The 72,089-nt window shown below is 39.1% G+C and overlaps 1 protein-coding gene across 5 annotated transcripts; it reads right to left on the reverse strand.

Moving 5' to 3' along the window:
• Positions 1-4,708: 4,708 nt before the first annotated feature.
• On the reverse strand, positions 4,709-57,176 carry sema3d (sema domain, immunoglobulin domain (Ig), short basic domain, secreted, (semaphorin) 3D). Of its 5 annotated transcripts, XM_066684677.1 has the most exons (19): positions 53,849-54,023; positions 47,079-47,217; positions 42,155-42,389; positions 32,308-32,468; positions 27,705-27,767; positions 27,361-27,480; positions 26,810-26,909; positions 25,321-25,449; positions 21,974-22,116; positions 19,182-19,296; positions 18,378-18,447; positions 17,788-17,932; positions 17,196-17,418; positions 16,849-16,937; positions 16,707-16,748; positions 15,922-16,079; positions 13,733-13,797; positions 13,383-13,519; positions 4,709-6,483 (listed from the first exon to the last, which is right to left on the reverse strand). In XM_066684677.1, exons 3-19 carry the CDS (start codon positions 42,360-42,362, stop codon positions 6,082-6,084), a joined length of 2,370 nt encoding a protein of 789 aa, XP_066540774.1. In that variant the 5' UTR covers positions 42,363-42,389; positions 47,079-47,217; positions 53,849-54,023; the 3' UTR covers positions 4,709-6,081. The 5 variants fall into 5 exon arrangements, with proteins under 5 accessions (XP_066540774.1, XP_066540773.1, XP_066540775.1 ...); XM_066684676.1 differs by lacking the exons at positions 47,079-47,217; positions 53,849-54,023 and adding an exon at positions 57,005-57,176; XM_066684678.1 differs by lacking the exons at positions 47,079-47,217; positions 53,849-54,023 and adding an exon at positions 57,001-57,176.
• Positions 57,177-72,089: the final 14,913 nt, after the last annotated feature.

The raw sequence follows: 72,089 nt of genomic DNA on the forward strand, positions 1-72,089 counted from the left end.
ACCACCACTGCAGGAGGACTTTTTACTCCTGCCACCTACAGAGAACAAACTGGCACAAAGTGTTGCATTAGTAGGCCAAGACACATTAACAGAAATGGCTTCATAATATTGTAAGGATATTGTACTTGCTAGGTGTAATCAAAAATGCCTCAGTCACATGTCTTGCTAAATCAGATTCCCAACCAGACGATTACACAAATGCTCTCTGAAAAAAAAGTACTTCACCAAACGTAAAAATAGTATAAATATACCCTTATTAAACAGTGGCATAAATGCTGTATAAAAACAACATAGTTACAATAATGGCCCTAGGCTTCAGCTTGAATATTGTGAACACACTGTGTGCCTGCAGTTACAAACAAGGGGCTTACTTATAGAACAATAATATTATTGTCTTAAGAAGTTTTTTAAATATTCAGAAATACAAACAAGTGTACAACAAGTGTTCTCTAAATAGCTTTCTTGGGCCAGCTCCAATAACCGGGCTGCAGGAATTCACCTCACTATCACATGACAGAGCCAGCTGACCCTACAGGCCAGGTCATTTGACTAACTGCCCAAACAGACCCCATTAGCAAAGACACTGAGTTCTCCAGACTGCACCCAACTGAGCTTAATCAATCCTGCTATAATCTGCCTGCACATTTAGCTACAACACACTGATTCACTATTTGTTAGGGCAGACTATAGAGTTTTAACTTACGCACACTGGAGTATAACATGATGAGAACCCCATGAATAACCCCTGCTCTTCTTGCTTTGACCACTGTAGGTGGTACAGGAAGAGGAAGTAGTTCCACAGAAGACTACCAGCATTGAAAGATGAGATTTCCCATCAGTCAAAAACCAGGTATTTCCTCTAGAAGTCCCATGTGGTCTTCACATCTCCTCATGGCCTCTCCCAGAGACGTCCTGTTGTCCAGAGTTGGAGATTTATGCCTATTGAGAGAGACTGTAAACCTTTAAAAAGGAACATAAATGAAATAAAATACATAAATAAATTGCACTTGTTCATGCCAGTCTCTCCCAGGAAATGTCGAAAAAAATTCATCTCTGCAGTGTTTAGTAAAATTCCCTTGCTGTGACAACAGCTGGATGTTAGGCCACAGCATTATCACAGGATCGCTTTCACTTATCTATGCCAAAACATCAGTTATGAAAATGTAACATGAGTCTATTGTTTTGAGGCTCCAGGCACAAAATTATGCCTTTTCATTGTTCCAATTTTTAAATCCAACTCTACTGAATTCTTTGCCATAATGACCAGTGGAAGTTAACCCAAATTCTAGAAAATGCATCTGAAATTCTGACATGCCGCATATTCTCATTGTGAATAAATACAACACAAAATCAATCTCTCTGAGTTTGTGTGTGTGTGTGTGTGTGAGTGTATTTTACATAAATAGATAAATAGATAGAAAGATAGGCAATTATAAATTATAATATTTTAAATATAAATGTAAACTTATGTAGTCAAATGGTGTATTTTGGTTTATGGTTATTTTTTCATAGCTAAAAAGACCAATAACATAAAGTTACTACATACATGATGAATTGGTTTAAGTTTGATTTTAGCAGACAAAATCTCTTCCCAATTAAATGTTTCAGAATTCTGGTTCTAAGTCAAACGATGTGTTCAACCACGGAGACCTTACGAGGCTGAAAATGTTACTTTTTTGCTCCGTGAATTACATGGTGTGGCATGTAGGACTAGTCTTTACATTTTAAAATGAAACAGAAATTTCGAATAAAACACTAATTTTATTTTCGAGGTAGCTGTAATACTGGGCAGCTATGCTGCAAACTGACTGCATTCTATTCCACCTAAAATCAAGAGAAACCGGATCTTTTCTTAAATATATAGTAAAAACAGAAGTCACAGAAACATTCTCCAAACATAAAGAAGACACTATGATAAATATTACCTCAACAACATTCAACACATTTCTGTTTGAGGCTCCAGTATAACACTGAGCTGCACCGTGGTGGATGGTGGACCTTCAGCGCTGAAGCGGTGCGAGTGTGTCCCAATTCAGCTCTCAACTCTCTGACCCCTTAAACACTAGTTTTAGGTCCCCAAAAGAGTACTTGTCCAGGGAAAACAGGACTTCTGGTCACCGCCAAACGGTTCCAAATTTAGTTCATGAACTGTAATGTGAAATATTGCTAAACTAATAACAGACGCTGTGGTGGTGTAAGTTCTCTCTGTGATATGGCTGATATAACAGTTCCTACATGCGTATGCGCGTTTCAACATAAGGTGTCAGTCAGTCACTCAGTCAGTCAGGGCTGCCACAGTAAGCGGCCAGGCAAAAAATAGGTGCTAGGGATACATTATTGGTACTAAATATACAAACAGTGTAAATATAGCCTACCTTTTAAGGGACAACAGTGGTCCAGTTGTGTTCCCTAAAGGTACATTACATTTCTCCTCTCCAGAAGGAAATGTAATTATTGTAAACTGTAATTGTAAAACTGTGTAAGATAAAATAACAATGTAAGTCCAGGAGATAAAATGGGGCATATGAAATAAACTATAAAATCTACAGTTATAATAATATAAGCTACAAATCTGTTCCCTAATTAAAGGTATCGAAGATGAACCCTTGAGGGTACCACCAGAGTACAGTTCTCTGACAGTGCAATTTTTATTCTGTAAGTAGGTTTGCTTATCAATTTATCTTTAAACCTAGTTTAATAAATACATATATGTGATTTCATAGAAAATTTTAGAGTGTACAGTCAGATTTAAAAAAAAAAAAATTTAAAAATCAGACGTTAAACTTGTAGCACATTAATGTATTTATTAATTTTGTGTTGCAGCTTTAAAATGAATAACTCAATAAATATGCAAATGCTATTGCATGGAAGAATCCTGTAGATGTTTTATCTGCAGCAGTGTCCAGCTGCAGCCTCACAGCTGAGCCAAGATTATCTGACTAGATCTAGCTGTTAAACCAAATGACTTAACCTAAGGCATGGTCTCTGATGGCTAACATACTCAGATCACCTGGACCTTGTCAAAGTTGCTGAGATCCTTTTTCTTGACCTTTTGCTTTACATCCAAGACATCAACTTCAAGAACTGACCGTTCTTTGGTTCTCTTACAGAGGTAAAAGTAATATATATATATATATATATATAAACAGAAAGTAATTATATCAATATATCAATACAGTAATCCACTAGAATAAGAGAGCACATATAGTTTAAAAACAAGTCATATATAATGTGCACTGAAAGTAACTCCAGTATAATGTGCACTTAAAGTAACTCCAATAAATAAATAAATAAATAAATAAAATAAAAAGCTGAACCTTAAGGCACCAGAAGCTTGACTGGATGAGAGAGGAGAAGACCAAAGACCTAAACCCAGCCTTGACCTTGAAAAAACACACTCACAAGCAGTTTACTCATTGCTCCTGGCTGAAGGGTGATGTGAGGGCAGTGTCTGTGGACTGATGGATAGCAGCAAAGGCTGAGGAGTTCACCCTCCCTCTAATCTTATCTCAGGCTGTTTGACCTCTCTTCCAACTTCCCAGACTGACTGTCAATAGAGCCATTTCTCAAAACAACCAGGAGGCCCGCAGACCAGGATTTCAGTTTATAATTGCAGTCATGGGATGGGGGAGAAGAAACTTTTGGGGATGGGAGAGAAGACAATTTTAATTTTACATAATCAGCCATGTTTATCGCCTGTTGAGAATGAGTTTACTTCAAATACAAGGCACGCAGTAGTGAGGCACAAGGAGTCATTGGTCATTTGGCTTTGTTCTTTTTTTCTCAATTTTCATTTTCACAGTATTTGTTCCATTCACATATTTCTTTGTGCTTGTGTTTTTCATCGTTTTAACATTTGCTTTTCACTTTCACATAAATGAGAGTTCAGCACTGTGATGGGAGAGACTCTGATGAGTCCAGTGCAGTGACAGGAGATACTCAGAATAACTTTGAAGTGCCTGCTATCTTTGCAAGATGTAGAACAATATCACAAAAGACTCACTTTATCCCATATTCAGACTCAAATAATCACAAAAAGCTGACTGTGCTTTGTGCTGTTTTATTTCAGTATGTTTGTTGGTAGGTAGTCCAGATCCCCTAATTTATATACTAATATATTTAATCCCCTCGCCACAATGTGTCCCCTTTAAAACATTGAGATTGTATGTTTAGCATTAAATTTGAAGTTGCCATTAGTAATAAAGTTGTAAGAGCAGTCTTATATTAAAGATAACGTGGTTAACTGTCTTAGACCTAATCTGAAAATAGCTAATTAAATGCTAAAGTTCTAAAATACTATACTTTAAAACATCTCAGTGCTGTCGTATATAATTTTTTTCAACTTCTTTCGGGGGATGGTGGTGATGCAGGTGCAGTGTTTAAAAGGGAAGTGCAAAAGGTCACAATGATTCTGCTGCTGAAGTTGACACTTGTCTTCGTTTGATCCCTAATCCCTGCAAGAGTTCTTCTAACAAACCTCACTGGAGTTAATGAAGTAATGGACAGGATGTTAAATGCTATTGGACATTGCCCTGAGGGGAAAACGGTGAGTCCAGGCGGACAAAGACATGTTAAAACCAGTATTGAAATGGAAAGATCTAAGTCCCATTAGAAAACAAATGCAATATTTATCTCTTTTAGGGTCATGTTGTACAAATACCTGAACACAGAACTTTAGATAAAAGAGTTTATTTCAACTCTGTCGTGACCTTAAATAAGTTCATATATCATAAACAAACTAAATAAAAAACACAATGGCAATATACAAAAATATTATATTTTTCTACCTAACATAAATGCATGGTTATCGTCATATTCCTCAAAAAGGTTTAAAAGATTCATGTCAGCATGCACAATCTCCTGTACAAAATATATATTTACAGTCATTCAACATGAATGCATTTTCATTACTTGTTATGATTAAAGCACTGTGAACAGGCATATTGGATATTTTTAATTAGAATACTTTCATATCCAATATTAATTCTGATTATCTGCAGCCACTTTCTAGTGAATTTAGTTAATTATAACTATATTATGTTTTTGAATCCATTTAGACCTGTTCAGCAATTCAGCAAATCTTGCTGAAAGTTCATTGAATAGAGATGTGGGTTATCAGTAAGGCTTTGAGCAGCCATCCTGAGGCAGGGGTGTCCAATTCCAGCTTTAGAGCACCACATCCAGCGCAGTCTGTTCATTTCCTCAATTAAAAACGCCTATTAATACACTGAATACTGGACCACAGAGCCACAACATCTATGCATTGGCCCTGTCATCAGGAAATCTTAAGTCTAATCCAGCTGTCTATGGCCATGATTCTAAAACAGAATTAGTGACCTCACTTTATCTGTGTGAATAGGATTATCCTCTTTTAGGTGCATGTTAGGCCTGATAACAGCCTGGTGTGATCGACGCAGTCTTGGTTTTCATTTCTGCACACATTTTTAACAGGTCAGAACACTCACATATGCAGCAAAACAGCCTCAGACCCAGCAGTGAAGCGATGTATCAATTAGAATACAGTCTTTGGCAAAATAGAGTAAAAAAGTTATGGAATTAGATAAAACAGATACAAAGTCTATAAATCATTATTGTTATCACACAAAACACAAGCTAAACACCCTATCTCCCAAGCAACTATACTGCAACTGCATACTGAGTAAAATAAATAATCTATCAATTGGGAAAAATGATGAACGTGGTATGTGTGGATCGTGAGTGAATGCTGTAGTAGTTACTCTGTCACACTGCGTAAACTACACATAGGTAGCATGTATGAAAAAGAAAACTTCTGATTTAATGGGATTGACAAATAGCCATTTCCATTCAGGGGATTTAAGCTGTCAAAAAAAGTAACTGAGTTGTATCAGATGTATTTGGCAGGAAAACCACAAAATGCGCCACGCAAAAAATGCCCCCAGAAACGAAAATTGCCCCTCCTTTCCTTACGGAGATTTGTATTGCTTCTTCGTATACTGAAAATAATGTTCTTTTACGGAATGTAATCGGTTTGACAGTGAGCCCCCAATCAGTTCCATACATGGGCATCTTCACAAATCCCTTCTTCAACTTTGCCTCCTCTCAGATGGGCGCCCCCTTGTGGTGACGTCTGTTCCTGCTCTTGCGCAGCTCTTGGACATGTTTCCACTTGCCTTTCTGCCGCTGTTTCTTCTCTTTGTGCCACATCGTCTCGCAGTACTCGTCCAGAGATGGAGCGCTCAATACACGTAGGTAGTCCTTATAGCGCTGACGAGATTCTGTCGCCATGGCGGCCAAAGTGGTGTGGTCCTCAAGGGGTCCCCGTGAGGCCAACTGCTGTCCGTGGAGCTGCCCACGCTCCAGCACTTTCAGAGAGAGGTTAAGGAGAGTACGGGTGAAGCTGTGCTCCTGGGCAGTGCAAAAATATGAACCAGCATCATTTCGTAACAGCCAGCGAATCAATAACCCTCTCTCTGTCACCAACACGCGCTCATCTGGCTTTATCTGGAACACAAACCCATACGTGCACGCTTACATATTTTTATATATCATTTAGCGTTATTAATAAGTCATAAGTCTTGGCATGTCATCATTGACTCTTAATAAATGGCATGAGCATGCATCATATCAATGTAGAGAATGTATACATTATTTAGTACATGTTTAGCCAAAATACAATTCATAGGCTATTCAAACAAACAAAAAAAACGTTATAAGGAGGTTTGGTTATTGCACTTATTGTCTGCATTCCAGTGCTGTGTAAACACATTTTAACACAGTAATTAACTGACTAATTTACTGCAATTTTGGAAAGACACCATTGATTTATTCAATACAAACTATAGCAAAACACTAGTTCTTCCACACATGAACAAAACCAAAAATTTAAACATCACATCCTATATTAAATGCCACATACACACAAGCTAGCTTTGATGTGAGTGTTTTAGTGAAGCGTGCTAATTAACCCTGGGAAAAGGCACTGTTCTGTTAAGTGCAATCCATAATTAGGCGTCACCTCCAACTCTAAATGGAGAATTCACATGTCACCTGTAGAGCTCCTGCCCATTAATCATCCTGATCAGTTCATCGAGAGCCACAGTGAGGGCACCAGATTGCAGCAGGGCTAACACAAGTCAAAGGTCACTCCTTCACCTTTAGGCCCAGCTTCCTGCTGACCTTTCATTACTGCATTTGATTGGTTATTAGAGTCATATTAGACAAATCAGAAAAAAAAACCTAAACTAACTGTTCTAATGATGGTGAAACAGAGAGAGAGAGAAAGTGTGTGTGTGTGTGTGTGTGTGTGTGTGTGTGAGAGAGAGAGAGAGAGAGAAAGAGAAAGAAGTGAAAGAAAAGGCGGGGTCTTTGATCTTGTATTCAGCCAATCCAAAATGTTTCCTCCTGTATCTTCCTGTAGGAAATAGGTGATATAGGATGTATGGTTAAACATTCCAGACATCTAAGGAGGAGGATGTGTGTACCAATGAAATACTGAAATGTGTCCAACACACACTAATATCTTTCTCTTTCCTGTCGATCCACCTATCAGTCAATCTCATCCTCAGTCTCTTTCACCCTCACAGTCCAAATTCTTTATCTGCATACAAATTCTCTCTCTCTTTCTCTGTATTTCTCTCTCTCTCTCTCTCTCTCTCTCTCGCCTGCCAAGTCTTCTTTCATGTCATGCTGTTGTCAAGGGCTAAAACAATACAGCTGTGTTCTACAGAAATAAGGGAGCTTCAAAGCATACCTAACCCCTTTTAAACAAGTGTGCATACACACTCACACACAGAGTATTAGCATTTAAACTGTTATTTGGATAAACTGAGACTTACAGAAAAACCATTAGGTTAATGCAATATTTGATCAATTCTAAATGATTAACTTCATCATAAAAAAAACTTAATATCTTAAATTTGACAGGAAAAAATAAATAAAAGAAAAGAATTAAAAGAAGATGCCAACATTGTTTAAGCATCAAAACATACCACCGACTAGTCCAGTCCATTTCAGTACATACACTGGAATGAAGTGTCAATAACAGTCTGTTGTAAATGCATTGTTGTCACTTGAACTACCACGTTTAAATTTATCCTCCTATTCATCCTCCAACTGCTTACCACTGCTCCAGATATAAGGAGGGTTGAGGCCAAGTCTGACGTTTTTGAAAGAGGTATAACACAGGGCAAACAGTCAGACAAGAGGTCAATAACATAAATCTGCCTTAAAAGCAAAGTCTCTGTTTACTTCAAAGGGATGAAAGTTGTCTAGTGGTCATACAAAAATGAAGTACACAAATATTCTAAAATGAAAAAAACAGAAAGTAGAAAACAGGCTCTTTGTTCTTTGTCCACACCTGTGACATCTGTGACTATAACACAAAGGCACTTACACATGCCAAGATGAAATGTGTCTGTTATGGTGATGTCATGGTCTTTGTGAGTGAGTTTGTGTGCATATGTGTAATAATTTTCCTTAGGATAGGGTAAAGCTGTGTGTTAGTCATATATCAGGATCTGTATCTGCTGTTGAAGGTTTTATCATTCCCTGATCACAGCAAAAGCTTGAGTTCATCTTTGCACTGTAAGAGCAGAACCAGGTCAGGGTGTCCTCTACTAGTAAAGTCCATTTTAGAGACCATCTGAGGTCTGTGGGAGATGCTGAATGAAAGAGCAAGGCCTTCTGGTCAGTATCAATCTCACTAGTTTCAGAGTCTCTTGGGAAATCACTTAGAGTCGTTAAAGTGTGGGAACAATGGCAAACAGGAGATGCTTAAAGTGAAACTGTGTGAAACTAATGTGGCTAATCAGTGCTGGAAACTTATAACTAATAATTAGAACTGTGCAAACTACATACTTAATTCACCAACCTCAAAAAGATGTATAGTTTCAACTGATTTTAGATTATTTGTGTTTCATGACTGCCATAAACGGGAAATGTCTATAGCTTTGTATCCAAAAAGCCTCACATCCATAGTTATCATTGTAAATAAGTTGAAAGAACTATAGCTGTAGAGAACCTATGTGGAAAAATGTAATTTGACTTAAAAACTTAAATATGGTGGAGGAACTGTATAGTTTTGTGCCTGTTTCTCCTCTGAAAGATGTGACAAAGGTGTGACACAAAGCTAAAACAGTGAGCCCTGTGTTTTGTACATTTGAATAGATACAGGAGCATTTTCTACCATGAAGACAACACGAGTACTGGTACACCAGTACTGGAGACTGAATTCAAACAAGGCACACATACATTTGTATCCTCTGAAGGAGGAACTTTGATCAAAACTCATGAGAGACTTCAGCCAGTATTTCTCTCATAACAACACTCTATCAGTTTAGCCTGAGGGTTTCAGCTCTGCAGGAGAAAAACTTGCAGTTTTTGGGATGGCACGCACAAATCTGTATCGGTTTACTTTAGAAAAACATTCACACCAACACACACATACCACATTTGTATAAACACAAAGCATGCATTGCTTTCCCATCACTCAGCATTGTTCTTTACAAGGTGAAGTGTTGGGTCATATTTTAAGAGTGCGCTGCAGGTGTTAAATGTGCGTGTGTGTATGTATCTTTTTGTATCTGTGGTTGCGTGTGTGATGCAGGTGCAGAGAACAGCTGTGCCATGCAGCATCTGGAATGGATAGATGAAGGAAAAAGAAGGAAACAAAAGGAGGAGAAAAAAGTGTTAAATAAAACTAAAGCTCAAACAGGGCGCTGCTGTTTATTTACAGCAAGACTTAAAACAGCTTTCTGAGAGCATCATGCAGCGCATATATGTAGCCCCCACAAAGGTCAGGCAGAGCATCTCTCTCTCTCTCTCTCTCTCTCTCTCTCTCTCTCTCTCTCTCTCGTTTCAAAAAGTTCTTTTTAATTATATCAAAGCAGATCAATTTCACTGAAATATAGCTCAAAGATTATATAATCCAAAAATAACTAGTTGTAGACTTTACAAGCAATTGACTGCAAATGAAAGCACCTAATGTGAGTTTTCTAAGCACAATATTGAGGAAGTATTTTAAGTATTTAAAACAGAAAACTACACAATGACCCAAAATCCAACTACAAGTTTGACACAACCATAAAACATGAGAGCCAGCTTTATGGGCAAAACATTTGTCTAAAAATGCCTGTATTCATTCACTATCTGTAACTGCTTATCCAATTCAGAGTCGCGGTGGGTCCAGAGTCTACCTGGAATCATTGGGCGCAAGGCAGGAATAAACCCTGGAGGGGGCGCCAGTCCTTCACAGGGCAACACACACACACACACATTCACTCACACTTACGCACACTTTGGAGTCACCAATCCACCTACCAACGTGTGTTTTTGGACTGTGGGAGGAAACCCAGAGAAAACCCACTTGGACACGGATAGAACACACCAAGTCCTCACAGACAGTCACCCAGAGCGGGAATCGAACCCACAACCTCCAGGCCCCTGGAGCTGTGTGACACTACCTGCTGCGCCACCGTGCCGCCCCCTGTATTCATTGTTTGGCAATAAATAAGATTTAAAAAACTGTAGTTTAAATGGACGTACATGGGAAACAATGCAAGTGTAATTAGGCCCAAACGCAGGAGGTAGAAAGGGGAACAGTTGAATGGGCACATCCAGCTCAACATTTAGAGAACAGGAGAATCACAGAAACTAAATGCAAGTCTCTGTCAACATTCATTTGCCATTAGTCTAAATAAATTTCAAACAGGTCAAATTACAACGCAAAATGCTATACATGCCATATTAGATATTAAAATACATTCATAAACTAATATCCACCCAACAAAATTATATAACAAATAAGATGGGTATTTTTAATGTAAAATATTACATAGATATATTTCACAAAATAAATTATGATGAATGTCAAATATATTTTTAAAAAAAACTTTATTTTTAACTAAAATATATAGAGCATTTTTTTATTGTTAGATGTTTTAATTTTTGTCTTTTTAGGCCACTCTGTCCTGAATTTTGGTTTCAGTTTTGGCCAAGGATTTTTATTACAGTGTATCACCAGTGATTAACTACAGTAGTGATGGATCAATACAGCAATTTTGCTGATATAACACTCAGAGGAATTAAGCCAGTCATATCCATTCATCATAACACAAACATACAGACACACACACACGCGCGCACACACACACACACACACACACACACACAAGGTCATACACTCCTCTATCTGCCATGTGAGCAACTTTCAGAAGGAGAGAAAGGGGTAGGATATGGGGGTTATGATGGTGGGTTATTAGCAGCTTTTTGTGTGTGTGTGTGTGTGTGTGTGTGTGTGTGCATGCATGCATACTCTGTATGTGGGAGGATAAGGGCAGTGACATTTTTTTGAAATGGTCCAGGGACAGAATTCCAGTGGGGGGGAAGAAGTGAAAAGGACGGTTTCAAGATCGTTGAGAGATGGAGTAGTGAGATGTGTGAAAAGTGAAAGAAGAGAGGTGGGAGCAGATGTAGGAATAGATTGATGAAGTTTGCTCATTGTCTTCTTACAGTACTTTGCAATAGTCAAATACCACACTTTTGTTAATTATATTTTAAATTGACAAGAGTGACACAAAACAGCATGCAACATATTTAACAGAAAAATTTAAATCTCAAAAAGACATTGTAATATTGGAAGCATTGGATCAAAGTGATAGTGACAATTCTCCTTAAACATTTTAGCATTAACACAAACTACACAAACACACCTCAGCTGCCAGGGACGTTTATTTCACTCGCACAGCTAAAACAGAGTTTTAAAAATTACTAAATGTTCATCTGAGATATATATGAGATGTTTTTAATAGCTAACCTAGTATTGGCCTATATTTAACAATTCAGAAATTTGAAATATGCAAATGAGCCCTGTAGCCAATCCCTAAATGCTTTACTGAATAATGAGAGCACACTGACAAATAACAGACCAGGGCAATTTCTATTGGTCTTTCATATTGAACAAGGCAGCAGATGTAAATAATTGTGATTCAGTAAATACAGACTGTATGATCAACCTCATATTCTAAACTCTAGAGGTTTCCTGTTTCCAAGAGTGACATACCACTCTTGATTTTGTTCAGGACTGTTTATGAGACAATTATAATCTTGCAATATGAACTATATTAGCAGCTGGTCTGTAAAATAACCTCATATTACTTAGCTGTTTTATGACCATCCAGAGTGCCCAGCATTCTTTAAATATTATTACATCTGAATGTAGCAGGAGGGGGACAGCCTTAAAGGAGTTTGATCATTTTATGTTATATATTTTTCTTTCAAAGTAGTTTTTGTGCTCCCTAAACTTAAACTAGGTTATAAGTTTTGGTGTACTGGTTCCTGGTGTTGCTCCTTTTCTGAACAGCAGTCAATGTTTGGCAAATGTCACCTTTATTTTTTTTAAACAGTTTTTCAATTGGCATCACAAAAAGAAAAGAAAAAAATTAAAACAAGGGACGTTTTTGCCCATTTGGAATTGTCTGCTCATTACATCACACTGCTTTAAAAACTCAAATTGCTCACTGTCAAGCTTTCATAAGCTGACACATAATGCTAGTGGGGATTCAGGCTTATGACACAACAGTGCAGCTGCCTTGTTAATGTGTTTTTTAATGTCATTCTCTTTTCAAATGCACTTTCTGTTTCCTTAGCCAGGGCAGTCTGAATGGCTTTGGATAAGAGCACCTGCTATATTTCATAAATATAAATCTAAGTGTAAATGGAAATCTCCTTGTTTTCTGGCAAAGTCCATTCCAGCAGTTTCCCTACATTTTCACCCTGGGCCATTATGCAATATCTCCAGAATTATGCAACTCCCCTGCAGCATTAGAGTTTGAAGTGTTACCGGAATTCAGCTGTCCAGCACACAAATCTTGCCCCCATTTTAATTTTCAAATGCATCCCCCAAAATGGACTTTCAACATTGTGTCTGTCAGGACTACCAGCCTTAAAACCATGTCTCTCACAGTACACTGACTTCTCTAAACTGATAGATTTGTATCTCCATTTTCAGACTGAACTATCAAAAGTTCATTCGATTTGGCCCTTACAGCATATTAAAGGTTTCAAATACATTCCTGGATATGCTTTCTCAAAATCACATTTAACGGCATCATTTTTTTAAAAATATTATCTACTATTGAATATAAAGGCCTTTGCTAAAGGAAATGTTTTTTAGGCTACAATATACTTTCACTAAATTTCAAGATGCATGGACCAATATAAATTCTCCATCATTACTTGGAATAACCTTCCATTGAAAGGTTTTTTCCTCTTCCTGTAAAAGTTGCTATTTTGGAAATACATGTTTTTCATTGGACAACGACTATATATAGTTGGGAAAAAAAAGGGGAACTTCCTAGTATAAAAAAAACTCAAGTTATTTGGGATGACTGTGTGCTGGTTACCTCTTGGCGGTGATCCACTCCTGGTCTCTGTATAAACCATCGGATCTGGGCCTGCTGTGATTTTGGAACACACTCCAGGAAAGACGAATTGCTTTCCACACCATACAGCACCTTCTCTTCTATGTTCTTCCCCAACACTGCATACACACGTATAGGAAGACAAAAAAAAGCATTTAGTCTCGAGTGGTGAAAAATTGTGAAAGCATGTATGTCTCTCACCCATTTCAATCCAGTGTACACACATAATATTTGAATGAGTAAGGGGATGTGATTTCCATCAAGTGTGCCCCTATTACACACACACACACACACACACACACACACACACACACACACACACTATTATTCACCATCATCTGTGTCCCAGCAATGGCTGGATGGATCTCCGTGTTTGATGTCCTGCCTCCTAGCCCTCCTGTGAAGGAAAACACACAAATAAATACATAATATTTATTACAAGTTAATTCTGAATTTAACAATTTGCAGGCTTTGCTTTTGATCTTTGAATCAACAAAATATTTAAATAAACATGGACAAATATGAGACAATCATTTATTCATTCATTGCCTGTAACCACTTTATCCTTTTCAGGGTCGCAGTGGGCCCAGAGCCAACCTGGATCACTGGGCACAAGGCACAAAAATGAGGTATCTCCAACTGTCAAAAAGTAGTTTGTCCCAATTTTCCTAAGTAAATTGCTCCAGTTATCACAGTAGGTTTCAATAGTAAGAAAGCCATTCCAGAATCGTTCATAGCCATCCTTGGGTGCTGTGTGTTTTGGATCATTTTTCTTTAGGGGGACACTTGCCCTGCAAATGAGACAGTTTTCTGACAGTGGGAAGTATATTTAGACTTGAATGCCTTGATAGCCTTGAGATTCCATTGTATACCTGCAAATATTCACAGTACACCATGACAACCACAAAACATAACCAAGCCTCCTCCATGTTTCACATGTTCTTATCTTTAAAAGAAGAAAGCTGACATGAAATACAAAAATCCCTAATTTTGTCACATCTGTTCAGAGGAAATTCTTCCAAAAGCAGTGTGGGATGAAAATTAGCATTTTATTTAATCCAATATTTTTATATTTTTCTTTTTTTTCTTTTCTTTTATATTTTTCTTTCTTTGAGTCCTTCTGAGTCTTCTTCCATGGTGTCCAAAGGTGCTAAAAATGTTGAATGTTGTGATCAGACATTGATGTAACGTAACCTTGGGGTTCAGTCTGAATCTCTTTGAAACTTCTCCTTAGCTCCCTGTCTTCCATTCGCACTAGCAATCTATTCAGTCTGGGGTCAACGTTCCTCTTGTGGCCTCATCCAGGGAGGTTGGCTACAGTCCAATGGACCTTATATTTCTTAATAATATTTGCAGCAGTGATCACATGAACATGAAACTGCTTGAAGAGGGTCTAATAGACTTTACCTGTAACAGGTATAATCCTGTCCCTGACCTTTGAACTCTCTCATTTGCTTTCTTTGGTCCAGGTTCAATGTGGTGCACATGATAATATATTTACAAAATATAAACATCTTTTACTAGAGGACTTTACTCGATAATACACTAAAACCTGTTTGAATTTCATCAATTACAGGAAGCATTGTTTCAATGAACTGTAAGTGTGTCAACAAATGTTTACCACATGCGTATATGCAGCATCATGACAAACCGTAGGGCTATATGACAGTCTGCAGGTGAAACAAAAAGAAAAAGTCTCTCTCTCTGTCTCTCTCTCTCTCTCTCTCTCTCTCTCTCTCTCTCTCTCTCTCTCTCTCTCTCTCTCCATCTGCTAGGAATGACCTGACCTGCTTGTGTCAGCAGTAAACCCAAAAGCCAGGGCAGGAGAGAAAAGGGCAAGAAAACTTCTTTGGCAGCTCACATATATCATCTCAACAACAAAGCTCCTCTAATCAATTTGCCTGTCTAGTCCACTCCCACAACACCCTGTGGCATCAGAGGCACAGAGGAAAATCAAATATTTATAATTTTTTTCTTGTGCTGATCTCCAGGAAAAAAAGCTCACCCTGGAGAAGTAGGTCAGAGTGAGGGCACAGCAGCGTCCACTTGCACTCTCCTTCATTAAACTTTCCACATACACCCGTCTCATCATACTTTTCTACACTGCTCAGACACAGTTATTGCTCTGAACTCTGGCATGTTTATCTGTCATACGTATGTAAGTATTATTATATTCTCACTTATTAATGAGCTTTACATTTCGGATTCTAACATCTGAGGCATCAAGCCACAGTCAATGAGGTTGTAAGCAGAAGTGAGTATTTGTGCTGATCATAGAAATATTTTACAATTATGTTAATTCACAACAACAGCCTATTTTTAAAAATTATATCGTTTTGCTACGTATGATATATTACCATTATTATGAATAATAAATCAAATTAATAACTGAAAGTTTGTGTATGTGATACATTTCTATTTGTCATATTTTCATGAAAGAAACAGGCCTCAGAAGTGTGTGCGCACTAGTGATGTCACTTCCCCAACACTTCCCGATAAAGATGTGTTTGTGTAGGTTTACCTCTTGGATGCTGGTATGTATCTGGAGCAGTGTGAGCCATCCCAGGCACAGTAAGGGTCTCTGGCCAGGCAACATTCAGCACAGCCCTGCCCGTAAATGTGGCACCTGTGCAAGGCCACCAGCACCAGGCCATCCTCTCCTCCGACAAACAGCTGCTGCTGAAATCACAAGTACAGCACACACTCACAAAAAGAACAAAAGCAGCAGCATGGACGGGAAAACTGCTTACTCTCTCAGAGGTGCTTTTTAAAACCTTTCTGCAAGAGCCACCAGTGTTAGTGATTTATTTATGCTATGTCTGTTTACTAATAAACAGTGCTGGTATAATATATACATATACAGGTTTGTCGAAAGTACAGTGATTCAAAATGCTTCCGACTCAAGGAAATCAGTAAGCAGAGAGTGAAATATTAATGCCAGAAAAAGGTCAGGGCAGAAATTTGGAAAGGCCAGGTTTGTGTGACCCCAACTTCTTTTCTTAGTAAGGAGAGAAACTGATTTTCAGAGAGATGGTTAGGAGAAAGTGAAAGAATGGTCCCTGGCCTGACCCAGCCAGAGTTCAGTAGATAATGAGACAAACAGAAGTATGGTAAATGCGTGTAAGTGTGTATGTATGAGACAGAGAGGGGTGATGCGGCTGTGGCACAGAGGGTACGACTGAGAAGAAAAACAATTGGAAATAGGCCAAGGTCTCACACAACAAATGGCCCCAACAACAAACCACATGTGAAAAGAAAAACAAAGAATGTGATGGCAGTTTGTGTAGCATCTTTCAGTCCTCATACCTGCTTAGATGAGATTTCCATATTGAGGATTGGTGAGGGATTCTGAAATGAGAAACATATATTAATGATAAATAAGACAAACACAGCCATGTGCCTTTTTATATTTTACATATTTATAATTAATTATTGATTTAGATTTTACCTTGAAAACCTGTAATTCTTCTAGCACAATCTCTTCTGTGGGCCAATTTTCTTGGGTAATGCTAACCACCTTCAAAACTGAACCAACATCTATAAAACAAAATAACACACATGAACACAAGCAGAACACTAATGTCCCTTCTCTCAGAAAACAACACTGCACTGCCACCTGCTGTAGGCTTCAGAAAACATTCTTATTTTATTAAACCAGACCAAATTCTTAATGCTGTATAGTTGGTACATTTAATATTAACGTGAGAATATTTCTCACAGTACCAACTGTGTACTGGCCTTAGGGACCATCTGTACAAGAAAAATTAATGCTTTTATTCTTTAACTGTATTTTACCTGTGCCCAAAAACATGACTGCATACTGGCCATCCTCAGCAGAAACCCGGTCCACTATGATTTGAGTGAGACGGTACTCGGTGTTAACTCGTGTGAAGATAGGCCGGCCCGTTATGGGGTACACGGTATGGTACATGAGTGGGTGCACACGGATAAAGCTGATTACATCATCTGGGAAGTCTTTAGTAGTCTTTATACGTGGGTCATAAGTGCGACTTGGACACTGTAGAGAAAATGCAAATAAAAGAGTTTACAAAAATGTAGTTTATGTGCTAGTTAGCAGAATACAGACACATGAAGTGAAAGATGCAGAAAGCGTATGCGTAAAAAAATGTAGTACTTTTGTTTAGATTGCAGGTTTTCAACTCTAATCCTGCATTACCCCCATCCTGTATACTGTAGGACATATGTACTCAAGGACAAGAGTTGGGAACCAATAAGTAATATAAGTAAGGTTATCGCTCCCTCTAGTGGCGAAATATGCAATGACAGACAATTTTAATTTTAAGTTTAATAGAAAGGGAGAGTTACAAAATTATAAAGAAAACAGAATGTAAAAACGAGAAAGATTAAAGCAGGGAATGGTCCTAACCGTGCCTGGTCTTGGGTAAGGGATTTTTCCCTCATATTCCACCCAGCGATGGTCTGGTCCCTCCTTATGAGCATACGGCCCATTAAAGACAGCACGGATATCCTCCATGTTGTACACACAGACAGCTGAACCCTTAAATATCGAGCTGACAGCACACAAAATGAGAAACAATAAATATAGCACAACACACAGTAACCTTCATAGGCTGGATGTATTCTACACTGCATCTTACACACAAGTCATTTACATTTGCAGAGAACTGACTCTTTCACAGTGACATTAGGCAACATAGTAAAGTAAACAAAGGCAGAATGCCTCTGACCAACAATAGAGGAGTAGTTCAGCAATGGAACTGTGTAAAAGGGCTTGTGTATAAGCTGTGTTTGGACATTCAGCTAGGCTGATAATAACAAACTAAGCACGTGACACTGTAGAATTCTTAGGGAAGTAAACAATAAGGGAAACCAGAGCTCTGGACTGCGTCATATTCTCGTCTAAAAACAGCCCTGGATAAAATGGGTATAATCTAACGGCAAAAGCCCAAGCATTGTTCCACTGACAGAAAATAAGTGTCAGAGAAGTGTCATTACCTGGTAGTGGTGAAGACGCCATACACCTTGGGGTTCCTCTCATCTCTACTGGGGACCAGAAAGATGTCCTCTATAATGTACAAACAAACACACACACATACTTACAACTTAATTTGCTGTGAGAAGACAATTCACTATTATCTGAAAAGATGTGGACAGCAGGGTGGTGAAGCAGGTAATGTCCCAGTCACACAGCTCCAGGGACCTGGAGGTTGTGGGCTCAAAGTCGTGCTCCGAGTGACTGTTTGTAAGGAGTTTTGGTGTGTTGGTAGGTGGATTGGCTACTCAAAAGTGTCCATATGTGTGAGTGTGTGAGTGAATGTGTCGCCCTGTGAAGGACTGGTGGCCCTTCCAGTGTGTGTTCCCGACCCACCGCGACCCGGAACTGGACAAGCAGTAACAGACAATGAATGAATGAATGAAAAGATGTGAAGATCATAGAGGTGGAGTAAGGCTTTATGGACTAATGAGGCTACACTGTCATTCAGATTTCTTGGATTATAAAAAAAAAGCAGAAAATGTAACCAACGTGAATACAAAATATCTTTGCATATTTTTTAAACTCTCTCCAAAAATCCCAGAAAAGAAAATATTAAAATAAGAGGGATGACACTACGTATGGAAGAATTCTTCCTTTTTCTGGTCAATGAACAACTAATAATAAAAACAACATGCCTTGACTAGAAAATAAATAAATTAATCTAAAAACTAACCTAGAAATTAAATACATTTTAGTTCTCTAAGTTTAAAGGAAATGATCAGAATCCATAAGCAAAGTAGCGTTTGAGTGTTTTTAAAACTTACGGAGCTCATCAAAGTGGGTATCCACTCCATCTGGTCCTGGAATGGAGCACACAAGTCTGGCCTTGAGGAACGTGGTCCATTTATTGGTTAAACTCCTCAAACCTCCCACATCATTCTGAAACATACATATATAAACACACGCGCATGGGCCAGGCTTCCCAAATCGGTGTCAAGGTCCTAAATCAACAGTTTTAACAAACTGAAAGTTTTTATTTTATAGACTCCATAAATAAACTTTGCATGAAACAAGGTGAAGAGCTCCATCTGTCTCTGATTAGAAAAGAGGTTTTAACTTGGGGAGAAAGAGTAGAGGAGGGCATCAATTACTCACAGACCCTTAAGATAGAGAGAAGAATGTGACATCGACTTGCTCTGTTATTTCTTCAGGAGTATACTCGTGTTGTCATGATTAATCATTTAAACACAGTTGATTAACTGAAATAATAATCAGCTTAAAAATGTAATGATGAGGTAATGATGTGTAATGATGAGGTGGTGGTTTGCCTGTCATTTTTAAATCTTGATGACCAAGACATTCACCCTGTTTACCTTCTTAAGGCAAATTAATATTTCACATTTCAGTCCATTTTATTTATGTTATATAACACAACTAGTAATATAATCAATACTGTTTTCAAAGGCTGTGTATGACAGGGATTTTGTTGTGTGTATAAAGAATAATGATACACTTTACAAATTCTCAGGGTCTGTTTGAGCGTCTTTAGTCTGTTGACAATAGTTGAAAGTCTGACTCTTGGAGAGGACTTTTGCTGAAGACACAGGTTTGGTTAAACATCTCAATTGATATTTGCCTGCTTCAGTCCTACGGGGCTAAGCAATTCTCAGCTATTATGGCTGCTGAATAAAACGTCCACTTGAGAGAGAGAAATAAGGGAATGCAACAAAAGGGTCTAGGAATAGCATTTTCTAAACGCTTTAATCTTCAAAGATGCTCTCTCTAGAATAAATGCTGTTACCCAGAGAGGAATCTGGCCTAGACTACCTTTACAGCTCACTTTTAAAAGCTGTAAACGTTGCCATGCTTCAGACCAAGAATTTTGCAATAGAGCTTGGAATTTTTATAGCACATAGGCTAAAGGAGAAGGTGAGAACGAGGGCTTCCAACACAAAGTAAAGCACACGGTTCACTCACAACACCCCATGCATCTGCTTATTTGTATATTTTTAAATGAATTCTAAGGGAGCTTAAAATAAATATGAGCTTTGATCACATCACTGACTTTCTGGAAATATTATAGAAATCTGAATCTTTGTAAATGTTCCTTTAACAAATTACTACAGGTTTACTGCTTGCTGTGTGTATCCTGATGAGTTCTTTTATAGGAATTTTAATGATTCGGGAATCATTTAAAATTTAATGATTTTAAAGATACACAAATGACTTTAGTCTGGGGTGAGGTGAGTAAGTGTACTTTGCATCATAGCTCCTAGGGTAGTGTTTATTTGGGGGGGTTAAAATGTATTTTTCCATTTTAAATTTTACATTTGAGGCAATTTAAAACTGCATACACATCTTTTCCTTCCCTTCGCCTCTCTATTAATGAGCTTGGACACAGCTCTGTGAACAGCCAGCCTCTTTACAATGACCTTTTGTGTCATGCCCTGCTTGTGTAAGGTGTCAATGGTCATCTTTTGAACAACTGTCAAAAGTCAGCAGTCTTCCCCATGATTGTGTATCTTACAGAACTAGACTGAGAGACCATTCAAAGGCCTTTGCAGGTGTTTTGAGTTAATTCGCTGATAACAGTGTGGCACCAGTTGTCTTAAATATTGAACCTTTTCACAATATTCTAATTTTCTGAGATAGTGAATTTGGCGTTTTCATTAGTTGTCAGTTATAATCATCCGATTAAAAGAAATAAACACTTGAAATATATCAGTCTGTGTGTAATGAATGAGTATAATATACAAGTTTCACTTTTTAAATAGAATTACTGAAATAAATCAATTTTTTCATGATATTCTAATTTTATGTCCAGCACCTGTATTATCAAAAAATTGTAATTCCTTGTCTGTGTACATCCATATTAAGTTCAAATGCAAATGTGCAGAAATGGACTATAAAGTAATTAATGTAATGTTTGTGCTAAGGTAATGTCACTGCCACAGACCTCCAGTCTTAGAGTCTTGGATCTCTTTCTTGCCTAGGGTCACAGTATGTAAGGAATTTGATTTGTTCTCCCTGTGCCTGCACGGGTTTCCTGCAGGGGCACCAGTTCCTTCACAAAACTGCATGTTGGTAGGTCAATTTGCTATGCAAATCTGTCCATAGATGTGAGCGTGTGAGTGACTGATTAACTGTGTGATGACCTGTCATGTCCTGGCACCCTGTCCAGAGTGTCTCACTGCCATATGCCTAATGATTCTCCAGACCAACTGTGAGCTTGATTAGAATGAAGTGGTTACAGAAGATGAATGTATGAATTAATTAATTGCTTCCTTAGGGATTAGATGCAGTTCAGCCCTGTCCTATTAAAATAATGCATCTGGTAAACAAGATTACAGCCCAGCACACAGGAAGCCCCCACTGTCATCATAAACAATGACTGAGACTTGAGTACACAGGCAGACCTTTAGCTTGATTTATCCCAGGTCAACAGAGGTCTAATAAATTCCAACAGATCACATCAAATGGAAAGCAACAGCGAAGCCTTCTCCTCCAAGACTCATCTGATGTGCTGCAAAATGGACAGATCAAAGAAATGGGGGGGGGTTTCTTTGATCAGGAGGAGCAAGGACGGTCGCGTGGGTGCCCTCTTGGGGGTCGTTACCTTACAGACGCGGGCTACACGGGAGAGCACGCCTTTGTCCGTTGTGCTCCCATCCCGGGACATCTCACGGAAAAAGAAGTAAATCTTGTCATCATCTGGGTTGAAGGTGTCTGCGATAGGATGTGCTGCTATAAACCTGGCCTCTGTGGACACAAGAGACATGTAGCAGTGAGCACATATTTACTGCCCTGCCAAAGACATTTTTAGATTATATTCACAGACCTGAGAGAGAGAGAGAGAGAGAGAGAGAGAGAGAGAGAGAGAGAGAGAGAGAGAGAGAGAGAGACGAAACATTCTTAAAACTTTCAACCAGCTGAAAATTTACTAGGTGCCGTATACACGCACTTTGAAGATTGACTATAGCCCATCGGCCACTGCACACTATCAGACAACCCTCTGTCCTCTATCCCATCCTCCAATGTACAGGATTATAAGACAACTGCTGACAACATATGGTTTGGATAGTGAAACATTCTCAAAATAGCAAAACAGTGACACTAATTTAGTGTAGGTATGTTACTCTGTGGGGCACTGTGAATGTTGTTTCTGGGTTAAACATGAGTCTGCTAATAAAACCTACCCAGTTAACAGTGGTACAGTTAAATGATGAGTCTTTAATTATATGGTTACAAGTTGTAACAAAGTATATGCATCTAGTAAAGTTGCCATTAAGTGCATACCAATCGTATACACACTCAGCTGGTTTAATTAAATATGGATTGATTGTGTGGGGGGAAAAAACTCCCAACAGATTTCTTCTGAAGGACTAGAGCTAATGTCCAGAAAGGAACGAAAGCTACAATAAAATAATGAACATGTACAAGTTAAAAAATTCTATTATATTTTGCTTTTGAGGATAATAATAAATAATATATAATCACTTCCAATAACGTTTAATAATGTTGGGTCATTTTGACAGGATGTTCCCTGATTTTGCCCAGTACTGTATGTATTTATATTCTCATCCTGGCTGGAAGTGGACATACACCCAGGAGAGAAGCTCTTTAAGACCACAGATCTACAAACCCTCACACTCTCCACACAGAGTGGCTTTATACTTTAACCTGAACGTAGTACTGAGTGTAAGCCAGCTACTCAGAGGAGGGGAGAAGAGAGTAGCAGTGGTAGAGGAGTATGAATGTGAAAAGGCTGTGTCAGCTGTTGAATAAGTTTTGGCCAGGTTTGAGGTGAATATGATCATAATTACAGCCAAATCCAACTCAAACACAAAACCACTACTAAAAAACTACTGCAGAGTGGCACCGCCCTGTGATTTATTAAGCTGTGTTTTCCCAAATTTATTTATAACTACAAAGCACTTACTGCGCTTAATATTTCATTCTAAGCTTCAAACTGTTTTTTCTGGAAAATTCTGAACACAAAGGAGCAGAGAAGTATCTCACAGAGACCTGGCTTTGGGGTTTTGAGTGACATACGGCTCAGCAGCAGACTAAAGATGTCAATATAAATCAGAGGAGGCCTAAAAGGAGGTGCAAGGAACTGAAAGATGGTTTAGCACACACAGAAGTAACTCATGCATCCTATTACTGTGGAAAATCCTGTAGGAAAAGAACTGGTTTTGGGTGGAGCTGGTACAGAAGTTTGTTTGTGTGAGAAAGTGTGTGGCACCCACTTTGCAGCCTCTGTGTCTTTGCCAAGGAAATTTTATTCTGACAGTGGTTTTGGTCTTTCTCTCCCTGTGCCTTGTTTGTTTATATGTGCTGTTAGGGATGAGTGAAATTATTTGGTTGTAATTCAGACATTCTACTGTTTATAAAGGAGACCTTTGTATTAAATGAGAGGGTGGAAGTCTGGAAAAGTCAGTGGCTCTGACCCCCACAATGTGAAAAAAATAAATAAATAAATAAAAAAAAAAACACCCTCAACTGAGTCATTATAGCCATGGCACTGCAGAATTTAAGATGTTCAAAACAATTCTGTTCTACACCACAAGCTCTATCAGATGACAGCAGAACAGAAATTACTCTATTAATAGTGGTTATATAAGAGCAGAATCCAATTTAAAATGTTCACCCAAGGTTCTCCTAAAAAGGAAAAAGTAATCACAGTACGCATTACACCATGCAATATTCAAATGGAAAAGCAATATTGTGCTTTCAGATATGTTGCTGTTGGAATTAACCTTAAAGACCAGCCAGCAGAATTTAGGCCAAGGCTCTGGCTGACTCCAGACAAACTATTAGCCACTTTAATTTTTATTTAATGGTGTACTTTTGGTCAATGCTACATAAGTTAATTTCCCCCTTTTCAACTTCCTGCTTAAAGGCTAAAGGGCTTCTTCAAGCATTTGCCTGCATTTCACACCATCAGTCATCTCTGTTATTCCCTACATGTGCCCCAGTATCAGACAAAGGGAAGCACTCCCATGAGACTCCTCCACCTTCAGAACTAAATGAAATGTGTGTGGCAAAATATACCGGGTTTTCCCTAGATGTACTACTGCATCTTTAAGGTCCTTTTTGTAAAGGTGAAAACATTTTTCACAAAAATTTTTAAGGAAAGGTCATCCCCCTTATAAGCAAGATTGGTGGATAATTTAAGCAAGTTGTCACAAAGATAAGTATCTCGAAAAACTGTTAGCTCAATGGAATCTTCCTTTTTGTTCATTGAGTTTGCTTCAAAATGTTATTTTTATCCAGTGGAATACTCCAGTGAATAGCTGTTTTTATATTTAACTAATCTAAATCAGCACTAGTCCAATCTATAATGCTACGTTGGCATGCTGGCATTAGATGATCCATGACAAGCTTTTTTTTTCTTCCAAAAGGAGCAGTGAGGGAAAATTCTAACACCATCATCAGCAACATCCCGCTGACTGTGGCATGTTTTGTCAAGAGTTCAAATTCCAATTTTTGCCATGTGGCCGCAGCTGTGGAGCAAAATGGATATTGGGATTTTTTTTTTTGGAAACACAAGCACTGAAGCCTTGTATTTAAAGTACCACAAATTTCAAATCCCTAAAATACTTGCTGCTATTAGCAATACACTCCCTGCTTCTAGAAGGCCCAGACAATGTTAACACAATATGTGAATGCAAATGTATGTGAGTTTATTTATTCAAATAACATTATATTGCAGTTGTTTTCTTTATTAACTGATTTGTGTTCGACAAATGTTGGTTATACTGTATGAATAAAATAGACTTAGCCCAAATAATTTGCCTTTTCATACTGTACATGAATATACAATTGGAAGATGATGACAGTCATCAGTTTCTCATGTTGTGATTTAGAATCATCAAAACCCTAGAGAAAAAAAATAATGATATAACAAGGAGCATTTTATGTGTGTATTATGTTTTATTTGTGTGTATACAGTTTTCTGACCATTGATCCAGTAGTCTTCTGAGATGTCAGTGCGAATGTAGTGCTGGTCTGGAGGAGGACCCAGAGATCGGCTAAATGTGCTGTCCTTCCCCAGGAAATCAGATGCTGTGCCAGCATACAGGTACTGATCTTAGAACAGAGAAAAGTCAGAATACTCAGGCATTAGGGACAACAAACACCATTGTTCTACTATTGCACTTGATAGCATCTTTGGTACTAAAGACAATTATTTTTGCCAAGACGTAGTATAAGCAAAAGGTGTTTATTTATATACTACACTATATGTCCTGGCATCAGTAGTACCAGTACATTCATTAAGTCGTGTTTATGATTAAGTTACAAATCTGATTTAGTAATAATCAAGCATGTCAAATAAGCTGCAAATAGCATGTTTTAGAATTCATTAGTATTCAGAGACATAGATTGTGTACATACAATGACAATTGTTTGTTTTTTCTGTATTATTATGATACACTTGTTATTGGCACTGATGGCAAATTTCTCTTATCATGACAATCCTTCCTAACACTTCCTAAGTCATAGGAAAATGAAAACAATAATTTAGAGTTATCCCTGCATCCTTTCTCTCCTTCTCTCTTTTCCTATTTTGTTTGATATTTGACCCCAGCTGAAATGAGCATCTCTTAGAGACTGCATAAACAATTTACTCTCAGTCTCAGCAGTCTCCATAGCAACCACCGCAGGAGAACTTTGGGAATGTGAGGTAACGTCTTAGGGTTGTCGGCTAAAAGAAAAATAATCATCAATCGGACGTCACTCAGGTGGTACTCATACTGTGACAATAACACACACACACCACACACACATATATACACACACACACACACACACACACACACACCCTAGTGAGAGATATCTGCATGAAGGCTCCTGTAGGTTTGTGGGTTCAGGCTGACTGAAGCATTGTATGGTTTGAAAAGGACAAAAATGAACAGTTCACAGAGAAAACATATTTAAAACATTCTACTTATTTCTTTAAAAGCTGACAGATTTACATTAATCATATATCATACCCCTTATGTGCACAATGCATATAGACCTTTCTCTCCCATGCTCTGTTTTTTTTTTTTTTTTTTGATACATTCTGATCTTCTTTTGCAGATGAATACCTGCCTCCTGTCCACTCATTTCTGCATGTTGTTTTCTGTGTTGGCATGTTTTGCCATAAAAACCTTAAAGAATAAAGCAGGGGGAGGGGTTGCCATGCCCTCCAGTAAAGTTTTAAAGTTCTGTTCTCTCAGTCAGGTCTTCCTTTAAAGGCTCTAACCAGCTTTTACGATATCTGTTAAAGCCTTGGTGTGTGTGAAAAGTTGAGTGTCTGTTTTGAGTTGCAGAATTAAGTTACAGAAATGTAGGCCAGTAAACACTGTATCCAAGACGAAAGTGAAGCTTATCAGTATGCTACAAGGCAGAAATTCATCTTAATGTGCTTAAGACAGACGTGATTGTACAACTGTACAAAACTCACCAGTCAGTACTGAGGCAAAAGGCTGACGGGGGTCAAAAGGGCATTTTAGTCTGCCGGACTCCATGCTGCTGCTGATTAGATGAAGCCAGCCATCCTTGACCTCACAAACAACAAGTACAATTTCAGAACAGGATGTAATAGAATTAATCCCTAGGTGTGGGCAAAACATTTATTTTGAAATATAAGATTTTGTCTATTTACATAGGGCCTATTATTGGTAACTGAACAAATTTGGTTTGTTTTGATCAGGTCAATGTGTTATCTTTCAATTTTGTCAGCTCCTTGGGCATTTCACTAGCTCTTAAATACGTATGCAAACGATTAAAAAAAATCATAGTTCTTTATACAGTTGTTTCGCAGATGTATTTTTTATTTCTATATTAAATATGTAATACATACCTGTTGTTAAAATGTACCATGATAGTTCATTTTTTTGACAGGTCGAACATGCTTACTACAAACGCTGTGCAGCATTTTTTTGACATTGCACCACAAATGTCTGAATTAACAGAACACATTGACACACAATATTCAAAAATGTATAATCTCACCTCTTTGTGTCCTCTGACTTCAAGGAAGGCACAGGTGGGGTGGAAGGCTCCAGTGGCACATGTGTAGATATGGGTACGATTATAGTTTTGCAAGACTCGAACAAAATTAGCACACTCAGTCTGAGGAAGAGAGAGAGAGAGAGAGAGAGAGAGAGAGAGAGAGAGAGAGAGAGAGAGATGGAGAATAAAAATCAGGTGTAAGCACAAATATTCTAAAAATAAATCCCCCTATGTAAAACACACATTCACAAACAGTTTAATGTAAGACAGAGGTTTGAATCAGGGAAGAGGATCAGTTTGGTGAAGTGTTTGTTTAACAGTAATATATTCTGGGTGTTACTCACACGGGGGCTTTTGCCAGCCAGAACACACATATCCACCCTGTCTCTTGGAGCTGGCCAACTTAGCTGAAAGAAAAATATGTACACACACACACACACACACACACACACACACACAGAGAAACACTTAATACATGGCCTCACAACCTCATTTCTGACACTATTTAATAAACAACTACAGTCCTTACCTCTTGAGGACATGATTGTGTACAAAAGCAACAGTACTCTATATTTCTACCTAGTTGTGCCAGGTGCCCGGTTTTGGATCATGGAGTCCATTTTTGGGTTGTTCTCTATTTTCTCACCCTAGAAACAATGATAGGGTTAGATGTGCACTTTGTGGCCCACAAAGTGCACATCTTACCCTATCATTGTTTTTCTCTCTCTCTCTCTCTCTTACCCTGTGTCTGTATATATAGTACACCAAAGCTTATTCCACTACTATTTTGGATATACTGTTTATTACAGTAGCTTGCAGACTGAGACACAGGCAGTGTGTAGGCACATAGGTAAAGATAGGCCACATTAAAGTGAGGTTCAAAATTAAAAGGTAAGTTAACCTGTTATTTCACTCCTACATTCAAAATGCTGTTAAATGGGCATAGCCTATTTCAGATATCATTCCGTCTACAAAACAAATACACAAAAGGTTGCCTCATTTTATTAATCAAGAAACCATATTGAAGCAGCTCAAATACAGAAAATGTAAAGTACAATTTAAAATCAAAACAGAAATATGAAAGAAAATTATCAGACAATTCTAGCTTTAAAACACAAAAAGAAAAAAATAAATCCCTAAAATATTAATTATGGGGTGGCACGGTGGCGCAGCAGGTAGTGTCTCAGTCACACAGCTCCAGGGACCTGGAGGTTGTGGGTTCGATTCCCGCTCCAGGTGACTGTCTGTGAGGAGTTGGTGTGTTCTCCCCGTGTCTGCGTGGGTTTCCTCCAGGTGCTCCGGTTTCCTCCCACAGTCCAAAAAACACACGTTGGTAGGTGGATTGACGACTCAAAAGTGTCCGTAGGTGTGAGTGAATGTGTGTGTTGCCCTGTGAAAGAATGGCGCCCCCTCCACGGTGTATTCCTGCCTTGCGCCCAATGATTCCAGGTAGGCTCTGGGCCCACCGCGACCCTGAATTGGATAAGCGGTTACAGATAATGAATGAATGAATGAATATTAAATATACAGTGGAACCTCGGTTAGCGAACCCCAGGTTAGTGAACAAATCGGGTTACGACCAAAAATTTTAATAAAAATTTGTACCGGTTAGCGAACAAAATTTTAGGTTGTGTAAAGATGGCGTCAGCCCCACGTGTCCGTTCATCTCAAACCTAGCATCATTCGCGCTCAAGACACAATTACGTTCAGTTCGTTATCGTTCTGCTTCCATCTGTGTTACTTCGTATGTGATTTTAAGTGCTTTATTTAGCCCTCAATCATGGCTCCAAAGAAGGTTAAGAGTGATACTAGTAGCAGGTAACCTGTAGTAAAAAGGCAGCAACCTACAACTGAATTTAAAAAGGAAATCATTTCCAAGTTTGAACGGGGAATCCACTCACGCCATCACATTGCAGTCAAAAAGGTAAATTTTCTTATGTTTAAATGCTTACTTTAATGTTAGCATGTTTATTTAACTCTTTATGAACTGTATTATAACTGTTGTCATTAAAAAAACATACCTATATAACCTTTAACACTTATATATTAATCAACAGGGGAGTCAACAGGGGCTGGGAACCAATTATTTCTATTTCATTTAATTCTTATGGGAAAAACAATTTCGGATAGCGAACATTTCGGATTACAACCAACTTTGTGGACCGGATTGTAGTCTTTAACCGAGGTTCCACTGTATACATTTGGATTAAAATTTAGGTACACTGGTAAGAATGTCATCCTCCTATCATAAATTGTATCATTTGCAAGAAATGAATAGTGTGTTAATATGTGATTATGCTAATCCACTGAGATTGAGTGTAAGAGAGAAAGTGATTTGTATCATGTTCACCTTCTTTGTGCACACATGTGTTATAATAGGCTTAAATGCTTAGCATGTACTGCGCTGACCTTTAACCCTAACCCCCTCCACATGTAACACACAACCCCACAAACCCCTCTGATTACATTTAATCATACACACTCTTGAGCTGACCTTACACAGCTAAGCTTTGAAGCTGTGCATGGTAACACCCTCCAACAAAAGCTCTAATTAACCACCCACAGTTCCTCTCCACACACACACACACACACACAAGGAAGCAGGACAAACACCAAACCGCAATGAAAACTGGACACACAAAAGCTAACACTGTATAATAAACTGGGTAAATATACACTGGGGTCCACTGGTCGATAAAATGAAAACCTCCCCATAAAGTATCGCTCATGTCTGTTATTTTTGCCTGTTAAAAGTTTTATTAAGGAGTTAAAATGAATGGTTTTAGAATCTAATAGTTCTGTCTCTAGCACTGGTTATAAATAAAACTTAAACACTATAACTTAATAGTTAGAATTAGTAGTTTTGAGTTGCTGTTTATCAGAGTTTCAGAAATGACAGTTGACATGTTGATCAGTAAAAGACTGTAATGTGACAGAAGGTCATTAGGTTATTCCTAATATTTCATGGGAACAATTTTGTTAATTTTTCATCCAGTAAAGACAAGTTTTTGTATGAACTGCTTTAAGAATTCAGACAACGCAGAATACAAAGATGAGAAGAGTTGAACTACCAGTTGTTTTTAGTCAACACAGCTGGGACTGGTCAGTTTGAAAGGTCAGGGTGGAACACATTTTTCGGTCTCATATATCTGTGTTGATATAAATACAGGGCAGCGCTTATGAGGTCAGGCCCATGGTAAGGATATAGGAAAAATTGTGTCTACAAGAGCTATTTATTGAACTATTTTGAAAAAGAATATTGTCTACAGTTCAGCAGTCCTTTTACACCCTTTGTGCAAACTGCAGAGCTGTGGTTTGATGGATGTTTTTTTATGCCTTTTTGTGAATTTATGCAAATATATGTATCTTGCAGCAAGTGCACAAAAACAAATGTATACAAGGCACAATAATGATGATGTTATTATGCATGCGTGTGAGTGTGTATGTGTGTGTCTGATGAGCATGTGTGCAAAATGGACCGCAATGCATACACACTGATGAGCTGTGACTGTCATGTAGCTATTGTAGCTGTGGTATCCCATGTCGTCATGGTGACAGTGATTGGCAGGTGGGATAAAAGTAGGGTCAGTGGGATCCAGAGTCAGTGAATGGCTCTATAGAAAGATACCGTGGGAATATCGAGATGTGACACAAGTGTCCTGCATCCCTTAAGTCTAACATGGGAGATGGTTGTTGATATTGTATCGCAGACATGAGGAAATAATGCGCAAACACATCCTCACGCAGTAGCACATGCACAATTCGAATTCATTATCTCATCCTTAGAGATATTTAAGCTAATCCCTCACACATTCTTTATGCATTTTAGCAGTAATTGCATAGGCTGCAAATTCTCTTCAGGCTTTTCAAGACACTTCTGTGGAAACTGGCAAAAAGCAAACACTTCTGTTGGTCGATGTATGTATCATGACAAATATATAACAAAATAGCCATAAAATATAATTAACCATTTTTTAAGTTAGGTTAGTGCACATTTTGATTAAACCTTGGTTAATATATTTTTATAAATAGTTAAATATTTTTATTATGTTAGCATAACTGTTAACAAGAAACATATTGTCTACTAAGTAATCAGGTCGACATTTTGTGGTAGTGGTTGAAGTTTGATCTGGCTCAGTAGGTGTCAGCCACTCATTTTCTATACTTTTTTGTTTATCAGTCACAAGAGGAGACAAAACATAAGTTTTTACTTTCAAAATCTGGGGGAAAATCTCTAATTAAATGTGTAAACTAGCCAGCAGCCACATCCATTACAACACTGCTGTTAACACCAGAATAACTTCCATGTGTTATGAAGAAAGACTCATTTTAACTTATATAGAATTGTCACCACTCTTCAATGTTCAACCCAAATATATGTCCTTGAGCTAGGGTGTGAAGATGAACATTGGCAAAGAACCAAACCTGCTGTGGGAGTGTGGTGTTTAACATCTGTTTCAAATGTGTTTTCATATTTAAGCACTGTGTTACATCATGCAAAAATTATTGCTGAATGTATACAATAATGCACAGCCAGATGAACATGAAGAATCCCCAAGTGAAAGAATAAGTAATCAGGTGCTGGAAACAGCTGAAACAGCCTCAACACCACACTTCGCTAAACATCATGAGCAGCCATGCTGAAGACTGTAATTTATCACTATTGTATCTAATGTAAATAACATGACAAGTTCTGTTGTTGTGACATACCCTTTGACAGGCAGAGTGCCCTGCAGGGTTTGTGAAAGATACTGGGTGTGTTTCAGGGTGATTCCACAGAACAAATTCCTCATATCTAGCCCCAAAACATGCATAGCTGAAGTTACTCAATATTTTTTATATGAACTTGATTGTGCATGTGGGCAGGTGTTCAAGTGTTTCAATAAGTGTCTGGGCAAGTGGCTGTGTCTGGGCGTGTAGGGTGTGTGTGTGTGTGTGTGTGTGTACCTTTCTAGGGTGCTTGTTGATGTTGTCTGGGTCTAGTAGGTAAATGTGATCTTTGGCCCCCAGAAGGAATCTGCCCTTCTCCTCATCCAGTAAAAATGTCTGAAACCGCATTCCATCACTGGAGCCCACAAATGGCACCACACTGCCAGAGCGAAGCAGCTCTGCAAAAAGGAAACAGTCATTAGCAACACCAAACACAGCAAATAAATTACAACAGCCACAGTGCATCAGACACTAGAAAATAAATGAAAATATCTCTGGGGTTAAGCAACTGCCTGAAAACCTATTTAACTAAACCGATTAATATCATTCCACATGAGGCCACATGTGGTAAACTGAATCTAATTAAATATTAATTGAAGAAAACTTATTTTTTAAATACTCGGATTGTTATGTTGTATGTCATAATCTCACAATTAACTGACTAATAATTATCTGACAATTTTTTATAATTTTTTATAATTATCTAAACAATTACTCTGTCTGTTTACTCTGTTAAAGGACAAAAGCAATGGATATTTAACCAAGACCATTCAAAATGCCACATAGTTCATTAAGTGAAATACAGGCTGTTTATAATCCACTGAGATGTTAAATAGCGACACAGTGACGCAACAGGTAGTGTCGCTGTTATGTAGTTCCAGGGTCCTGGGGTTGTGGGTTTGAGAGTGACTGTGAGGAGCTCTACCGGTGTCTTTGTGGATTTCTGCCAGGTGATTCGGTTTCCTCCAAACAAATGTTGGTAGATACACACACACACACACACACACACACACACACACACACACAGGTCATAAAATTAGAATATCATGAAAAAGTTGATATATTTCAGTAATTCCATTCAAAAAGTGAAACTTGTATATTACACTCATTCATTACACACAAACTGAGTATATTTCAAGTGTTTATATCTTTTATTTATATCTAAATTCAGTATCTCAGAAAATTTGAATGTTACTTAAGGCCAGTACAAAAAAGGATTTTTAGAAATGCTGGCCAGCTGAAAAGTATGGAACATGAAAAGTATGAGCATGTACAGCACTCAAAATTTAGTTGGGGCTCCTGTTGCCTGAATTACTGCAGCAATGTGATGTGGCATGGAGTCGATCAGTCTCTGGCACTGCTCAGGTGTTATGAGCCCAGGTAGCTCTGATAGTGGCCTTCAGCCCTTCTGCATTTTTGGGTCTGGCGTACTGCATCTTCTGCTTCACAATACCCCATAGATTTTCTATGGGGTTAAGGTAAGGCAGGTTTAATGGCCAATTAAGAACAGGGATACCATGGTCCTTAAACCAGGTACTGATAGCTTTGGCACTGTGTGCAGGTGCCAGGTCCTGTAGGAATATGAAATCTGTATCTCCATAAAGTTGGTCAGCAGCAGGAAGCATGAAGTGCTCTAAAACGTCCTGGTAGATGGCTGTTTTGACCTTGGACCTCAGAAAACACAGAGGACCAACACCAGCAGATGACATGGTGCTCCAAACCATCAATGACAATGGAAACTTTACATTGGACCTCAAGCAACATGGGTTCTGTGCCTCTCCTCTCTTCCTCCAGACTCTGGGACCTTGATTTCCAAAGGAAATGCAAAATTTACTTTCATCAGAAAATATAACTTTGGACCACTCAGCAGCAGCAGTCCAGTCCTTTGTGGAAGCAAGACACTTCTGTCTCTTGTTCAAGAGTGGCTTGACACAAGGAATGCGACAGCTGAAACTATGCAGTCAAAATTTGTAAAACAATTTGTAAATTTGTAAAACAATACTCACAAATGTAACGGATTTTGTAACTGCGTTTGAGCAATTACATTACACGTAAAACTAAAATCCACAAATTTATTGGAATGCACAAATTTAAAACAATAACAACAACAACAATAATAATAATAATAATAATAATAATAATAATAATAATAATGTAAAAGTGCTATGGTTGACAGCAACAAATCAGTGTTCTGATTGGTTAAACAAACCTCGCGATCTGATTGTTCCAGCTAAACTTTCCTATTGGTCCATCAATTGGCCGTCAAAACAGGGTCTTAAATCCAAAACTGCAAAAAGAGATTCGCATACGCTGCGAATGCGAATGTGTGGAATTTTTTCACCTCATTCAAAAACTCCCACTAGCACATTTGGAACCTTAAAAAGGTTTGATCTTGCACATTTAAGCCGTTTGAGAAGGTACTGATTCACACATTCACGACACTTGAATTACAAATGAAAATCTATTTTTTTTACACATTTGTGATTTTAAGTTATTATTATTGTTGTTATTGTTTTAAATTTGTGCATTCCAATACATTTGTGGATTTTAGTTTTACGTGTATGTAGTTGCTCAAACGCAGTTACAAAGTCTGTTACATTTGTGAGTATTGTTTTACAAACTCAAAATCTTTTTGACCCTATTTTGACTCCATATGAAACCCATGTCTTGCATACATCTGTGCGTGGTGGTTTTCATTAGTTGTCAGTTATAATCGTCAAATTAAAAGAAATAAATACTTGAAATATATATCAGTCTGTGTGTAATGAATGAGTATAATATACAAGTTTCACTTTTTGAATGGAATTACTGAAAAAAATAAACTTTTTCATGATATTCTAATTTTATGACCAGCACCTTTACATATGCAGGGAGAGTCAAATGTCACAGGACACCCTTTTCTTTCTTTGATATGCTACATTACTACATTTCCACTGGAAAAATGTACCCTTGATCCAATATGGTGGAAGATGGCAGCCACATTCCAGACATAGCCAAAAAGATAGATCCCTCACCCATTATATATATATATTGAAAATCCTTACATTTTTTTCACAGTTTAGTATATATTCTGCATGAATAGGATGTGCATCGACTTTAGTGCCAGCTCATTATTTCCTTTATCCTCACTACTCCTAAATTTAGCAATACTTGTGTAGTTTCATTCTAGGTAAATGAGTTCAGGCTACGTTAATGCTAGGCTTGGAAAACATGAGCATGATAAAGTCAAGACATGCTGAATAGACTTCAACATGCTTAAACAAATCCAGCACACACACACACACACACACACACACACACACACACACACACACACACAAAACAAATCATCTCTCCATAACACATACATAAATAATATATCAGAAATATCAGAAACCAAAAATTAGAGCATTTCCTTTTTTAGAGCTGAAACAAATAAATATACTAATAGTAATAATAGACATCTAGTGTGAGTGGGTATGTCAGGACTGTATCACTCATAACAGTGAATGTGGTGAATTTGAGCATATCACTTTGCCTTTATAGCAAAGGTTTGACATTCTTTTCCTTGATGTGCAAAGGAAAAAGCACTTAACGCTTTTATATTCTCGATGATGTGTCATAACATCTGGGGAGATCTGTCATCTTAATGCTCAGATTCCAATCAGATAAAGTATCTTCTCCTCCTGAGCTACTCCAGTCCACGAGTCGGCTTCCTCTGGCCCTCACATTGCTGGAATAATACATGCAAACCACATCTATGAGATCAGGGCTCAGCTATTCACTGGATTTTAATCTGTCCGTCTGTCTCTCAGCGCTGCCAGACATCAACACGATGGGCCATTTACAATGCACACGCCTCATGCTCCAGCTTTGTCAGTCCCTGAGGGGTAAAAGAGCTAAGCCAACTAGGACAGGCAGTGTGGAAGGGCAAAATATTGTCACATTGTAATACAGTACAAGCAAGCCATGACTACATTCAAATATCCACAAAATGTCTATAAAGAAAACAAGACAATATAGATTACTGTATGCTGCATACCTTCCCCATATACATACAGAGCTGTCTAAATAATTCATGGTTTTGGATCAGTTCAGTATGCTCAATTTCACCATGCTGTCTCTGCAGGCTTGGACAGATACCATGAGATCACTCCACCTCTAGTTTTTGGCATTTCTCCCACAGAGCACAGATTTCTCGGACCAAAATGCATGTTTAAATACAAAGTCATTCTGTTTCTCCTTTATAGTCTACATTCTTTCCCTCTATTTTTTATGTTCCAGATTTTCCTTTCTTTAATTGTCATGCTTTAAACCATATGTGTTTATATATACAGGGTGGGCCATTTATATGGATACACTTTAATAAATCGGGAATGGTTAGTGATATTAACTTCCTGTTTGTGGCACATTAGTATATGGGAGGGGGGAAACTTTTCAAGATGGGTGGTGACCATGGTGGCAATTTTGAAGTTGGCCATTTTGGATCCAACTTTTCTTTTTTCAATGGGAAGAGGGTCATGTGACACATCAAACGTATTGGGAATTTCAAAAGAAAAACAATAGTGTGCTTGGTTTGAACGTAACTTTATTCTTTCATGAGTTATTTCATGAGTTTCTGACCACTTATAAAATGTGTTCTAAGTGCTGCCCATCGTGTTGGATTTCAATGTAACCCTCTTCTCCCACTCTCCACACACTGATAGCAACACCGCAGGAGAAAAGCTAGTACAGGCTTCCAGTATCCGTAGTTTCGTTAAAACCAAGCACACCATTGTTTTTCTTGTGAAATTCCCAATAGGTCTGATGTGTCACATGACCCTCTTCCCATTGAAAAAACAAAAGTTGGATCCAAAATGGCTGACTTCAAAATGCCCACCATGGTCACCACCCATCTTGAATAGTTTCCCCCCTCCCATATACTAATGTACCACAAACAGGAAGTTAATAAAATGGGAATTGTTGGTGATATTAAGGTGTATAAACATTTCTAACCAAGGAAAACAAGTGATAAAACTGAAATTATTAATAAAATATCAATCTATGTTAGAAATGCTACAACAAGTTTATTCCAGTGAAATGTAAGTGTTATCCTTTTTTGTCTTTTCTTTATTCTATGTGTGGGTTATAGAGCATGGTTATAGAGTAGGTTTACATCCAGTTAATTTCCTTATCACACAAGCTAATGTCTGTACGTGAGACAAAGGCCAGGTATATGCTTTTGAAATCTGCAGCCAGATTGACACAGCCATTATCCCTGAGGTGTGAAGGTTTTGGTTGGTTACTCATGATCAATATTTATACAAAGACACCCTCTCTATAAAGCACAGTGTACCGCCATCCAGCTAACCTCAACCTAGCCTTTGCTAATCTCCTGTACAAACAGTGTCAAAACTGAGCCCTGCTGAAAGATCCCTATAACACCCTATATCTCTGGTTAACCCTCAGGAGACTCAACCCTTCACTCCCACTCAACAGACCCTGACTGACTCTAGCACTGAAGCTAATCCCTCTATTTGTTTATCACATATAGTGTAACATGCATGATGCTAACTCTCAAGCCACAGTTGCATAAGCAACGTTATATAGATTACTACTCAGAACACTGTTTTCAAGAAAGATTATTAGAGCACAAGTAAATAGCTAGGGTTTGTTTTCTTAGCTGCCACCAAGCCTTGCGCACTCACATCAATTTTAGTTTAATCTAGGGGGATTTCACAAATCTTAGTCTGATAGGCTGAGGGGTTTACAGAGACTTGTGCAGACTGACTCAAATACATAGACTTGCTCACCTTCACTGCTAGCAGGAAACGTTTTCACAACTTTGATTAATGTTACACAAATGAACTAATTTTAAAAAAAATGTTTTAGTCCAAGTTTTTTATGAATATTTTTATGAATGAAACGAAGGTTTTAATGATGGTTGACATTTTAAATACAATAATCTTTGAACATTAGACTAAAATGATTTCTTTAAAACTTTATTAGAACTTTTGGTTAACGTTAGCAAAAGTTGTGTTGATGTTCCCTGCTAGCTGGGTTGAGTGTGAAAAGAAAAAAATAAAAGTACATGCTTCATATCATTATTCTGAAGCATTCTGATTAAACAGGTAATTGCATTTACAATTTTTTTTATCAGACAAGAAATTCAGGTTGGCTACTAAGAAAATCTAATAGATGTTTTATTTTACAGGTTAAATGCTCTTTTTTCTCTAGTGGCCATGCATTTCCAGATTCTTGGCTTCACGTGAAATTCAGTGAAATTACCATAAATCTAGAGTATATTTAATATTACTCAAATTTTAGCAGATAATTCAATTCAAATCAAATTGGCAGATAATTTATCTTTGCCTGAAACAACCTAAATTGTAAGCATAATGTCTTAAATGTCTTAATTTTATATCTGTATCTACCAAAAAAGACATTTTCTATATATAAAAAAAAAAATATCAATACCAATAATAACAATTTGTAACAATGTTACAAATAAACACCTGTGATTAAGCTGATGAATTTAACAATATCCCTACATATATTTTATAATGAGAAATGATAAAAAGTCAATATTAGATTTTTTGCAGTTCCATTAAATGCAAAGAGGATAGTACTTCAAAACTAATGTAAGAGAGAGCATTCGTAAAATAATACTGACTGTATTTCAAAAGGATTCCAAAGCATTATTGCTTAAGGATTATAAAGCATTACAAATACATTATTGTATTCCTGAAATTAGTGTGTAGGGGAGTGGAACAAAGAGGATTTGTACTTAATATCTTCGGTAGTAAATAATGAAGATATGCACCAACCACTGAATAGGTCTTGAATAATGATCATTCACAACAAAAAATGCAGTTCTGCAAAATCTAAGCCAACTTTTATAGACTTAAAACAAATATTTCAGATTCTTTTGCTTGTACTGTTTATATATCTAGGCATATACATACATACATACAATATTCATTTCATTTGAAGCTTGCCATCCCACACACTATGCGTGTTCACCTCTTTCTGTCAGATGTCATACCATATTTCCTACTCATAAAACAATCCTTCAGATGAGCACAAATCCCCTGAGTAGAAAGGTTGACCTTCACTGAAATAATTACATTATGAGAGAAATATAATATTTCACTATGATAGATCTGCACTGTAGCAGAACTGAAGCTGGGGTAAATGTGATGATATTTGAGCCCGTCAGCACAGCCCATATGTTATTTCTCTCCCTTTTCCCAGTACATCTATGCATACATGAGCAATCCTATGGTTGGTTGGCCTCTTAGGTGTGAAGTTCAGAGGATATGATGTGTTCCATTCAGAGCTACATTCTTCAGAGCGAAAAGGGTCTCTGCTTTTGAGGTGTGCGCTGACACAGAAAAGGTGCTGATGTTTTTGAACAGTTCACTGACTCAGAGATGATGGATCTGGGATGACCCCTTCAAATTCACAAAAAAAGAACCAAACATATAGAGAAACACAGCTTTTGCTTAGACATACAGCATCAATTTGCAGGACCTTAATGGATACAGTGATCATCCTTCACCCTTATGCTACAGCAAAAAAGAAAAAAAAGCACATAGCTTCAAATGTTATAATGAATGGCATCAAGCAACCCTTTGTAATGTATCTATCCCTATTAAATAAGCATAAACAAATAAATGACCAGGCCATATCTGCAAGATCCCTAGACTAAGGAATAAATTCCAACTAAAGCCCCATATTCCCTATTGACCCACTGACCTATTATGCATTTGCTAAAAGCAGTTCACCATTTCTACATAAAGCAGACTTGTATCGTCTGTTGCCTTAACAACACACGCTCTCATTGCCAAATTAAAATACAGGGTTTTGACAGCATATACTTTCTTATACTGTACTTAAGCCCAAATATTTTGGATGCCAAAAAGCTTAAAATAAATGGTGCATTCCCAGCAGCCGCTCATATTTTCATTGGCCTGTAGTTGTTGATGTGAATGAGGCTCTATTTTGAGTAGGGCTGGCTTGCCGGAGCTTTTGGGGAGCTCCAACTTTTATTTCCCTCAGTGGTATAAAGCAAACAAGGCACACGTTTACTTAACTCCAAAAGTCACAGCAGAGACGGAAGACAGGACTGAATGAAAGGAACACAGGGTAGAGGAATAAACAACCAAGAGACTTTAATCACTTCTTTTTTTTTTTTCGGGGGGATAAGATGTAATTAAGAGATTTACCACTATGTCATCACCATTGCTGTGATCGTCATGGTGATAAGACACTAAGGGCTATGTAGAGATCTGGCTTAGATGGACCACAAGTGCATACCATTCACACTGCACACTCACTTACACAGTATACACATAGCGCTCTCTTACGCTTAACAATCCATGTCTAACATGTGTCAGTGTTCTTAAATAAATGGCTGCAAAGAGCCAATGCCTTTTCAAATGTTTCTTTTACGCTTCATTGATATTTATTCAGTAGCATCCCTCATGTTGATTTGACTCCCCACTGCTCCCATTATCCACACTGTGTGTGTGTGTGTGTGAGAAAGCATGTGAGTGGGTCTATGCAGGGGAAAAATACATTACTTTTTTAACTTTCAATGTGCCACTTCTGAATTAAATCTAGTGCTGCTTTAATAATCCCTATATTGACTTCACATTACATTTATACTACAGCTATAGACATCCTATCAAACTAAAATATCTTATATGAATATTTTCAAATAAACTATACAAATAAGAGTCAATTTTGCCTTACTTTGAATCAATGTGATACTAATCATGAAAGTAAAGTAAATTCTGAGCAGTGTACATTCATCCGTTCATTTTTGAAGGTAAAGAAAGACAGATCACAGTGCGGTCAGGCAGTGGCTGAAACAAAGCCAAGTGAAAAGAGCGACCATGAATTTATGAATACAAGCTCTCAAACCACATCAACATGTGGGCCCCCTTTGATGATGCCCTGCCCAAAATACAAACCACAATACAAAGAATGTGAGAATGTGTGCATGTATGCTGGCTTTGTTTTGATCTTGTTGTGATAATAAAACCTGAAATTTGTGAAGCTCTTTATTGGATGCATGGGGATTTTTTTCTTTTGGGGAGAAAAAAATCATTTTGAAGTTGACTCTGAAGTTGATTTTTCATTGATTTTTCAGCGTTCAGCATAATTCAGTGACTAAGATGTAAAGAAAATCATCCAGTAGTTTTATGTGAAAAGGTTGTAGAGAATCTTGCCTCCTTTGATTACTATCCCAGGAGTTGCAATGTTTATGCAAACCTAAATATCTTTGTTTTATTTGCTATCTAAAACCACTAGTCAAAGTATTTTGGTCTCCTGAGTTTTAAAAGTGATGAGGATAATGATTTACGTCAAAACTATTTCTTATTCCTGAGTAAGATTAACATAGATAAATATGGGTGGGTGTGTATGCGTGCTCGTGTACTCCACATTCATCCCTACCCTTCAGTGAAATACAGTCCATTTGTTAAGCAACAGAGCAGAGTGTTTACGTTCTATAAATAATATAAAGATTTATAATCCTCTCAACTCCCCAGAAACTGTTATATGGAAATATATAGACCTTAAGTCAGACACATATATTACTAGACATATGGGACAAACAGGGCAAGGCAACCCACCAGAGCTGCACAGTAAATTGTAAAAAGTGAATCTGTATCATGATCAAGATATGATTCATAACATTCCAAATAATTCTTCTCATGCAGTGCCAGAGTACTGTAATTAGATAGGAGGTAACATAGTATGAGAAGGTCAAGAAGTTCATCCCTGCACTGTAAATAAATTAATAATTTATCAAAACTGCTTATTAGAACATTACTCCACCCTGAACCTCTAGTGAAAATGAATAAAATGTGTCTGCCCTCACTCCCACAGCTGCGTTGTACACATGAAGTAAAGATGGCTACTGTAACATACCGCCATCACCATTACTAACTTTAAGGAAAATATATTTACCCATTTGATGTAGACTTACTAATGACATATTTATTATATTATTCAATTTCTGTACAAGCATCTATAAATTATAAAAAGCAAAATAATAAATAGCACGTATATTAGTCTCTGATCTTTGAAGAATACAAAAGTACATGCACTTGCCCACCTTTATAGCTGAGCTTGACCCTGGGTACATTCTCCTTCATGCAGTTTCCAATAGGCAGACAGGATGTTATCAGCATCCCTAGCAGGCCAATCCGGATTGGAGAGAGACGGATCATCCCGGTCCAGCAGAGGTATTTGCTGTCAGGAAGACACTGGTGCCTGGACACTTCTGGTTGGATCTGTGTCTGTGGTTCCCCAGTAGTCTTCATAGGAGTTAGAGCTATTCTACTGCAGCCCTGTGGAGAGAGCAGAACCTTGTTAACTTGTTGGGAGTCACTGAGGGAGGGGCTGTGCATCTCTGTGGGAGGTGTGTGTGCGCGCGCGAGTCTATGCTCGTGTTTGACCTTGTTAAATCCTATGTGAATGTTCAGCTGTTTTACCATGGTCTCCTTTAGGCATCTCTGGCCATTGGAACAGTTCTATATCAGCTGCTATCCTATTCAAGTCCCATCCTTTTGTCCTCCAACACACAGACTCACTCGTTCCCTCCTCTCCCTCTCTCTAAATCTATTTGTCCCTAAACAAAAGGTCAGCCTGTGGAGCAGCACCACTTCCAGCCTCCTTTTAAATGCTAGCTCGTCTTTCTCCTATCCATCCCACCGCCGTTCCTTTCTCCGTCTCTTTTTTCTCTGCGCCTTTCACATTATAAATGGTATTCCGTACTGGGAGCGGCTGGCCAATGATCATGAGTGAATTCTTGCTTCATTAGTCTGTAGAGTGCTGTGAAATTGTGGGAAAAAGACTAAACTATATGAGGCTTCATTATCGGCAAGGTCATTTCCTTTAACAAGGAAACATTAAGAACAAATATTCATGAACTGCCCTCAGAGAATTCCTCCACTGCAGAGAACTTAGAAGTTGCATTCTTTCAAATTCTTGAATGAACGAGTGAATGACTGAACGAGACAACACAGCTTTATGCAAGCGTTCCTATTATGTCCACGGTAAGCTTTTGTTTCGCATTCTTTACACTATGACCACAACCATTTTCAGATAATTTTCAAAGGTCCCTGAGGCCTAATCATACCCAGTAAAAGTCTTAGACAGAGGCACAAAGAGTTAATAAAAGTGTTTGAGAGTCTGATAACTAGGCATGTTCTTTGAAGAACCTGTCCATTTAATGTTAACACACACACACACACACACACATGCAGAATATACACAATTCTTTTAGAGAGGTCCCATCCAAAGATAAATCATAGTCTCTGTTTACATAAAGATACGCTGCTGTACACTGTAACCCTTTCTAGTAGATATGGTCCAGGAGGTGATTGATCGTACAGCAGCAGAAGCATGCAGCAGGGCACAGAGGGGCAAAGGGAGTGAGAGCCAGGGTCAAGTGTCACTGGAACACTGGCACTGAGGTTATCCAATAAAGGCAAGCTGATCTCCACTTAACCATTTGCTTGATAACAAGAATATCACATGTGCATTTGGCACATAAATCAGCAGCTGTAGTTCTGCTCTTGAAATGTTCTGAAGATTGTCCTGTTACAAATCACCTCAAGCAATGCAAGCGTTCTTTGGAGCAAAGCCACCAAAACAAACATCAAAAATGTTATTCTTCCTCCTCTTCTCTTCCATCTTTCTCATCTTCTCTACTTAATCTTCTAATTCGTCTTCATGCTTAATGTCATCTTTCTTGATCTTTGTCTTCTTTAGCTTTTGTTTTCTGCTTCTTCTTCCTTATCATCATATTCATCTCATTCTTGTTAATCTTCCCTATTCTTCACCTTCTCTTCCAACTTGCCCTTGTCCTGTGTCTGTCTAAGTTTCTTTAGCAGTAATATTGGTTCCTCTACTATTACTCTAAAAAGATATGTTAGATTAGCTCCCTACACATTGGCTACTACGAACACAGCATATGAATAATATTATTTTACTGTTCAGCTGCAGAAAAAGGATAACACAGATCATTATTATGAGATTACATTACTTTTGTTGTTATTCTTGGCTCAGATCTCAATAATCCTTGTGGTCTGATGTGCTCCTCTGGTCAGTTTAAAAACTGTTAACATTAATGCAGTGCACACTGCACCAAGGTCACACCGTATTTTCATAGCACACTTACCACAACATGCAGGGAAAATCATTCTTCATTAGGTCAACAAAAATTTTGAATCATTCAAACGAAAGCAATGGACAGAGTCTGTGAGAGCAACATCAATTTCTATAGGGACTCACTGCCAGAAAGACATAGTTGAATTATTCAGAAATAATTGGAGTTGTATTAAATGAATGATATCCCCTCTCTCTCTCTCTCTCTCTCTGTGAAAAACAAACTGCCCTCAAAATGAACAGAAGACCTCAGAATTGTTGTCTTTACATGTGGATGTTTATGTTCATGAGAATGTCATGTTTCCCTGGTGAACTTCTCTCTACACTAATGAAGAAAGTAAATTCTCCCAGCTGCATCTCGACATTCACTCACTCCTTTTCACCTCAGAACTGTTTTTCAAAAAGAAACACTAAAATATTTTGTAGCTCCTAGTGGCTTTGGGGGAAATGGTTTTAAATGATGCAATTGGCTTCTATTTGTTCATTTTAGACTCAATTACTTGAGACCCAATTAAATTATGATGTAAAAAAAGAACAAAATTTTGTGCAAGTGTTTCAGCTTTGGATTTTTATCACAAGATTACATATAACATCTATTGAAAAAGACACTTTCCCTCGGTAAATCATTTACTACTAGCAGATCCAATGGGCTAGTAGTGTTTTCTTTCTGCTGATGCATAGCATTGTACTGTCAGACCAGGAGTTTAGTCCAAGAGAAACATACATTCATTCATTGTCTGTAACCGCTTATCCAGTTCAGGGTCGTGATGGGTCCAGAGCCTATACCGAAATCACTGGGCGCAAGGTAGAATCAGTTCTTCACAGGGCGACACATTCACTCATACCTATGGACAATTTTGAGTCGCCAATCCACCTACCAGTGTATGTTTTTGGACCGTGGGAAATAAAAAAAAAACTCAGAGAGAACACACCAAACTCCTCAAAGTCAGTCACCCGGAGTAGGACTTGAACCCACAACCTCCAGGTCCCTGGAGCTGTGTGACTGTGACACTACCTGCTGCACCACTGTGCTGCCCAAGAGAAATATTCACAAACAATTGACAAATTGCAGCATGGGAAAAATTAGCATTAAGTTATTTATATGTACAAACATATCGGATTAATAAAAGTGATTAGAACAGCTATAAATCCACTAGAAACAACTGCTATCGTCAGTGACTAATTGCACCTCTGTAATTCTGTCACAAAGGACACATGATACTATACTTGTGTGTACAAGGGCAAATGAACTTGTGTTGTTATGAAAAGATCCAGTTCCTCTGCACACAAAACACTAATCAATCCTATATATCATACTGCCAGCACAGCCAGCAGGCGCACGTGTGTGTGTGTGTGTGTGTGTGTGTGTGTGTGTGTGTGTGTGTGTCTGTGCACGTTGAACTTGGTTATAAAAACAAAGCAAAATTTCCTTTCCTCCCACTATTCTTTTATCTTTCGGCTAAACTGCAAACAAAATTTTCTCGAATCCCATGTCTGAATTCCAATGTACGCTAATGCATTTAATGCAACAATGATCAGAAACACCAAAAAAATTTCAACAACAACTCATTCCAAGTGACAGGCAACATATATTAAAGAGGGCCTGTATGTTACATTTTCCCTAAGGTTCTGTGATAATATTTGTTTAGATTTATGTACCAACAATAGCTATAGATATTTATAACATGGTAAAACTAAAATAATAATAATATTTATATATATATATATATAATACTTAAATGAGCAGCAGCCTTGGCCTACTGGTTAGAGGGCCAGGCTTGGTTCCGGTGGGAACATCCATGGCTGAAGTGCCCTTGAGGAAGGCACTGAATATTTGCCGCTCTGGGTGTGTGTTCACAGCCCCTAGTGCACTAGTGTTTGTGTTCACTGCCACAGATGGGTTAAATGCGGAACACACATTTCATTGTATGTTGTACAATGACAAATAATTGCACTTTAAAACATATGTGTTCTCATACAACCCTGCAATAGGTTCCAGGGCCAAACATCATATTTGTTTCCATAATCTGTAATGAGCCCTGACAATGTTCATTTGGTGCCCTAATGGCATAATTGCATCACAGAGGGCTTATATTAGCAGCAAAAAAGAACATTTGTCCCTTGTGTGATCCTTTTGGACAGCACTGATTTACAAGTGTGGACACTGATTTGGCCTCAGCTCAAAAGATCAAACATATGGGAGTTGTGTTCTGCCAAGCAGAAAAGTCACTATCATCACTTTTACAGGAGCATATCGTCAGAACTGTGGCGTGAAGTCTGTGATCCTGACTTGAAACCACTGCAATTTCTGCACTGCTGCTGACTGAAGCTTTCACCGCCCATGGATCACTGCACTGTTCCTAATATGGACAAGGCATTCAGGAGATAAGTAGTTGGAAAAGTATCAAATATCTCTGAAAAGTTGGTGGATGAAGAAAAAGCTTTTCATTGTGTGTCTGAAAACATTAGCGAGGAAACTCTGTAGACGTCTGCACTGTTTGTTTGAGCCAAGTCCATGTTTAATGATACGTTTTTAATCCCCCTCTTATCTTTAAAAGGGGGAAAGGTTTTAGCTCTCGTACCTGTACGCACCTGGGCAGGAGCCAGGTAGATATCTCCTGACAGAGAGACACAGAGAGAAAGGAGTGAAGACATTCTTTTAAGCCAAACACAACCAAATCCCATTGTAGCCTCAAAATGCCTGACGTGTGACTGACAGACCTAAGGAATTATGGGTAACTTTATACATCCTGAGTGGAACTCTGATAGCTGTAATGGAGCGGTGACAAAGTGAGCCTCTTCTAAAGTGCAGGGATAATGCCTTCTACCCTTATTCGGCTGTTTGGTGTAAATGAGGGAAAACTCACTCTTTACTGTTTCCCATGCAGGAACGAAGTGGGATCAGATGGTGAGAAGTGCAGCGTTACAGATTTAGTGTCAGAGGAGAATAAAGCAGAGTTGTTTAATGTTGTTCTCTGGCTTTGTTGCAGGTGTGAAGTTGCTGGACTGTGGTGACAGGAACAGAGGTGATTAAATTAGTCAAGAAAGGCTACTAACACATGTACTTGCACATAAGTGCACATGGCTGATCAAATATCCTCTCTCCTTTTTTCCACACATACTTTAATGAACTAGCATTTGATGTACCCTGAAGCATGAAATTAATTTCAAGCCAACTTCAGCGATCCTTTAATGTTAACATTGTATGATCACTTTCCCCTGAAGTCTTTAGAAATGTGCATGGCCAAAAATGTATAAAATGCATTTCTCTTATCTAAGCAGCAATAAGATAATTCAATCATTTGGGAGTTTCTGAATGTCCAAAGACATGGTATGACTCATTTGCATACTGACTTACTAAGACCCAGCCAATATAAATATCACAGATACTGATTTACACAGTTAAACATGGCATTAATCATATGTTGATTTACATACATTTACATGGTTAAAGAGAAAATGGGTTCCTTTACTTCAGTTAAAGAGTGTGAGTGAATAATTATTCATCCTTCTTTAATGAGTTCATTTCAATATAATGTTTAATTCATTAATAATAATATAATTCATCCTTTAATCAACAATAATTATCAAAGGTCTTGTATGATTTTCTTGTCTGAATTCTCCAATGTCTTAAACTAAAATTACCTCAGAAGCTCAGAATGTAACCTTAACTAACCTAAAAAAAAAAAAAGCAACCCTAATTTTAGTCAAGTTTATAATCCAATCCTTACGGGCCCAACAAAATCCACTATGACATCATTTAAGGCAGTGGTCAGCGAACTGTCAAGGGTTGGACAGGCGTGACAGATTAAGTCAGACAGAAAATTCAGTGCTTTGTATTAAATGAAAAAAAAAGCCAACAGCTGATCCAATAACATTTTCTCATCATTCATAAGCAAGGCCTAGATAGGATGAGTTTAAAATGGCTTCAGGGCACACGCAATGAGAATAAAAATATCAAACGACAGCTTCTGAGTTTTCAGATCCCTGTCCTAACACACACTGAACAAGCAAAACATCTTCTGAGGGTTGTCAGTAATTGTAGCTTCAAAGATGATGAACGTAAGATTTTCATTGTGCCAGTTTTGTTTTCATCAAGGTCAACGTGTAGAACTGGTTGCCTTCTTGGTTCTGGTGCAGTGGATGTCATGAAAGAGAAAAGAGGTGAGTCAATAAAGACAGGGAAAGTTCAGTGGCACCTCTGTGTTAGAAGCTCTTTGCACCAAAACACCACAGGGCTACCACACACACATGCCATTCATCAGACTGTGCTGCTCTGGGAACCTAGATCCCCCTTAAACAAACACAGAGGAGCCCCCTACATGCCCCGACCTCCCCCTGCCTGTGCCAGGTATCATGTTCTGGCTCCAAAACTGTCATCAAGTCTGATGACCAAAACTGATTGAAAAGAAAAAGCAAAATTCCATCTTTACGTCTGTTTAATCAATCTCTAGTGTATGGTACGTTACCAGAGACAATAATGGTGATATGCTTCAGGGCCACTGCTAGGTAGGTAAGTATGTAAATAAATTGTGGTATCCTAATTCTCCCAGTCTCCTAGCGAGTGCAATACCACTTTATTCCAGTAGGATGTACTGTGGAGATACGTGTGGAGAAAGGACATTCCGGAGAAGAACAGTAGCGGAGATTAGACTGTGCAAATGTGAGAGCTGGTTGTATAGTTGGAATGCTTGGTAGAGTTCAAGAATAAAATAATAAAAAGTGATTTCTCCGAATCATCTTTATTGACGGATCAAGTTATCACATATTGGCGACGAGGATACTGGAAGAATTGCTGCTTGTTAAGAGGCCCAGTCATGACTACGTTCATGATTGGCACCCTGTCCGCATTTGATGCAAAAGAGCAGACTTGGGACGAGTACTGCGAGATTCTTGAGCAGTTTTTTGAAGCAAATGAGATTGAAGATGGTGATAAACAGAGGGCTATCCTAATAAGTGTGGTAGGTCCAGCCACATACAAGCTCATGAGAAACCTGGTGAGTCCAGATAAGCCAAGTACAAAGACATACGACCAGTTAAATAAGATATTAAAAAACCACTTCAATCCTAAACCAAGTGAGATAGTGCAGAGGTTTAAGTTTGACTCGCGGTCCCGACAGCCTACTGAATCTGTGAGCGCATATGTAGCAGAGCTCAGGCAACTAGCTCATGACTGTAACTTTGGCACTACATTGGAACAAATGTTAAGAGATCGTCTGGTATGCGGGGTTGCGGACGATAGGATTCAAAGACGTCTGCTGTCCGAACCGGACCTGACCTTTGAGAAGGCATTTCAGTTAGCAGTAGCTGCAGAAACTGCAAACAAAAATGCCCAAGACCTACAAAGGACGCCTGTAGCTTGCAACAAAATGAAAACGGAGGGTCACCTGAAGAGGGGAGATGAAAAAAAGGAAGAGAGGGTGTGTTACCGTTGCCACGGGAAGTATCACAGTGCAGCCAAGTGTAAATTTAAAGAAGCCAGGTGTCATTCCTGTGGGAAGGTAGGACACATTGCTAAGGCATGCAGAAATAAAAATAAAGCAGATACATATCACAGGGAACAGAAAGCACACAAAGCAGAGCAGAGGCGTGGGGGCCCGCGGTCACATAGGTCTCACAATTTACAGAGACAGGAGGATGAAGATAGTTCTGATCATGAGGAGGAAGCATTCACACTGGCATGCATGAGAACAGAAGCTTCAATACAGAGAAGTAAACCACTTGAAGTGACAATGGATGTGAACAGCAAGAAAGTGACCTTTGAAATAGACACTGGATGCAGTGTAAGCATTATGAATGAAAGGTTATTCAAAGAGAAATGGAAAAAAAACCGTCCCAAAATAAATGAAACTAAACTGTCTCTGAAATCATATACGGGAGAGGAAATCAACATAGTGGGAGTAGCTAATGTAGTAGTGAACTATGCACAGCAAATAAAGACATTGCCTCTAGTGGTGGTGAAAGGGACGGGCCCTAGCTTGTTAGGTAGAGGATGGCTCGAGGCTTTAAAGCTGAAATGGGATGAAATAAAACATGTGAAAACAGGGGCACCGGGACTACAGGAAGTACTCTCAAAGCATGAGGATGTTTTCAAACAAGAACTAGGCAGGTTAAAGGGAATGAAGGCCACAATCCGCGTGTCTGCTGAAGCCCTTCCCAAGTTCTTTAGGCCCCGCTCAGTTCCATATGCCATGAAGGTGAAGGTTGAAGAGGAGATAGAGAGGCTTCTGAAACAAGACATTATAAAACCTGTCAAGTATGCTGAGTGGGCGGCACCTATCGTTCCTGTGTTGAAGCCGGATGGCTCCATCAGGATATGCGGCGATTATAAACTAACAGTAAACCGTGCCTCCTCGCTCGAGCAATATCCTATTCCTCGGGTCGATGACCTCTTTAATACACTGGCAGGAGGGGAGAAGTTCTCCAAGCTTGATTTAAGTCACGCCTATCAGCAGATTGTGATGGACGAAGAATCTAAGAAATACTTAACAATAAATACACACAGAGGCCTCTTCACCTACAATAGGCTAGCATTTGGAGTTTCTTCCGCTCCAGCGATATTTCAGCGAACAATGGAGAGTTTGCTACAAGGCCTGCCTAGAGTAGCGATCTATTTAGATGATATTCTGCTGACAGGAAGAGACCTGGCTGAGCATCTGAGTACGCTGGATGAGGTACTCAGAAGATTAAAAGAAGCCGGTTTACGACTGCACAGGCGTAAGTGTTCATTCTTACAGGATCAGGTTGAATACTTAGGGCACAAGATTGATGCTGATGGTCTGCACCCAGTGCAAACCAAGGTAAGAGCCATTGAGGAAGCTCCACGTCCAACCACAGTGACTGAGCTAAAAGCATATCTTGGGCTTTTGAACTACTATAACAAGTTCCTACCTAATCTTGCCACACACTTGGCTCCACTACACAGATTACTGAGGAAAGAGGCCCAGTGGACCTGGAAAAAAGATCAAGAAAATGCGTTTTGCTTGTCTAAACAGTTGTTGAAATCAGCAAATGTCCTGTGTCACTACTCGGCAGATAAAGAACTTGTGCTGGCATGTGACGCCTCACCGTACGGGGTGGGAGCTGTGCTGTCACACGTCATGGAGGATGGAGTAGAAAAGCCCATAGGATTCATGTCACGCACGTTGACACCAGCTGAAAAGCGGTACTCGCAGCTGGACAAGGAGGGTTTAGCCATCATATTTGGAATCAAGCGATTTCACAAGTACATCTATGGACGAACTTTCACTATTACTACTGATCACAAACCGTTAATATCACTTTTCCACGAAATGAAGCCGGTACCACAGATGGGGTCGCCGAGGGTGCAGAGGTGGGCAACACTCCTGAGAGCGTATGAATACAGGTTGGTGTACAAACCAGGCAAAGACCACACCAATGCTGATGCGTTAAGCAGGCTGCCATTACCACAAACAGAAGAGGAGGATGATACAGGACAAGTCCTTATGTTGGATGTGATGGAAGATCCTCCAATCACAACGGCAGAAGTGAAGCGGTGGACAGCAAAAGATGAAACACTATCTCAAGTATTGTGGTGGTGTTTAAAGGGTTGGCCGGAAAAGGTGGCTATGACTTTCAAGGCCTACAGCCAGAGGAGGCTAGAACTTAGTGTCAAAGATGGATGTGTGCTCTGGGGAGCTAGAGTGGTTGTGCCAAATAAGGGGAGGACCACCATATTAAAGCAACTGCACTGCACGCACCCAGGCATCTCCAGAATGAAGGGGTTGGCACGTTCATACATGTGGTGGCCAGGAATGGATGCTGACATAGAGAAAGAAGTACAGTCATGCCATACATGTCAGGAAAACAGAAAGGATCCAGCTGCAGCACCTCTTCATCCTTGGGAGTGGCCAGAGACACCCTGGAGTAGACTACATGTTGATTATGCTGGCCCATACTTAGGCAAGATGTTTCTTATAGTGGTGGATGCACATTCAAAATGGCTTGATGTGTATCCTACAAGCAGAGCAACAAGTCATGTCACCATAGAGAAACTCAGACAGTGCTTTAGCACACATGGCCTTCCACAGACAATAGTATCTGATAATGGTACATGCTTTACAAGCCAAGAATTTGAATCATTCCTGAAACAGAATGGCATACAACACATAACATCTGCGCCCTTTCATCCGGCATCAAATGGCTTAGCCGAAAGAGCCGTACAAACATTCAAACAAGGAATGAAGAAAATGAAAGAAAATAATTTGGAAACAAAAGTAGCAAGATTCCTGTTCAATTATAGAATCACACCTCAAACTACTACAGGCTTGTCTCCAGCAGAAATGTTGATGTCAAGAAGACTGCGTTCCACACTGGATCTCCTGCTACCTGATGTGAAGTCAAAGATTCGAAAGAAACAACTCAAGCAGAAAGAACAACATGACTCAAACAGCAGGTGGAGGAGTTTCGCTCCGGGGGACTATGTCTACATTCGGAACTACGGATATGGCCCAAAATGGGTTCCTGCCATCATCAAGATGAACACAGGGCCTATCTCCTATAAAGTGCAGCTTGGAGACGGACGCATCGTGAGACGTCATGTGGATCAGATTCAGAAGCAACATTCTCCAAGGACTGAGACACATACACCAAACATGACACTGGAACCTGTGAGTCTTCAGATTCCAACAACACCAGAAGTCTTAGCAAGTGGTTCGGCTGTTTCAGTTTCAGTGGGAGGGGAAGAGAATAAATCTGCCGAGACAGGGCAGGTTCACCCTTCAGTTGATCAGCCAGAGAAGACAGCAGACCAACCACTGTTGCTGCGCCGCTCTGAGCGCACAAGGAAGACTCCTTTTCATCTGAGAGACTTTGTGAAATAGTAGTGAGTTCTCTCAAGTAAGAGCAAGAATGTGCTTTGAGACTCACTGGAAGGATGGTAGTCCACCCACCTTCCTAGATGTTCTTAGTTTGGTTAGATTGTCTAGTAAAGTAACATAGAATGTTATGGGTTATAATTATGAGAGGTTCGGGTATTAGTTAACTTTGAAGCTCAACTGTGTAGTGTTCTCTTAAGAGGGGAGGAATGTGGTATCCTAATTCTCCCAGTCTCCTAGCGAGTGCAATACCACTTTATTCCAGTAGGATGTACTGTGGAGATACGTGTGGAGAAAGGACATTCCGGAGAAGAACAGTAGCGGAGATTAGACTGTGCAAATGTGAGAGCTGGTTGTATAGTTGGAATGCTTGGTAGAGTTCAAGAATAAAATAATAAAAAGTGATTTCTCCGAATCATCTTTATTGACGGATCAAGTTATCACATAAATGTTTGACACGTTAGAGAGAATTATTTACATTTTTTTTACATTAGAACTTTACATTAGAACGCTTCATCCTAGGGGTGAGCGATATGATCGTCCACGATCATAACGGTATGTTTTTGTTTTTTTTTATTCAATAAGGCTTTTGCCGTATCGCGATATTGTGACGTAAGCGCGAACTCTGACGCAGGCGCTTTAACATGATTTCCGCTCAAGCTAAAGCTGGGTGACATATCGATACATCATTAGTATTTTTTTTACACGAGTTTGAAAATCACTATATGCCTTATATCGAGTTTGCAGTTCAGCTCTGTTTTCCCCGCACACCCAGACAAACACACACCACGCTGTCCTACCATTGTTCGTGCACGCCGCTGGAGCACATCTCAGCACATGTATCGCGCGCACTCAGGTCTACATTTCTGATAGCTGTAAGTAAGTGAACAAAGGACAAAAATGAAACCAGTGGCGAAGCGTTAATTACAAAAAAAAGAGCGCTATTAAGACCATGACTTGTTTGAGATACGCTACTCTCTCTTTCAGCCTGAGGGAGGGGCAGATACTCCACGGCTCCCAAACAGAGAATGCACTTCTCATTGGTCGTCACTTTTATTCATCCAATCAGCAGCCAGACATAGCTGTTCATCATTTAGGGCTGCAGCCAATAGAGTCACAGTCCCGCCTACAGGTGTTTGTTGGTTTTGTGGCAAAAATCTTATTTTAGCACCATGTCTCAAAGAAATTACATTTAATTTTTCCTTCAACAAACCTGTGATGGCAATAAAATGGACCTTTAGAATTAAAGTACTTCTTTATACATAAAAACCACATTAAATTATTTCATATAAGATTAAAAATATTAAATTATGTATATGAACTGTTTGTGAAGACACCATTTGCTTACTTTGTTCTAAAAAGAAATAACAAGCAGCTTGGATGCAGGCAGTTTGTTTCTTAGTGCGAGTCAGACCGGGACTCAGTATCTGCAGATACTCAGTATTTAAAGGCTTTTATTTCTTAAACATACAGTTTGATAATTATGATTAGATAATACAGCATATTTTTTATGGTGTTAAAAATAAACAATAATACTTTGACATTATATTTTCATATGGTTTTCGTAATATTGTATTGTATATTGCCATTGTTTTAGGAATATCGAGATATGGGTTTTTTGGTCATAGCTCTAGTGCATCCCCAAGATATTTGTACAAAAATAGATAGTAATGTCAATGTTTTAAATTCAAAATTACATGAAAAAATGTTTCACTATCATTCACGGAGTGACAGCAGCAGAAATGAAACCCCAGTATTTATTTACTTCTGACATCTTCAATGAAGAGTGCTGGAATTTTGCCAGAGGCCTCTTTCTCTCTGTCTCTCTAAGCCCTTCTCCCTTCCCCTCTATCACTCTATCACTCCCCCACCCCCTCTCTCGCTCTGGTTGTGGCTGTGGCTCATGACTGGACCTTTCTCTTGGACTCACCCCATAAAACAGTGGGGCGTATGAGAGAATTTCCATAAAGTCTGTGTGCATCACAGAGAGGTATTATCCAGGCTAACTGCACTAGGAGAGGAAAGCCCCCAATTTTTGTCCAGCCTTGAAATATTTCCTTCCTTCATGTCTCTCGCTAAAGGAATCCACAGAATCCCCAGCTAGCGCTTGCTGCAATTTTAAATGTTGAGTGGCTGTTGGCACAGAGGTGTGAGTAGGAGCAGAGGCAGACTGGAGTCAGACCAGCTCTCTCACACACTCTGACAGACAGCACTGATACTTTCCTCCCCACAAATGCTCCTCTTTCTTGTCTCTGGTTCAGCTTGATGAAAATCAGCATTATCACCTTTCCCAACCCTGCTAATCTTTCATTAATTTAATCACTCACTCTTATCAGTTTGCATTTGTCGAACATGAAGTAGACTGTTAGCATTACCCTGAGGATGCTGGATTAATGAAGTGTGTGAAGTTTACATCTCACAGATATTGGCACAGGCTTTCTCAGGGCTGCATATAATGTAGATTTAAGTAACAATGGGAAATGACTGTGGTTGGACACAGTATGTTTGTAATAGGGTTATAACAATATCAGACTTCTGATAACGATATTAACACCATGGAAATATTACAATAAAGATAATCTTCTCCCTGAGCTTACAAATCAAGTGTAAACTTGACATTTTCTACATTCAAACAGTCCTTTCTTTATTAAACGCCTTGGGGAAATTGGTTCTCTGCATTTAACCCATCATTGGTAACACTAAAACACTACTGAGCAATTTTTTAGCCACACACACTAGTGGCAGTGAGCATACACATCCGGAGCAATGTGCTGCCAGTTACAGTGCCCAGGGAGCAGTTGGATGTTCAAGGGCGTTTCAGATGTGGAACTTCTGTTGGCACTTGGAAGTCATCCAGAGACCAGGATCTCAAGCTCACCTCTCTATCTTTAAGGCTACATCTGCCTCCAAATGTCTTTTTTTAATCAATAATAAATACTTTGAAAGTTGAATAAATCAATTGATTTGAACTCATTCGGGCAAAGGGGTTTAAAACAAATGCCAAGAAGCTAATGACCACCACTCTGCCCATCTAAGTCGAACCGTCATATACAAACTGGACTGTCTTTAGACTACAGAGAAATATAAATACTTGCAGGTTTCTAGGAAAAACCTTAAAGCGGTACATCATGTTGAGGTTCTTTGTGCTTTAAAAGAGGTCTCCTCTCCTATATAAATAAATAAATAAATATTATTGATCATTTGGCTTATTTCTAGACTTTCGGCAAACTATAGTTAAACTGAGGTTAGCTATTTACAATATTTAATTGTTTACCTTATAGCAGTAAAAACAACAATGTGTGTGTGTGTGTGTGTGTGTGTGTGTATAGAAATGCATTTAGGTCTCTATGGGGAGCAAGTGTCCTCAGGATAATGAAAAATATAACATTGAATTCTGACATCTGTGGAAAAGAATGTTGAAAACAAAGTTAATTTATTGTATCACAAAGATACGTGTGTGTGTGTGTGTGAGAGAGAGAGAGAGAGAGAGAGAGAGAGAGAGAGAGAGAGAGAGAGAGAGAGAGAGAGAGAGAGAGAGAGAGATTTAACAGTTTACAGGTTTGGAGTTTTGGCGGAGTCTCGCTGCACTTGATGAAATGTTTGTCTCACAGTAAAGTAGCATGTCTGCCAGTCTGATAAAGTCACAGGTCAAGAGTTTAAAATTCCCCCCGACCTCCAGACGTTTATTCACATCAAAAAGGAACAATAAAGAACAAAAGACGAAGCTAAAAACAGCGACCTTCGGTCAACTCCCTCAGCGCTGAACAGCACGACTGACGCGTATTTCTCCTCAGAGCTATTCATCATTCAGCCCAAGCCAAAGCTGAAACTCTCCCAAAGAAATCAATCAGAACGTGTCGAGGCATGGCTTACGGCATCAGTTCAGATAACACCAACACACTTACTTGCAGGTTATTCAAAACAAAAGTAAACAAAAATAAAAGTCTCAAACCTGCCTTCCGTTCTGTGAGACACTGTTGTGTCGCTTTGGCGCGGTTTGACACTTCAGTCCCTCTCTGTCCCTTCACTACCGCCAGCTTTTCACCCTTTAAACACCAGAGACCTGCAGTACCCCAAATCCAGACCTGACGGTGAAACCGCCTCGGTTTCCTTCATCACCGCCTAATCTCTGACAGACTCAGCTGTGTGTGGTTTATCCGCTGAACTCCTGCACTCGCGTGTCTGCAGCAGCGCGCCCCAAGAGACCGCGAGCAGCCAATTAGAGGGAGGGAGAGAGAGAGAGAGAGAGAGAGAGAGAGAGAGAGAGAGAGCCCAAACCGCGCGCCTGGGTTTGCCACTGACGCGCCTTGCCACGACAATGGAAACTTTAACTATTTCTGTTACTCAAAATGTCTCATTCAGAGCAGCACCACTAGAACATGATGCTACAACCGTAGATATAAATATATAAAGTACGTGTTACATTTTTTACCGTGTTTAATTCAAGGGATATCCCAGGTATAATCAAAACTGTATATCAGCACGACTTACTATTGGGTTACACTTTGTAGTTCTACAATTACAGAGTGTAGAATAAATCTGTTTCTCTGCATGCTGTTGGCCCTTCTTCAGTCTGTTGTTCCATGTTCAGGACTACCCCAGAACAGGTATTATTTAGTTATTTAGGCGGATCGTTCTGGCTAAGCAGTGATGCTAATATTTTTAAAAACTCCAGCAGCACTGCTGTGTCCGATCCTTGTACACACACTGACACACCGCCACCATTTCAGTGTCACTGCCGTGCTGACATTGATTTGTTTACAGTTTTTACGACTGGTAACAGGCGTTTACCAACACTTAAGATACTTTTTAAAAACTCTAAACACAGCAACACATCTACCTCACACCAGTAACCAAATAGTTAATTTTCCGCTCAAAACCACACAATGTTAATTAAATACCAAGTTTCGTTTGAATATTCAAACAAAATATTCTCTGCATACACTAACTCTATCAAAACATGGCAAACCTGCCTCAGTATTGAGTCATTCTTTCAAAACATTGGAACATGTTTTCTATCCAAGAGGAACATATAGTCAGTCACAGCAAAACAACTCTTAAAATGCTAACAGTTGATGGCATTACAGAAACAGTTTTGCTGTCCACGATTCAGTTCTACCAGCAAACAATAGATGTTTTGATATCCATTGTCTTTTTCCTGGAAACCACTACATTTATTGCTTTAGTGTCAGATGTGTGCACGTTGGTGAATGACTAATATTTACTGTATGGTAGACAAAAAATAGTTCATGATAGACTTGGTGCAGTAAAAGTATTTATAAATGAATACTCTCAGGGAAAAAAAGGTACTGTACAGGTACCTCATTGTACTAAAGGCACAAACAGTGTAAATGTACCATCAAAGGTACAACAGTGAGTTCAGTTGAGTTCTCTGAAGGTACATTACATTCTCTTTTCCAGAAGGAGAGGTGAATATTTGTAAAACTTTATTATAGAACTGTGTGAAATAAAATAACAGTCCTGGAGATGGGGTGTGTGGAATCAACACAGTTTTAAAATCTATAATTATAATAGGCTGTGGTACAACTATATTCCCTAACTAATCATATGGGATATGTACCATTGAGGGTACCACCACAGAAAGAACAAAAGGTATCACCACAGTGACAGTTGACAGACTGAGAGTGTCGGGTCATGAAATTTCTTTGGGGCCTTTGGTCCCAAATGTAACAAAAAAGGCACAGAAGGTGTGGAAAAAACCTACGAAAATGCACAGTCCTTTTTCAATCTCTCCCTTGTCCATTTTAACCCGATGCTCATTTTATTTCTCTCTCTCTCACACTTTCTTTGCTTCTGTATGGTGCTGTATACCCACACTACACCACTCAACCCAGAAAGTCCCTTTGAATGAGTCCATGTCATTGACAGTACTTCAACATCAGAGTATGTCTCAGAGAGAGTTTGGAATCAGGTGTGATTCATATACATCAGATATTTCTCAATGTGTAATTGATCTGTTTATTCAGAAATGCAGCTTTTCACCTGCTGATGTTGCAGAAGTAGATGTTGTATACTGTATTTCTGGCGCGCTGTGTACAAGCATTTGTAAATGAGTCAAGAAAGATCCATAGTTTTGGTTCTGGGAAAACTTGTATATGCAGAAAATGTAAGCATTTTAGAAACATGTTAATATACTGCATATTTTGTAAAAAAAACATCAATGTGAATTGTGTTAATGGTATAGTTCACAACTGACAGATATATTCTAATCATGTTTAAAGTTTTGTGTCCTCAGATTGGACCAAGTGATGTTAGCTGTTTTAAAAACTGTTATACCCTATATGTTGTGGGCTGGGTTAGGACGTAGGACTCCTGGCCTTCGCAGGAGCAGTGCTAAACCAATACAGCCAAAATAAATAAATAAATAAATAAGTAAATAAACACTTTGAAAATGTATCTTAAGTTTTGGTAAACGTTGGTTAGCAGCTGTAAAAAACTGTAATACTATTCTACATGGGATAATTATAGTTTTTCTCCACTTCATACACACAAAAAAAAAAAATTTGCACATAATTCTGAAAACTTGGAAGTTCATGTATCAGCAACCTGACTCTAAACTGCTAAGCTCCAAACACAATTCCATTTGTTTTCACTGTAAATCACAGTTTTACAAATCTCTAAACACACACTGCATCATTTAGTCACCTGGAAGCAATGGCCTTCAAAATTCAACTTCCTGATTCCCAATCCGTCTCACTCATATTGCACCTGTACAAATTCAATTGGGAGAAGACTTTGATCATTTGTTTTACATTAAACATGTTGTATTGCAACTGCTGTTTTGGGACAAAGAACTCCACACTTCACCACAATGAGTAAAAAAAATCGATTTTCCACACTCTCAAATGCATTTGTATATGTAACATGGCCACATTAAGCAAAAGCACATGTACACGTTTGATGGTAGTGTTTTGAATTCATCATATCAGTGTATATTTGAGGCTCGGTAAGAGATAAGGATATAATAGCTGTGTTTAGTGTTTTAATGATAGGAATCAGTTTTGAGTTGAGAGAGCGTGGTTTTGAGTGCTGTGTTTCATTTTGCCAGAGAATGGTGGCTTTTTGACAAAGTAATAAACTCTTGAGTTTGTGTTTAGAGTTTTGATAAACTGAGCCAAGTTTGTGGAAATGTGTTTAAACATTTGGGAAAAACTATAATAATGTCTGCTTTGATATATCGGAACCAGCAGTGTTAATTTAACCTCTGCATATTTCAGTTAGTGGTGCTACAGCTAATAATGCTGTGACACAGCTCAGGGTCCTCGGTTTCTGGGTTCTATTCTCAGGTCTTTGAGGATTTCTGTGTGTTCTCTCTGTGTCTGACTGGGTTTTCTCCAGGTGCTCTGGTATCCTCCCACAGTCCAAGGTCAATCACTAGGCCAACTGGCAATGCTATAGGGTGCAGGGGTGAGTGATCATTTGAGTGTTTGATGTCCTGTGATGGACTGGTGCCATGACCAGTTATTTCCTTGCACTCGGCATTTCTTGGTAGTCTATGTCCTTATCATGACCCTGATCAGGAGGAAGAGGTTACAGGAAATAGATTTAAATCATGTGTGTTTATAAAAGTCCAGGTGAGCACAAATAAACACTGTACATCAGTGTTAATTAAACATCAGAAGAGTTCGTTTTTCTCAAACGTTTAAACACATTTCCACAAACTTGGCTCAGTTTATCAAAACTCTAAACACAAACTCAAAAGAGTTTCTTACTTTGTCAAAACCATTTTCTCTCAACTCAAAACTGATTGCATTCACTTAAACACTAAACACAGCTATGATATCCTTATCTCTTACAGAGCGTTAAATATACACTGATATGACAAATTCAAAACACTACCATCAAACGTGTACATGTGCTTTTGATTAATGTGGCCATGTTACATATACAAATGCATATGAGTTGGTGGAAAATCGATTGTTTTCTCATTTTGATGAAGTGTGGAGTTCTTTACTACACTTCACCAAATACTACAGATATAATGTAACACAAATGTGACCCATTTTACATTGTATGAAGCAAAATAATGAGAAACACTACAAGGAAAATAAAGGGCAGATACAAAAACGTCACAAAAGAAATGAATTTATTACAAAATGCACGAAACAGATTACTCTACACCCTGCCACTTTTATACTCTTACAAATGACCAAAGTCTTCTCCCAATTTAATTTGTACAGGTAAAATATGAGTGAGACTAACTGGGAATCAGGAAGTTGAATATTGAAGGCCAGTGTTTCCAGGTGACCAAAGTTTCTAAAATAATGCAGTGTGTGTTTAGACATTTGTAAAACTGTGATTTACAGTGAAAACAAATGGAATTGTGTTTGGAGCTTAGCAGTTTAGGGTCATGTTGTTGATACATCAACTTCAAATTTTCAGAATTGTGTGCATAGTTCCATTTGTTTGTGTAAGCAATGGAAAACTGTAATCTTATATATAAATCCCTATGTAGTTTTTTTTTTTTTTTAATTTAAAACTATACACAAAGCTGCAATGAAAGTCACTTCAGTCATTGGAGGATGTGATGTCATTAAGTCTGTACAGTGAGTTACATTGCGCTTTATGAAAAATGGCATATATATTAAATTCAACAGAGCCATTATATGTTGGAATATGTGGTACAATTCAGGCATTGTGTGAGAGTTTGGCCTGCTGCGGAAATAGAGCAGTGGAATGAAGCATTACATGTGATACATATATATACTGCTACATGCTGTAAATCTGATTATGTCATAGATCATATTAGAGGAGCTTGTGTGTGAGTCTGTATATTTGTGTGTTTACATGTATTCAAGGGATGAGTGTGTGTGTGTGTGAGCGCACGAGAGAGAACGAGAGCGCAAGGTAGTGTGTGTGAGAAACAGGGAGCAAGAGATGGAACACAAAGTAAGCAATAAATCTTGGTCACATCTGCTTTGAGCTTGCTCTTGTACAGTCTGCAGCTGCACTTAAACCTCAATTTCACATGAATTTTGCTATAAGATACTATTTCATTAGAACTATAAAACAGTGACTGTAGAAGGAAAGTTTTTGAATAATAACACATAGCCTCCTGTTCTGTGCCTCTAACTAACTGCACTGACATGATGTCCGTTCATGAATAAATGAAGCAGAGTTCCATTAAATAAATCAAATACTGAATAAAATATCTGATGCTGCATTTAAAATGGCAGTCAACTCTTTCTGATTGTCTCTTTCATATATGTTCCATTTTTTCTTGTAGTCTAAACATTCGGAATTTGATCCAGGCCAAAGCGGAACCCCTGTGTGCTCAGCTGTCAGTAGCTTGTCTAAACACACAAATCTGATCATGACAGGGACAGAGTAGATAACTCTGGCATGAGGACACCATACTGATCTCCAAACGTGGCGTTCTGTTTCTGAGAGAAAGCCAACAGAAAGGGCGTAGTCTGTTCACTGACCTAGCTGGGTGTGCACTGGTTGGACTGACTCAAGAGGCCACAAGTGTGTGTTTGTGTGTGTGTGTGTGGTGTGTGTATAGCGGGATGACCTGGGCGTTGCTAGTGTAAAGTGACATTCGAATTACTCTAAACTCTATGAAGGTGGAGACCTCTATTTGGATAAATTTAAAAAAATAAATAAATAAAAGCTACAGTTAGCTTATTTTTCTTTTACTGTCCACTGTGCACAGATACTTTAACCCATAACCATATGGAGACACATGAGAACAGCTTATATTTACCCATACACAGGAACATGAGACACATTCACATGCATTCATCTTTTCCAGCATGGATATTCAGACCTCATTGTTTAACAGGGACCTGGTCTCCATTGTGGGTCAAACCTTTACAAGCAGGTGTCAGTTTTTGGAACTTTGTTTTGGGATTGACCAGAGGTCTGTATAGAAGTCTAGATCCATACACAATTAAAAGTACATTTACAAGTACATTTACTTTGGTCAAAAGCATATACTAGGTAATAGTAAGAGTATTCCTCCCTGATGTTACTCTTCTTTTTTTTTTTTTTTTTAATAAAATTTTCCCCTGTTTTCTCCAATCCTCCCCTATATCGTATGCAATGGTACTGACCTGGGAGAAGGTAGGTGAGACAAGTGAAGGTATCCTCTGAGACATGTAAAGCCAGCCACTGCCTCTGAACAACCAGTAACATAGCATCATAGCAGAGTGGAAGTAGAACATCTGGTCACGTGGTGTGCTGAACATAACCTGCTCCTTAACACCAACAAAAAAAAGGAACTCATCGTAGACTTCAGGAAGGAGAAAGGCGACATCCACGACCCCATCTATATCAGCGGGATGGCTGTTAAACGTGTCGCCAGCTTCAAGTTCTTGGGAATACACATATCAAAGGATCTGTCCTGGACCACCAACACCTACAGCCTGGTGAGGAAGGTTCACCAGCGCCTCTTTTTCCTGAGGACACTAAAGAAACAATATCTATCTCTAGCCATTCTGGTGAACTTCTAACGCTGTGTGAATGAGAGTATCCTGTCCAGTTGTATCACAGTCTAGTATGGGAACTGCACTGTTGCAGACCGCAAGTCACTACAGCGAGTGGTGAAAATGGCCCAGAAGATCACAGGGATTCCACTTCCATCAGTTGAGGACGTCCAGAAGAAACTCTATCTGCATCGAGCTTGCAGCACTCTTAAAGAATCCTCACACCCTACTCATAGTCTGTTTGTCACCTTGCCCTCTGGCAGGCGCTTCAGGAGCCTCCAGACCAGGACAAGTAGATTGAGGAACAGCTTCTTCCCAAGAGCTGTCTGCTTACTGAACTCTGTCCACCGTCTGAACACTCCCCCATCTGTATTCTAATCATTGACTACTGTCAGGACATAACAGAAAGCTGACAGTCGCGGAACACAGTTAACAGTCTGTTTAATGTCGTTATCCAAAAGAGTAATCACAAAGCAGGCAAAGTTCAAAAACAGGAGCAAACAGTACCTCGGAGGATGGACAAAAATCGTAGTCAAAAACAGGCAGAGTTCAAAAACCAGAGAATGCAGACAATACCAATAGGGACAAGACAGGAGACGTAAATCGGGTACACAGGCAGGAAGTAGGCAACAGGAGACCGTCAGACAAAGTACCAGGAAACGCGTTGTATGCATGGGAGAACCAAAACAATACTCGGCAGGGAACAGTTCTCAGAGTGAGGTATATATAGGGAGACAGACAGGTGTGAGTAATTAGAACTCTGGTGAGGGAGACCGGTAGGTAGTCATGTGACTGGCAGGTGCATTCTGGGAATTTGAGTCCTGAGACATAGGCGTGACAGTACCCCCCCCCGAAGACACCGGAGGAGGCCTGGAACGAGGACGACCACGACGACGACCACCCAGCGGAACAGATTCACCGGAACTATGGACTTCTGCACATGCGGAGGACTGAGATTGACGTGGGCCTCTGGATCGAGACCTAGGAAGGGACGGAGCGGGATTAGATACCGATCCTCTCGGGCGACCTCTGGGACGGGGAGCCGGCTTCTCAGGATGACGAGAGTGAAACGCCAACACGAGACCCGGATCATAGATGTCCTTTGCTGGTACCCATGAACGCTCCTCAGGACCGTACCCTTCCCAATCAATAAGATATTGGAGAGTTCCTCCACGTCTTCGAGAATCCAGTACCTCTCGCACAGCGTATGTGGAAGAGTCCCCAACGTCCAATGCCGGGGGCGGAACGTCGTCGGGCTGCAACTCATTCAAAGGACCAGAGATCACAGGCTTGAGGAGAGACACATGAAAGGAGTTAGCAATCCGGTATTGTGCAGGTAATTCTAACTTGTAAGTAACATCATTAATTTTATCTGAAATACGAAAAGGACCAATATACTTAGGAAGGAGCTTCCTGCACCTCCCCTCAAACCTGATATCCTTTGTAGCCAACCATACTCTTTCTCCAATCTGGAATAACGGGGAATTTGATCTGTGTCTGTCAGCTTGTTCCTTATACCGGGAAAGGACCTCCGTGATGTGAAGATTAGTTTTCTCCCACACCTCCTCACTGCGTTTCATCCACTCGTCGACTGATGGAATTCCAGATGTAGCTGCAGTCCAGGGTGCCAACGGAGGTTGATAACCTAATATACACTGAAACGGGGTGAGACCAGTAGTCGAGTTGACCAAGGAGTTTTGGGCTATCTCTGCCCATACCAAGTACTGGGACCAGTCTTGTGGATTCTCATGACAATAAATTCGTAAAAACTTTCCCAGCTCCTGATTAACCCGTTCACACTGGCCATTACTCTGGGGATGATATCCAGAGGTAAGGCTAACATTTACCCCTAAATGTTCAAAGAAAGCTTTCCATACATGTGACGTAAACTGAGGACCTCTATCAGATAAAATGTCTTCAGGGATTCCATAATGACGGAATATATGTATATATAAAGCTTTAGCGGTATCTAGGGCCGTGGGTAATGAAGGTACTGGGATGAATTTAACTCCTCTAGAGAACCGATCAATGACTGTAAGAACTGTAGTAAATCCCTCCGACAGAGGTAGGTCAGTGACAAAATCCAGCGCCAAATGCGACCAGGGACGTTCTGGAACGGGTAGAGGCATAAGTTTACCTGCCGGAAGGGTTTTTGGTGTTTTTGCCTGAGCACAAACTGAACAAGATGATACAAATTCATGTACATCCGCTCTTACTGAACCCCACCAATAACGTGCTAGAATAAGCTGTGTAGTACGTCTCTCTCCGGGATGACCAGATGTCAGTGACGAATGAGCCCAGGTAATCAGCCTATTACGGAATTCTGGCGGTACATAAGTTTTGCCTTCCGGGCAAGATTCAGAAACTCCTTTTGACCGATTTTCTTGTGCAATCAGTTCATCTAACTCCCATCTGATAGCTGCCACAGAAACGGAGGAAGGTAGTATAAACTTATTTGATTCTTCACCTTTCTCCTCTGACTCATTCTGATTAAAACGAGAGAGTGCATCTGCTTTAAGGTTACGATTACCAGGCTGAAACGTGATGGTAAACCGGAACCGGGAGAAAAACAGCGACCACCTAGCTTGTCGAGAGTTCATACGTTTTGCAGAACGAATATATTCAAGATTCTTATGGTCAGTTAAGACTGTGAAAGGATGTAGAGAACCTTCTAGCCAGTGTCTCCATTCTTCTAAAGCCAACTTTACCGCTAAAAGTTCTCTATCCCCGATACCATAATTTCGTTCAGCAGGTGATAATTTATGCGAAAAAAAAGCAATGGGGTGTAACTTAGGAAGTTCTCCACTGCGTTGAGATAGTACCGCCCCTACACCCGTCTCTGAAGCGTCTACCTCCACCACAAAGGGGAGTTCAGGGTTAGGATGTTTTAATATGGGAGCGGTAGTGAAGGCTGTCTTAAGACGTTCAAAAGCACCTTGGGCCTGAGCAGACCAACACAAACGATGAGGACTACCCTTTAGTAAAGCAGTAAGTGGGGCTGCAATAGAACTAAAATTTCTAATAAACCGTCTATAGAAATTCGCAAACCCTAAAAAGCGTTGAAGCTCTTTCACGTTAGTTGGGACTGGCCAGTTTACGACCGACTCGACCTTCTGGTCGTCCATGACTATACCAGACACACTGATAACATATCCCAAGAATGAAATGGTTTGTTGATGGAATTCACATTTCTCTCCTTTGACAAAAAGGTTATTCTCCTTTAACCGTTGAAGCACTTGACTGACCTGTTTTACATGAGTTTTCACATCTGGAGAGTATATCAAAATGTCATCAATGTATGCAATTACAAATTTTCCCAACATGTCCCTAAAAATGTCATTAATAAACTCCTGGAACACAGATGGAGCGTTTGCCAACCCATAGCTCATTACCAAATACTCATAATGTCCCTTGGTGGTACTAAAAGCAGTTTTCCACTCGTCACCCTCCTTAATTCGCACTAGATTGTATGCACTACGAAGGTCCAACTTAGAGAAGATGGTAGCACCTCTAAGTTGCTCTAATGCGACTGGAATAAGGGGTAGAGGATATACAAATTTCTTGGTGATATCATTCAGAGCACGATAGTCTATACATGGTCTTAATCCACCGTCCTTTTTTTTGACAAAGAAAAAACCCGAAGATATTGGAGACTTTGATGGACGTATAAACCCCTGTGTTAAAGCTTCTTTGACGTATTCCTCCATGACTCTTTCTTCTTCTAAATTCAAAGGATAAATACGTGATTTAGGTAAGGTAGCACCCTCAACAAGTTCTATCGCACAGTCATATGGCCTATGCGGGGGTAGTTTAGTAGCTTTTGTTTTACTGAAAACTTCTAAATATTGGGAATAAACGGGAGGAATTTCTACTGACATGGTTGAATCTGGACTCTCCACTGAAGTGGAATGGATAGAAATGTTTTTAAGGGCTAAACAGTTTGTGTGGCATAAGGATGACCAGGATGTGATTTCGCGTTGGCTCCATGAGATAGCTGGGTTATGAATCTCTAACCACGGTAGTCCTAAGATGATCTGAAAATCCGCCTTGGGTAATACCAGGAACGAAAGCCACTCGTGATGCAAGAAACTTGTCTGGAACCAAACAGGAACTGTCTCTTGTGAGATGAAATCTCCTCCCACGGGAAGGCCATCAAAAGCTCGGACTTGGATCCGTTTGCACAACTGTTTAGTCTTAATTCCCAGCCGGGTAACGAGGGATTGTTGAATGAAGTTTCCTTCAGCTCCAGAATCTATTAGCGCTGAAACGACAAAAGAAGTTCCTTGGCAGTACACTTTGACAGGTATGAGAAAAGATTTTGATATTAACCCTTTTGTGGGTACACTCACCAAGTTAGCACGAAAATTCCTCTCCAGGTTTTGAGTCCGGACTCGTGGAGGTAGGCGTGTACAATCACGACGAATATGATCGGATCCTCCACAGTATAAGCATAGTCCACCGTGGAGACGACGAAGGCGTTCTTCATGAGAAAGTCGCATATTATCACATTGCATAGGATCCGAGGGAGGATTAGGACAGGGAGCTTGACCTTGTACCGGGCGAAATAGAAAACCAGGAGCGGATTGACGCTTGACAACTTCTTGTCTCTTACACGGTGGTCGAGGACGTTTTTGTAGGAGTTGGTCCAGGCGGATGGATAAAGAAATTAACTGATCTAAAGTCAATCCGTCATCTCGACAAGCCAGTTCCGTGAGTATTTCTGGATTTAGACCATTACGAAAAACATTAATGAGCGCAGGTTCATTCCAGCCACTACCAGCAGCAATAGTCCGAAACTCTAACGCATAATCGGCAGCTGTTCGGGCTCCTTGCTTAAGAGTGAGAAGGATCTCACCACAAGAACGTCCCTCATTAGCATGGTCAAACACCTCCCGGAAAGTATTGACAAATTCGGGATAAGTGTTACTGACTATACTGTTCCAAATAGCGGTGGCCCACTCAAGAGCTTTACCAGACAGACGGGAGACCAAAAAGGCGATTTTTGCCTGGTCATTACTGGGAGGAGAATTCTCAAAAAATATAGAACATTGCAATAAAAACCCGCTACATTTGGCCGGATCGCCTTCAAACATCTCCGGTTTACTGACAGGATAACGAGAGTTCAAACTGACAGACGCTACAGGAGGACTGGGATTAGGGCTAGGAGCAGGAATACGCGCTACAAGGGCGTTAACACTCTCCAACACTTGTTTCAACTGGAGCTGTTGACTCTGTTGTTGTTGAGCGAGAGATTCAACAGATTGAGTCACGCTAGCCAACATTTGCTGGTGTTGACCTAGCATCTGGCCCTGACTAGTTATAGCCGTTCTGACGGCATCTGTGTCCGCTGTCTGCATGTTGGCCGAGTATTCTGTCAGGACATAACAGAAAGCTGACAGTCGCGGAACACAGTTAACAGTCTGTTTAATGTCGTTATCCAAAAGAGTAATCACAAAGCAGGCAAAGTTCAAAAACAGGAGCAAACAGTACCTCGGAGGATGGACAAAAATCGTAGTCAAAAACAGGCAGAGTTCAAAAACCAGAGAATGCAGACAATACCAATAGGGACAAGACAGGAGACGTAAATCGGGTACACAGGCAGGAAGTAGGCAACAGGAGACCGTCAGACAAAGTACCAGGAAACGCGTTGTATGCATGGGAGAACCAAAACAATACTCGGCAGGGAACAGTTCTCAGAGTGAGGTATATATAGGGAGACAGACAGGTGTGAGTAATTAGAACTCTGGTGAGGGAGACCGGTAGGTAGTCATGTGACTGGCAGGTGCATTCTGGGAATTTGAGTCCTGAGACATAGGCGTGACAACTACACTACATTTTCTGTATTATTATTACATTGTACATAATTGTATATTATATTTATTGGGTTTGACATATTCTGAATATTCACTTAATATAAACATATCCGACCCTTCCATTGTAACCCAACCTCTAAATTAGTCATCTGTATATTATGTTTATGGTATTTTCTTTCTAATCTATATATTATGTTTATAATACCTCTGTGATATATGTATATCTTTCAGCAGTTTAAATACCTCTAATATATTCACCTGTATATTTGTCCATAACCTATATTTTGTATGTAGGTACATTCTGCACTTACTGCTTACTGCACTATGATTAGATGATAAACTACATTTCGTTGATTTGTACTTGTATATGTGTAATGACAATAAAGTTGAATCTAATCTAATCACTGAGTAGCTCAACATACTGGAGAACACCAAAAGTCCAGATCTGCCAATATAAGCCCACACTGGTCAGTATGGGGGTTGTGTAATAGGGGTTTAAGTGGAACACTCTACTCACCCAGAGGCCAAGGCCAATTGCACTCCCTGGTACTCCAGCCTCAGATGGTGCAGGCATTGCCACTGATCAGTCCATGACTAGGAAGCCCTTTTATTGAACTCTTGATGTATAAAATAAAATAATAAACATCAAGCCTGAGCAGTATGACCAATAACAAATCATGTGTTCCATATTATGCCTCTTTCATAAAGCAGTCTGGACTGCAACCTGCAAAACAAATTCATCATTTTAGGCTGAAATTAGAGTCAATAAGAAAAAATCCACTTCAGCTACTCCTTTTAAATGTCTGAAACATTCAAAATGTTATAACAGTATGTTTAGTCACTGTACAATTAAACTCATGTATCTACATTTTTGCTTAATTTTAGTTTACTACATCTGTCCTTCACATTCTGTGTATATTCTGTGATGAATGAGCCAATAGACGTGCTCCAAAATTACTTGGAATAAAAATGTCAACATTGACTTCCACTGAAGGTTTTTCTTTCTCCTGTAAAGTTAGTATTTTGGGAGCTACATGATTTTCATTGGACAATGATCATTTGCTTACTGACAGAAACAGCACAACATTTAAACATTATTGAAACTTACAACAACAGTAGAAGCAACCCTTTTTATCAAAAAGTAAAGGAAATTGAGCCTTACGTATGATTTGACCCCTTTATTGTACAATGATCTGCTGCTTATTTCAGTGTTTTCAGTCAGCCAATTTCTCTTCCACATTTCTATTACCATGCAGCCTCCACTTCTCATAACTGGGTAGCCATTTCTCTATGGTCTGTGGCCAGTGTGGTCTTTGGGGAGAGTCAAGCCAGAACCCAGAGAAAAATCTGAGAGTAATTTCTGTGTTAATCTTTAGGGAAAATCTCCTTTAGTGAGGGCCCAGAGCCAACACATCATACCAGGGGATTACTTGCTCCCCTACTTCTCTTACAGAACAACATATTAGCACTAAGAGAGAGAGACTGATTAGGCAATCATACTATTAGTGGAGCAGAAGAAAACGGCCTTATTCCAAGCACTCCCACACTGCAGCAGCACATTATCGCTGAGCAATGATTTGGATAAAATCGATGATTAGGTCGCAATCACTCAATGTGACGGTAGAATTATGTGCTTATATGGTTCCTGATGGTCCACAGGGGGATTTGGGTATGAATGAGGAAATATGCCACACAGAGCCAGGCACCAACCCACACACACACACACACAAACACACACACACATCTCTGTTTAATCTAAAACAATGAGGTAACAATAGAATGCCTAAAATATTATTATTGTCTTTCTGATGTAATTTATATTGCATAAACATTTTAATGTTCAACACTTAACATGTATTATATTGTTCAACTCCATACTTTCTTCACTTTTCTAAACATTTTAACATTTAAAATGACAGAAAATGGCAAAATATAAAGAATATGTTGCAGATCTTAACTAAATAGGTTATGCACAGAGCAGTGAACTTTCATTAAACAAATCAAACAAGAACATGTAAATACTTGATACTTTTGTCTGATATGAGAGGGATTTTCCAGGTCTCATTTCCATTAAGCAGAGTATGTGATATCTGAGCCAGGTCAAAATACTCCAGCGTGCCACTAACCTCTCTTAGAAGAGTGCTAATGTCTTATCCATGTTTTAACACTGTGATAAGATTATGGTGCTCATAATAAATTAAAGCCAGGAGACTGAGCCCCATAGAGAGTGAGAAAAGAGTAAAAGTGCGACACTCTGAGGACAGGGTTCTTCTGCTGGAAATATGAGATGCTGCAGAGCACATATACACATACATTCTCTCTCTCTCTCTCTCTCTCTCTCTCTCTCTCTCTCACAGACACACCAAAATTCAACTTTTCTCTTTCCCTGTCATCTGTCTTCTCTCTATCTCCCTTTCTCTCTCTCTTCATATTTGACAATGTATTTATATGCCGATCTCACTGTTATTTTATGTTTATTTTCTCTGGTTGTTTCTTTTTCTATTTCTAGGTCTTTCTTTCTGCACATCTCTGATTACTCATTGTTTATGACCCTTTCAAGTTTTCTCTCTTGAAAATGAATATAATTCCATGTTTGGGGGTCTGTGCATGTTGATTCTGCTCTTTGGGATTGAATAGCAAAATATTGGTTTCATTAAATAAAGTTTATACAAGGATGTAGATTGTGAAGTGTGTATTTGTGTAAGAAATTTGAAATTAAAATGTAAGAATTTTCCATGACTTCCCCCTTAATAAACTCTCCTTGAAGACCTTGATTGTTC

The sequence above is a fragment of the Hoplias malabaricus genome, chromosome 11 (genome assembly GCF_029633855.1).
Source record: "Hoplias malabaricus isolate fHopMal1 chromosome 11, fHopMal1.hap1, whole genome shotgun sequence".
NCBI classification, from domain to species: domain Eukaryota; kingdom Metazoa; phylum Chordata; class Actinopteri; order Characiformes; family Erythrinidae; genus Hoplias; species Hoplias malabaricus.

What these genes read in the sequence shown, in the direction of transcription:
- sema3d (XM_066684673.1), bottom strand. An exon ending in TGGCTGGCAAAAGCCCCCGT is followed by an intron (nt 27,481 to 27,704) that starts GTGAGTAACACC and finishes TCTCTTCCTCAG; the next exon opens with ACTGAGTGTGCTAATTTTGT. An exon ending in CTTACCCAAGACCAGGCACG is followed by an intron (nt 17,419 to 17,787) that starts GTTAGGACCATT and finishes TTTTCTCTACAG; the next exon opens with TGTCCAAGTCGCACTTATGA.